This window comes from Anarhichas minor, unplaced genomic scaffold (assembly GCF_050575085.1).
Source record: "Anarhichas minor isolate MPS153535 unplaced genomic scaffold, ASM5057508v1 ptg000032l, whole genome shotgun sequence".
NCBI classification, from domain to species: domain Eukaryota; kingdom Metazoa; phylum Chordata; class Actinopteri; order Perciformes; family Anarhichadidae; genus Anarhichas; species Anarhichas minor.
The window spans coordinates 1,835,016-1,907,104 of NW_027466478.1; the positions used below are offsets into that span (position 1 = coordinate 1,835,016).

General features: G+C 43.7%; 1 protein-coding gene and 2 long non-coding RNA genes across 5 annotated transcripts in view; 1 reads left to right on the forward strand and 2 right to left on the reverse strand.

The window, feature by feature from the left end:
- Nucleotides 1–14,657: 14,657 nt before the first annotated feature.
- On the reverse strand, nucleotides 14,658–15,405 carry LOC142964819 (uncharacterized). Its single transcript, XR_012957581.1, has 2 exons — nucleotides 15,083–15,405; nucleotides 14,658–14,985 (listed from the first exon to the last, which is right to left on the reverse strand). It is a non-coding gene; the product is annotated as an uncharacterized LOC142964819 (long non-coding RNA).
- A 20,978-nt stretch (nucleotides 15,406–36,383) lies between these two features.
- Nucleotides 36,384–50,528, reverse strand: LOC142964818 (uncharacterized). Its single transcript, XR_012957580.1, has 2 exons — nucleotides 50,216–50,528; nucleotides 36,384–49,800 (listed from the first exon to the last, which is right to left on the reverse strand). It is a non-coding gene; the product is annotated as an uncharacterized LOC142964818 (long non-coding RNA).
- Nucleotides 50,529–70,872: 20,344 nt separating this feature from the next.
- The window catches only part of vegfaa (vascular endothelial growth factor Aa), a 14,997-nt gene continuing 13,780 nt past the window's right edge, over nucleotides 70,873–72,089 (forward strand). For all 3 annotated transcript variants that reach the window (XM_076105378.1, XM_076105379.1, XM_076105377.1), the window contains exon 1: nucleotides 70,873–71,493. In XM_076105378.1, the coding sequence (XP_075961493.1) occupies nucleotides 71,428–71,493 (66 nt within the window). In that variant the 5' untranslated portion in view covers nucleotides 70,873–71,427. The remainder of the gene's footprint in view (nucleotides 71,494–72,089) is intronic.

Below are 72,089 nucleotides of genomic sequence, written 5' to 3' on the forward strand. Positions count from 1 at the left end.
GAACATCTTTCCTAATTCATTATCTATGGAGCACTACCACACTATACTTGATGACATCACACATTTGAGTTTTGGGATTTGGGAAAGAGATGTTCATGTATGTAATATTTGTGGACTGATGGATTTTGAAAATGGGCTTTTCCCTTTAAATGAAACCATAACCAGGGGGTGGAGTGTTAGAGAAGCTCACATTTGGTGCTATAAGAACACAGGAGGTTAAAATTCCTCGTCCACTTACTTGCTGTTCAAAGCTTTCAGCCATAGCCTTCCTATCAGACTCAACAATCTCCATGACAACTGAACTCAACCCACTGAGGAAGCTTTGGAAACAACAAGTTGACCTTGTTTTTCTTTTTGTAGTGGCAGAAAGGTCGAGACGCTGTCATTGGTTTAACTGGAGTTCATACTCTGAGGAACTGAGGAAACAGATTCAGGATAAGTCGCACTTTTTTGCGTTTTCATAATTTATCTCTTACCAGTTCAACAATCATCACTTAAGGAAATGTAACCCAGAATATGTGCTGTTCAATATGTAACTGACAAAGACAGAAAATCGTAACAAACATAAAATATGTTTAAATATTTATTTTTTGAAAAACTACGTACAAAAAGCAATGAAATGTGAATTATTTGGATACCAATCATTCTCTTGTATTTATTGCATTTTTATACCATATTTCTTTTAGAGAAAGAAAAGGGGCCCTACTGGGAAAAGTGAGGTGGTGCTCAGGCCTCAACGTGCTCAGGCCTCAAAGCTGTAGCAGCCAGCTGGACTGTGTGAAGTTTTGCCCATGCTAATATGATTCACAGATGCACTTAGCATCACTGTAGTATTAGTGACACACTATTGCAGCTCCAGTGTAACATATACTGTATATTAGATTAGCAGCTCCAGGTCTCTGGTCTTCTGTTCTCTTATTGCTTTACAGACAACACAGTCTCACCCTTATACTCAACAACGTAGGTTTGCATATGGGCAGTAAGACATGGAGGACAGAATTGTCCCCACCAATAGCTGAGCAAACTAATTGGCATCATCATCGCATCACATTATTATTATTATATGAACTGTTGCCTGCATCTGAAGGGGATACCACCATATCAGCAGAGCAATAACATAATGCACAGCAGACTATAGAGCAGATTATATTTTTTGTTAAAATATTGTGCTTTATTATGAGCTATTCAAGTTTTTGGATTTATAAGTTAATTTAAAAAGAATAAATGTTTCATTGATATGAACCGGTGCCACATGCACATTAAAAGAGGTTTCACAAGTGAGGACAGAAGAGTAAACTGACTAAAATGACTGCACGTGTGCTGACTCAGCAATGATAACATTAAATGAGAGAAGTTAATCGACAGGAGAATGAATATTTGATAACAATAGAGAATGCCTTACTGTATCCTTTTATATTTTGAATTGTCATCAGCCACCTGAATTTTGTGTTCTCCTGTAAAAGATAAAGACATTTACACCTTAAATTGGTGCATACCAATGTACCTTACCTTAATCTGTTCAAGCCATAGTACACAGTACTGTGTCAAAAAACACACATATACCATTCATTCGTTATATTTCATCTGTTCAGGTGCATAACCATCTAGCACAGCAACACTGAAATGATCCCTCACTGCCATGCCATCAGCAGTGACAACTGATCCTCCCTAACCCTCTATGGCAGACCTGGGCATTGTACGGCCCGCGGGCCATCCGGGGGCCATCCGGGGGCCACATCCGCGGGAGGTCATTGGGAAATTAGGAATAAAACGTAAATAAGTGTACATCATGCACAGAATAGAGCTGCATTGCTTTTATTTTGAAGGCGACTTTTGTTGGTTTTTTTCTTCTCAATTTACGTATGTTAATGAAAGTATGTGAGCAGCACTGCAATGTGTTGGCGAACTGAGTTTACCCGAGATGTGAGTTAGCTGTTAGCCCTCAAAAATGTCAGCCTGTGCAGCAATGCAGTCAATAAAAGAGACGACGACGGGGAGTGATCTGTTCATGGAGGTAGATGCATGCTGGGACTGAAATAGGACAAACTGGCATGTGTCACAACCGATGGTTGTCCAAAAAATCTGACGGGGAAAAATGTCGGAAGATGTTGGTTCTCTTTGGATCGACCTACATCTGTGAACAAACATTCTCCGTGATGAAGTTGAACAAATCCAGATACAGATCCTCTCTCACTGACATCACCTGTCAGCTGTCCTTCACATCTCAACCTCACACATTCAGCCTGACTTTAGTGCACTTGTTCAAGCCCAACAAAGACTAGATTTCTCGCACTGAACTGAAAAACAGAAAGAGGTAATTTGTATAGTAATAGTTATAGTAATAAAAGTACTAATTTTGCAAAAACATGATCCCCGTCAGTGTTCTACTATTATATATGGATATTACAAATGTATATGTTGTTTGGATTATTCCTGCTGCAGATGTTTTAGGTGGAGCTCATTTTAACTCCTTTATACTCTGTTGTTCAGTTTGGGTAGTTAGGAAAGGTTTGAAAAATGATAATGTGCAAAGTAACTCGTAACTAAAGCTGGCAGACAAATGTAGTGGAGTAAAAAGTACAATATTTCCCTCTGAGATGTAGTGGGGTAGAAGTACAAAGTTAAATAAAATATAAATACTCAAGTAAACTACCTTGAATTTGTACATAAGTACAGTACTTAAGCAAATATACTTAGTTACATTCCACCAGTGATCATGATATTTACTCTTACCACTCACAGCTCATCAAAACCATACAACATACTGCTTTTTATAAAGAGGTGGAATAATATTGAGCAGGATTGAGTTCAGTCTATTGGTCCGGCCCTCCACAACAGTCCCTGCTTCTCATGTGGCTTGGGAAAAATAATTGCCCACCCCTGCTCTATGGCATGACTTTATTTTGGGGGGTAAAAAATATTTCACCCCATTTTTGGGGAGCTTGGGAGTCCCTAATAATATATCAATCATAAAATGTGTGTGAACATGATCAGGCAGTCAGGCTCATTTGAGACACAATTAGGAGGTCAGGGGTCAGTCAGCAGAGTAACGTGTGTGTGTACTTATGTTTATTATGGTGAGGCCCGACACATGGAAGCACAGTCATAGTGTGGGGTCCAAAAATATTGTGGGGTCCAAAAGGCTTGACCCAATAAATTTGTACAGTAAATTGTATGGTTTTGATAAGCTGTGAGTGGTAAGAGTAAATATCATGATCACTGGTGGAATGTAACTAAGTATATTTGCTTAAGTACTGTATGTACAAATTCAAGGTACTTCACTTGAGTATTTCCATTTTATTCAACTTTGTACTTCCACTCTACTACATCTCAGAGGGAAATATTGTACTTTTTACTCCACTACATTTGTCTGGCAGCTTTAGTTACTAGTTACTTTGCACATTATAGTTTTTCAAACCCTTCCTAACTACCCAGTCTGAAGTCAGGTTGAATGTGTGAGGTGAGATGTGAAGGACAGCTGACAGGTGATGGTCAGTGAGAGAGGATCTGGATCTGGATTATTTCAACTTCATCACGGAGAATTTTGTTCACATATGTAAGTCGATCCAAAGAGAAGCAACATCTTCTGAGCATGTTGCTTTAACAGCTTATCTAGCAAAGCCTCCATGCCGCTCTGCATCAGTCAGGTTTTAGTATTTCTCCGAGTGTTTCGTCTCGTAATGGAGTTTCAAATTGTAATCCTTACTTACACTGCGATCTGTTCTCCACAAACTAAGCACACGGCTTTACTTTTGACTTCAGTAAATAAATACTTAGAAGTCCATGTTTTGTTAAAAACTCTACACTCTGTATCAGTCTTTCATTTTTTAACATAGACTGACATTTTTGAGGGCTAACAGCTAACTCACATCTCCAGTAAGCTCAGTTCACCAACACATTGCAGTGACGCTGTTGCTCGCACACATTCACCAACGTACTAATGTACATAAATTAAGAAAAAAAAGGCCGAACGCTAAAAGCTAATATTTAGGTAATAACTCAAAAAACAGAAAAAGGAACAAGACAAGGGGCCTTTCTCAATACCAAGTACGGACTTGTGTACTTTGGAGTCTGTTCTTAAGAGCATAAAAGGCTGATAATGTACCTTAAACCAGTAAAGGTGTGTAAGCATCAGATTCTAATGAAAACATCATGAAACAGTGAAATCAACTGTCCTGAGGCACTTTTTTGAAGAAAATCTTTGAAAACCTGTTCCCTTCACACTCTTTGAAAACCTGTTCCCTAAACACTCAGACGCCCGCGGGCCGTCTGAGTGTTTAGTGTACATCTGTCTCATGTACAGAACGGCTCTTTAAAAGGTAGTACTAATGCGATATCTCTTTAGAAAGCTACGGTTCTTTTAATTCGATTTATACTCACAACAGCAGGTACAGTCAACGCTTCTGTCAGACCACCAACCAAAAAAAAGCAGTTAAAATATCGACGTAACTCACCAATTATGAATCATAGTGTGTCCCCCATCCATGAAAGTCGGGCAAAAACGGTCTTGTTAGATTGCTAAGGGTCCAGACGATCCAATCCAGTAAAAGATTTTGTCCAAAACACATAATTTCATCCATCAATACCCACGGAGGGCTGTTGCATCATTTCAAATTAGCCGGCAGATATTGATCATTTTCTATGTATTTTTAGTCATATCTCCCTACATGTAAACATTGCCGGTGTCTGTGTCTCAAAATGGCGGCTGCATGCTGACGGTTCGATTGACACCTAATGTGACCCAATGGGAGCTTCTATAGCCCGGTCACATTCTGGAACAGCCAACGAGAGTCCGATTTGAAAGACAATGCCCGCCTCTCTTGCTTTGGGTAAAGCTCGAGCCAATTGCAACCGATCGTCTTGAGACTCACGCTTCGTATAGTCAATGAAATTACGAAAACAACGCTATGCAGATTCACAAGGTGCATGTTGGGAAAATCTTTTGGAAGTTAGATCTAGCACCGTGAGTCAACTAACTAAGACTGATCATAAAGAGCAAAGTGTGGTTACTGAGAATTTTCAAGAATCTGTAAAAGTTGACAATGGTTAAATATGTTATAGTTAACCATATATCAACATAAATAAGCTATGGTTTGAATTTTGGACACGTAGTTTATCGTAGCCCAGGCATTTTGCCGTGGTTACTACGAGTCTCCAAATGTGCTTTTATGTGGACGTACTCTTAGTAAACAATGTGTAAAATATTCTTTTTCTGTGGTATTGTTATCAAATTTGAACGTGTGCTAGGTCCTATGACTTCATGCTATAGTCCCATTGTGTTTTCCAGCTAATACGTCCCAGCTATAGTTATCTGCAGGCATCTGTTTGCAAAAAAACTTCCAGGTGGAAATAAAAACCTTCTGTTTCAGTGTGTTGTAGCTTCATTAGCTCTATGCTAGTAGCACTTACAGTGATTCTGACTGTTTGTGAAGAAACTTCAGTGTTGCCTTTCAATAGAGACTAAAACCATACATGTACTCCCAATGGTTCAATAAGAGCTGTCAGTTTACTTTGAGTACGCCTTGGCTAGGCGTTTTAGGCAAATTTTACAGGAGTGGTAACAGAGCATAAAAGGGTGGGAATGTACCTTAAACCAGTACATGTGTGTAACATCAGGATCTAATGAAAACATCATGAAACTGTGAAATCTACTGTCCTGAGCCAGCTTTTTGAAGAAAAGCTTTGAAACTATGTTTACTTTCACAGAATCCACTTTTGGCCTCTTCCCAGAATTGTGAGGAATTTAAGTTTTAAAGCGCTCCTAATTATGCATATAATGTGATACAGTATATTTGCTTGTAGGAGTCTGGTCATTAAGTGTCTGTGAGAGGGGGTTTGAGGAATGTGCTGGAGCAGGGGTTGTGTGAAAGTGGCTGGCTGAGGTGTTAACTCAAGACAATGAGGCATAGGCCCAGGTGGGGCTTGTTGGACTTCAGCCAATCAATGAGCTGATCGATGAGCTGAGGAATGTAACTCTGGGGGGACAAAGGGTTTGAAGCGCTGGGGGATTTCAGATCTTCTGCTGGTCACCGAGGAGGCATACCAGCCTCCTGGGTGGCTCGGATTGGATCTCACATTTCATTTTATATATAGGTTTGTTTTGTTAATAATTGTGTGATTCGGTTTGTAACTGTTTGTATCTGTTTTTATGCTTCTTGGATAATAAATCCATTTGATTTTTACTTTAACCTGCTGTTGTGTTTTGGAGGCGATTGAGAGGACATGGCTGCAAGGGGGGGGGGGGGGGCGATTTCTCCCTGTGTCCAGAAGTTATGGCCATAACAGGCTGAAACGTCTTTTAAGAGCATACAAGGCTAGGAATGTACCTTGAACCAGTAAAGGTGTGTAAGCATCAGAATCTAATGAAAACATCTTGAAACAGTGAATTCAACTGTCCTGAGACACTTTTTTGAAGAAAATCTTTGAAAATATGTTTACTTTCACAAAATCAACTTTTGGCCTCTTTCCCAGGCTGAAACGTCTTTTAAGAGCATAAAAGGGTGGGAATGTACCTTAAACCAGTAAAGGTGTGTAAGCTATTATGTTGAGTATGTTAAGAAGCAGGGTTCCTCTATATGTGTTTTGTGCTTTTATTGTGAAGGAGACGGAAAGAGAGAGAGTGGAAAGAGGTTCTGAAGGTGTGTGTGACAAGGAATAAAGTAGCTGCCATCTTGACACCGAATGCAGAGTGCCGTGTTTGTTATTTTATTATTATCCTAAAGTATAGGCGCAACATAAACCCTCTGCTACATTGGAGGCAGCGGTGGAATTGCTTTCCTACTGAAAAGACCATCGTCAGATAAGTGAAGAAGACAGCTCACCGAACTTTTAGCTGCCTGACTTTGGGGGCTACTTACCGCCTGACCTCCGGAGTAAAAGCGAGTGTCTCGTTGCGCACACAGTGACTTCGGTGAAGGATGGAGTTACGCCCGTGTGTTCACTAACAGGGACCACGCCAATAACAGTATGAGTTTCGAGAGGTTTATTGCATAGAGGAATGATTGTTAGATTCAAGAAGCGGAAGGGGTCGAGGGATGAAGGGGAGTAGGGGAGAGGGATGATGGGATGTGGGGTAGGGATGAAGGGATGAGGGGTAGAGGTAGAGGGATGTAGGGTAGGGATAGAGGAATGAAGGGATGTAGGGTAGAGGGATGAAGGGATGTAGGGTAGGGATGAAGGGATGTAAGGAAGAAGAAATGAGGAGGGTTCGTAGGAAGGAGGTTTAGCGATCGAAGGGGGACCGTTGATGTCCGGCGGCTGGCGGGAACGGAGACTTGTAGGCTGGGGGCTGTCTCTTCGGAAGCTCTGGCAGTGCAGAGTCCCCAAAGATAGCTCCATAAAGACTGATGCCGATGGCATTTCTGGTGTCGTTCGGGTTGGAATGAACTTGTGAGAGGTACGTGGGGGAAGGCCAACAATCACGTATCTTGAGGATGTGGTCGGAAATTCCTTGGCTTGAAGCGGTGGAGTCAGCGCTGAGTAAACTCGGGGGGTATTATGGATCAGCCCAAGATATGGCGAAAGTGGTGGTGCCCGAGACTGCAACAGGGGATCTGGCAGGGAGTTCGGCTGGTTGAACTTGAGCTTAAGTAGTCGCGGATGGGTTCGTACAGACTTGAGTACGAGTCTGGTCGGAAAAGGTAGATGGGTTGAGGTGGACCGTATTGGTTGGTCTTGTGGCGTTGAGGTGATAGACAACTGTGTCGGGAGGATGGATGTGATGTCTGATGCGGTGGCCTCTCGGGACGGATGGAGTTCAAGGCGGTGAACTCGGAGCAGCGAAAGAAGCTGGCAAGAACGTGGACTTTAATGCTTTGTCCATGAAGGGAGACGGATGACCTGAGCTGAGGGTGAGGATGCCGCAGGTGAGGAGGTCCGAAGTGGGGGGTCTGCGCTATATTCTGAGTTGATGGCAATGGTCTTTAATAGACCGTTCATGCCCATGAATGGCTACTATGACTATGGGATGCATTTCGTAGATCGCGGAGGAAGGTGTGGGGGATGAGAATTCACACGGCCAGGGACAGATTGTCACTGTAGAAGCCGTCGAAGCTGATCGAGGGTGCTGCGTCTGTGAAAAGCTGGATGTCTTCCGGCTTGGTGTTGTGTTCGTCGTGGAAGGAGATGCCGTTTCGGGAGGAGAGGAACTGGTGTCAGTTTAGCTCGGATTTTGTTTAATCTATTGTTTCTATTTATTTATTTTATCTGGTGGAGGAAAGCCGAGTGTTTAGACCGTGTGCTGGGTTTGAAGAAGGCCATGGTTGAGCGTCTGGACCTGCAACATAGTAGCTGGCTATGTAATTAAATACTCAATCGAGGGCTCGAGGGCTGCGGGGAATGTGGATGGCTAAACGCAGCCGAAGTTGCTAGCGACGAGCATGGTGAAAAAAAGAGGGAGCTTCAGGATATGGCTGGTCGTCCGGAAGGGTTGCCTTTGTGAAAGGTAAGCGGTTTTAAGATGTTGTTTGTCTGTCGTGCCTCGAGTTGAAGCGTATGAAAGCTGAGTCAGGGAGCGTTGCTCGTCTGTCTTGCGTCGTATGAAAGCTTGAAGCTGAGTCGGAGAGCGTTTGCTCGTAGGGGTCGAGGAAGAGGGGATGTGGGGTAGGGATGGAGCGTTGCTCTCTGTCTTGAGTCGTATGAAAGCTGAGTCAGAGAGCGTTGCTCGTCTGGATGTGGGGTGGGGGTAGAGGGATGTAGGGATGGAGCGTCTGCTGAGTTAGAGAGCGTCTGTCGTACGTCATGTGAAGACAAGAGTCGAAGAGGAAGTGAACGGGTTCGTTGTGCTTAAATACTCTGTGCAGAGGAAATGAGCGGTGTTCTGGGCGTGGCCCTGTTCCTGAACAAAGTTTATGAAACTACATTTAAATCCTACAGATCGAGACATGGTACTGAGAAAAGGCATGCATCTAGGGGAGTTTTTCTCTGTGAATGAGTCTGAGCTTGTGTCACTCCCTCAGATCCCAGTGGAGACAGTGTCTACCAATTCATCCACTGAAGTGCCTTTTGGGTCACTGGAGGAGTCTCCAGCTAGTCAGTGTGGTGGAAATTAAAGTATTTCCTTGAGAGAAATCAAAAATTACCTTTAAGCTTTCTGTCTTTTAAGTATTTATTACAAGATAAAGATATAGAAAAATTATAAAAAGCATAGAAACAAATAAACAAAATCAAACAGATCTAACAAGCCCAAACAGCTCAAATGTGCACAAACAAATTAAACAGAATAAAACAACACAGTAAAACAGAGTCATAGGTTGCTAATCAGCTGATAGCATTGAGAGCGTCTCTTCACCCTGGAGGATCAAGGGAGACTCTGACTTCTCCACAAAGAAGTGAGCCTTAAGAACACGACTGAGTGCCGCTTTTCCCCCATCAGCAGGAAGCTTCCTGCATGTCAATCAAACTCCAGTCAGTCAGTCAGTCTCCTGTTGTCTGAGGGATGTTTATCCAAAATCAAGTAACCATCTGTCTCCTATAAGGCTTCCCCACTCTTACTTTGGTTCTCATGAGAAAGCAGGAAACCCCTGCTCGGCTGCCCATAGGTCAAAGTTCACACTAGACCGAAAACACGTGGACAGATACAAGTCAAAATAAAAGTCACATTAGAACTATTAACAATTTCCCCCCGACAGTCAGCAGCAGAAGGCACAATTGGTTGCGTTGCTGGCAGAACACCAGGAGATATTCAGCACATCCAGAGGAGTGACTTGGAAGTGCACGCTTATTCAACATCAAATCAAAACTGGCAATCACCCTCCCCTGCGACAGCGCGCCTACCGGACTTCACCAGAAAAGAGAGGAGAAATAGACAGGCAGGTGGCTGCCCTGTTGGCTGATGGGGTAATTGAAGAGAGCTGCAGCCCCTGGGCCTCACCTGTTGTCCTCGTAAAAAAGAAAAATGGTGAGTGGAGATTCTGCATTGACTACCATCGCTTGAACAGTCTAACGGTGAAAGACTGTCATCCCCTTCCCAGGGTGGATGATACATTGGATGCGTTAGCAGGCTCCCTGTGGTTTAGCACATTAGATTTCTCTAATGACTTCTCTGAGGTTGCTGAGGAAGACAGAGAGAAAACGGCCTTCACGACGGGCAGGGGCCTCTACCAGTGGCGGTCGATGCCTATGGGCCTCACCAACTCACCTGCAACGTTTCAGCGGATGATGTGGAGCTGGTGCTAAGAGGGCTGCCATGGCAGGTGTGTACACAGCAAAATCGGAAGTGTGAATTTAACTCGCACAGTGTTAATATTAACACTATGCCTGTGTTTATATAATCCTCACCGGTTCCGAGTTAAATTTACACTTTGGATAGTGTTGATATTTTAACTCTTTAATAGTGTTAAATATTCAACACTCACAGTGTTGTTTAATGACATGTGACAGTGTATTTTTAACACTAAATTGTGTATCTATATCTATAAGGTCAAATGTTTTCACCCTAAAGACAACTGAACTACAACAAATCATTGATACACATTTCTTTTTATTCAGAAAATCTCTTCCAAGCACCATGGGCACAACTTAACTACATGCATGTGCACACAATTGTTGGTACCCTTCCGTTAAAGAAAGAAAAACCCACAATGGTCACTGAAATAACTTGAAACTGACAAAAGTAATAATAAATACAAATTTACTGAAAATTAACTAATGAAAATCAGACATTGCTTTTGAATTGTGGTTCAACAGAATCATTTAAAAAAACAAACTAATGAAAATGGCCTGGACAAAAATGATGGTACCCTTAACTTAATATTTTGTTGCACAACCTTTTGAGGCAATCACTGCAATCAAGTGATTTCTGTAACTCTCATTGAGACTTCTGCACCTGTCAACAGGTATATTGGCCCACTCCTCGTGAGCAAACTGCTCCAGCTGTCTCAGGTTTGAAGGGTGCCTTCTCCAGACTGCATGTTTCAGCTCCTTCCACAGATGTTCAATAGGATTTAGATCAGGGCTCATAGAAGTCCACTTCAGAATAGTCCAATGGTTTGCTCTTATTCATTCTTGGGTGTTTTTAGCTGTGTTTTGGGTCATTATCATGTTGGAGGACCCATGACCTGTGACTGAGACCAAGCTTTCTGACACTGGGCAGCACATTTCGCTCCAGAATGCCTTGAGATTTCATTGTACCCTGCACAGATTCAAGACACCCTGTGCCAGATGCAGCAAAGCAGCCCCAGAACACAACCGAGCCTCCTCCATGTTTCACAGTAGGTACAGTGTTCTTTTCTCTGTATGCTTCAAGTCTGTGAACATAGAGCTGATGTGACTTGCCAAAAAGCTCCAGTTTTGTCTCATCTGTCCAAAGGACATTCTCCCAGAAGCTTTGTGGCTTGTCAATATGCATTTTGGCAAATTCCAGTCTCAAAACTGGAGCTTTTTTCCAAACTGTTCCTTGAGAAGCTGCTTGGCTTTGTTGTATCCTCTCTCAGGATCCATGTGGAGGCAGCTTCTAATTAGCTCTCGGGGCTGACCACTCGTAAACTGCTCCATATAGCAGAGCCTATCTGGTTACCGGTTACTTAATCTATTAAGTACAAAACGGCTCCTAGTTCCACAGATGTCAACCTTGAACAGGACCTTTATCAGTGCGGTCCTCTATTCCATGATCGAAGGCCCTTATGAACAGATGGTAATCAAGCAGGTCTCCTTTAATTACCCTTTTGGGCCCTAGCCCTATTTTTAGGCCTCTTCGCGAAAATTGCATAGCCATACGCAAAAGAGTCCTGAGCTCTAACTACAAGGTCTATTTTAATAATTTTGATGCTAGAATACTGGTAACACTTGTGAGATGTGTTTAATTGTGTAAATATTGTGTATATGTTACTGGTTAATAACTGATATACTTATGGCACAGCTCAAATTGACAAATTTCTAGGTTCGCCTGTAAAAAAGCACTTGTATTGAACATTTTTTTATTTAAATAATGCAGCTGTAAATCTAAAACCACACAAAAGTCATAGAACAACACGTGTTACATGTCCCCACAACATATTTTACTTCGATTGAGTGAAGAAAGGCCAGCATAAATGGTCATAAAAATCAAAATTATGATTTTCGGAACCAGCTGTTGCATTGCTGTATACTCATTTTATATACTATATAACTACATATTAACTATATATTCACTTTTCTTATCACTAAGAGTGTTCAATAATCCTAATAAATCAGTTTGACACCATTTTGAATAATTTTGAGCAGTTATGATTTTTCATATCTGTCATTCATAACAATAAATGTCTCATAATGTGTGTAATGTGACCCTGGTAAGGCCTATTTACTCGTGTGAGACATTTTTAGATGCGGGATAGTCCAACGGGAGCCATGCAGGGGTGTTTGATCGTATCCGGGTCTGTTTACTGACTAAAAATCGCAAAATGCTGGGCGAACCCCCCTCTCTACATGGATTGCTCCACCCCACAGAATCGTCTGCCATTTTGTCATTCATTCCGCCAGCGCATTGATCTCACTCACAGGCATGCAGCACAACATGGAGGAGAGAGCTGCTCCGAAAATCCGCTGGAATAAATCCGTTTTTCATCGCCAAAACCGTCAAAACGTAAGTTTTTTTACCCAATTTTTTTTCTCGTGACCTGTGGCTAATGTTGGCATGCATACCCATAACTTTTGAGCGGTTTGAAAGAGAGTAATTTGGACGCCGCTGTGCGTTTCCGGGTCGAATCGTGCCCCTCCTGCACGTGTTCATCCGCCATGTGCGATCATGCTCCGTGATGAGAGAGCCATAGAGTGAGCATAGATCGTCGATTTTTGGCCAAAATTATGGCAAATCTTCCAGATATTGTCCAGATATGATATTAGTTCATGTATAATTGTGTTTGCAGTGTTTTCAATGGCTGGTATGATGATGTTGCTCGGACTTTTCCCGTTAATTCGATATCTATTTTGTCTGGAGCAATAATCATATTTCTTTATGAAAAATGCTTTCTACGACACGCTGAATGCTGCACACTCTAAAAAAAGACCCCCACCATGGGCTCTCGGGCCCAAAGTCCTTTAAAGATGGGAAAGTCCAATGCCAAAATCTTCCAACACTTTAATCTGAAGTTGCTAAAGCTATGTTCAACTCCAACTCCTCTCTTTTAGCCTTTAATTCAGCTTCCTGCCTTTCCAATTCTTGTTTTCGTTTTAATGTGGCAGCCTTAGCTAGCAATGTAGCTCTCTCCACTTCTGCTTTAAGGCGAATAGATGATGCTGTGGATGACACAGAACTCCCACTTTCTGATCCATGTTTCTTAGACAGTATTGTGGATATGCTATCCGATTGATTTCATTGATTTCAACGATTGAGCACATTCATCAAACAACTCTATCCATCTTTCAGTTTTAGCAATGGCCTCATGTGCTTTAGGTTCAAACCAACAAAGCTGGTCGTTCATAAATTCCTCCTCAGTAAGGAACTGTTTCAGAGCATAGTTTTTCTCTTCAAAGTCTCTGAGTAACCCTTCATAGTCAACTCTTAGTTTTCGTTTTATAGTGCTAACATTTTTCATGAATATCTGCAGCTTTCAGCACTTTCCTGCCTAGAGATGCATTTTCATTTTTTATGGTCTTAAAAGACGTTTCAGGCAGAGAGGAGGCCAAAAGTTGATTTTGTGAAAGTAAACAGTTTCAAAGATTTTCTTCAGAAAAGTCGCTCAGGACAGTTACTTTCACACACTGTCATTTTAATCAATATCTGCAGCTTTCAGCACTGTACTGCCTAGGTGATGCATTTTCATTTTATTATGGTCTTAAAAGACGTTTCAGGCAGAGAGGAGGCCAAAAGTTGATTTTGTGAAAGTAAACATAGTTTCAAAGATTTTCTTCAAAGAAGTGCCTCGGGACAGTTGATTTCACAGTCTGATGTCATTTTCATGAATATCTGCAGCTTTCAGCAATTTACTGCCTAGAGATGCATTTTCATTTTTTATGGTCTTAAAATACGTTTCAGGCAGAGAGGAGGCCAAAAGTTGATTTTGTGAACGTAAACATAGTTTCAAAGATTTTCTTCAGAAAAGTCGCTCAGGACAGTTACTTTCACACACTGATGTCATTTTAATCAATATCTGCAGCTTTCAGCACTTTACTGCCTAGAGATGCATTTTCATTTTATTATGGTCTTAAAAGACGTTTCAGGCAGAGAGGAGGCCAAAAGTTGATTTTGTGAACTTAAACATAGTTTCAAAGAATTTCTTCAAAGAAGTGCCTCGGGACAGTTGATTTCACAGTCTGATGTCATTTTAATCAATATCTGCAGCTTTCAGCACTTTACTGCCTAGAGATGCATTTTCATTTTTTTATGGTCTTAAAAGACGTTTCAGGCAGAGAGGAGGCCAAAAGTTGATTTTGTGAAAGTAAACATAGTTTCAAAGATTTTCTTCAAAAAAGTCGCTCAGGACAGTTACTTTCATTTTTTTTATGGTCTTAAAAGACGTTTCAATGTCTGTCAGACATTTAAAGAACTTAGGAACATTTCAGTCCCAGCATTGTTTCTTTTATCAAGAGTTCAGTAATTGCATTTTTACACTTGTGTAACGTTGGTTTGTGAAAATCACTTGAGCATTCGTCAAACGTTTCACTTCAGTATTGTAGCACCCCCGTTACCACAGAAATCCGATTCAAAACACCGTAAAGGCACGTCCACACAGGAAGCAGTGTTATACAAATATAAATCTTTTATTAATACCAATCTAACTGTGTGAAGCAACCAGTGACAGCTGGTTTAGCGGGCAGGAGGAGTTCACAGACCGTGCACTAAGATCGGCCTCAAACAATTTAAAGCAAAACAAACAAAACAACAAACCAAGGCAGCGTCCCACTAACTAGAAAAGAAATGAAAACAAAAACATAAGTAATCACAAACAACTGCCAATAAACAGAAAACAAACCCAAAAAGATTGTAATTCCACCCACCGAATGTTCAGCAACCCAGCCACCCCCACTTGGATTCCCCCTCAGCTACCATTGGAAGCTGCTCAGGAAGCTCTAAAAACCACACAACATTACATCTTTCTTAATTATACCCAATTTCCCAACATACGACATCCATAAAGAAAAACCCTTCCACTCTAAATATATTTACCCGAGTCAACCTCCCCCGAACACACGCTGTCCCCTCCGTAACGGATGCCTCCCAGACACTGCGCCAACGACGCAACTTCTCATGCGGCGTCACGCTACGTCTATGCTTGTTGTGGGAGAGGAAGTAGTTGGACTCGGCACCCCCGCTTGTGGCGGCGGAGACAGAGCCGAGTCACACACAGCCGCTCGTGACGGCGGAGAGAAAGACAACGGCCGCGAATTGCCAGCAGGTGCATCTTTTCACCTAATCAGGCCCGTGCACCTCATTACTGGTCCGCCGGACCCAATAGTGTCACCCCGTCAGTTTCACTTGGTTACATCCACCCCCCCTTAATCAATCAGTGTCCCACTGATGGCATATGTCCCCTCCAGATCCCACATCAACCTTCCCCCTTAGATGGCTTACCGCAGACCTCGGCAGCCGGTGCGGGTTAGAATGAACCCCCGCAGTAGCACGCTTGGACCTCCGAAGTGGAGGTAATGGCGAAGGCACAGGTGATGGCAGTGTCCGTGGTGAATGCAGGGCATGTGTACTCTCACCTGCACTCCGTCCCTCCTCGCCCACAGAGGGGGTAGCCCCCGTAGGACGGGGGGGAGACAGCCCTTCTAAACCAACTTCCCTCTCTCTTTCCCCTTCCCCCTTTCCCTTCACAATGCTCCCCTGCGCCCCCGGCCCATCGGCCCAGACCATCGCAAGCATAGAGTCGTCTGAATCGGACTCCACCTCAGGAAGTGAGGACCCAGCAACTCCCCGGTCCCCCGGTTCCTGCCCATCCATCTGTACGCCTGGACCACAAACGCGCAACTCATTTCTATGTAGATTGCGTTGGGGTTTTGAGAAATCAATCGGGACAACAGAATACACAGGCAGGTCACCACCCAGGTCACCACCCAGCTGAGCTATGACTCGGTGAGGGGTGGGAAGCCACACATCCTGAATCTTATGCCTACCTGAAAACTGACGATTCCTTACATACACAAATTGGCCTGGTTGCAAAGGATGATCACCTACAGGCGTGCCTGCATACCTTTTACGAGCTTCTGCTGCCTGCTCCATGTTCTTTCTAGCCCGAGCGTAGGCACAGCCCAACCTCCTCTGATGCTCCTCAACCCACTCATGCACATTACCGTCAAAATCCTCCCTATCCTGTCCCAGCCAGACATCCAGCGGAACCACTGGAGCCCTCCCGAACATGAGAAAATACGGCGAGTAGCCAGTACTCTGATGTTCAGTGGTGTTATAAGCATACACCAGCTCCGGAAGGTACTCAACCCACCTCCTTTTCTGCTCCGGGCGCAGGGTACGCAACAGATCATGTAGAGTCCTATTGAAACGCTCACACTGTCCGTTCCCCTGAGCATGATAGGGGGTTGTTCGACTTTTTTTCATCCCATACAACCCACAGAGACACTGGACAACCCCAGCCTCAAAGCATTTCCCCTGGTCAGAGTGCAACCTTGAAGGGACCCCATAGGGCTGAATCCAATATTTCACCAGGGTCTTTGCGACCGTTACTGCACGCTGGTCTTTGGTTGGCACCGCAACCGTAAACTTGGAGAACACATCGGTAAAAACCAAGACATTCTCTCGTCCATCTGACGACGGTTCCAGCACGGTGAAGTCCATTGCAACTACTTCCAGCGGCCTAAAAGCCAACAGACTCCCCAACGCTGCAACCACCCTTGGCTGTGGTGCTTTAGAAACAATACACCGTTCACAAGTCTTACAGAAAGCCTCAATGTCTGCAAACATTCCCGGCCAATAGCACCGACTGCGAACCAACTTGAATGTTCTTTCCACCCCTTGGTGCCCATGGTCAGTGTGCATGCGAGCAAGCACCTCTCGATGTAATACCGCTGGCAACAAAAGCTGCTTAATCTCTCCCTCCTTCTGATCACACAGCCTCCGGTATAGCACACCCCCCAGCTCCACAATCCTTCCCCATTGTCTCAAAAGTCCAATTGTTCTGTCACATTCCTGCAACCTCTCGTCCCTACAAGGTTTCACACCCCTCACCCAGTATGTTCGAAAAGATGATATCACGGAATCTACCTGCTGCAGACTAGCCAAGGCCGACATGTCAAATGAGGGAAAGCTAGACATAGAAGCTTGCTGGGGGCTCGCACTGGTTTCCTGACACAGAGCCGTTCGATGGGGTTTGGACAGAACACTACGTGTGTCCTGAAAACTTTGTGCCACTCCTCCCCCCTCTGTCCCCCTCTGCTCTGCATACTGCCTAGAGAGAGCATCCGCCCCTGCATTCTGGCTACCTGGCCGATACACCAACTGAAAGTCAAACTGAGCAAGTTCAGACACCCATCTCTGTTCTACAGCTCCAAGCTTTGCGGTGTTCAAATGGCTTAGCGGATTGTTATCAGTAAACACTGTAAACTTGTTCCCAATCAGATAATCCTTAAATTTATCCGTAACAGCCCACTTCAACCCCAACAGCTCCAGTTTCATGGCACTATAGTTCTCCATATTCCGCTCCGACGACCGGAGGCCACGACTTGCGTATGCAACCGGCCGTCGCTGTCCCTCCCCCTCCTGCGACAAAACAGCCCCCAACCCTTGATGGCTAGCGTCAATCTCCAGGAAGAATGGCTTGCTAAAATCTGCATACCCCAACACGGGAGCGGAAATTAACTTTTGTTTTAATGTTTCAAAAGCATCTTCACAGGTTGCATCCCACAACTGGCCAAACACGAGGAACGAAGAGGCTTTCCTCCCCCCTTTAGCTGACAGCAGTGTGGACAGAGTGTGGAGGGGGACTGCCAACTTAGCAAAGTTTCTCACAAACCTCCTGTAGAAACTAGCGAAACCCAGGAATGATTTCAACTCTGCCACACTCTGCGGTCGACGCCACTCTGCAACCACCCGAATCTTCTCCGGATCAGTAGCCACTCCAGTAGCTGAAATGACATGTCCCAGGTAAACAACTTCGGACTGAAAGAATGAGCACTTACTCAACTTGACCTTGAGATTAAACTGCCCCAGCCGGGACAACACCAAATCTAGGCGCTCAAGGTGCTGCTCAATGGTAGACGAAAACACCACAATGTCATCCAGATACAGGAGGAGCGACTGGAACCTCTGATCCCCCAAAATTCGTTCCATCAACCGCTGAAAGGTACCTGGCGCATTACAGAGCCCAAACGGCATCCGTGTAAATTCATACAAGCCAAAAGGAGTGCAGAATGCAGTCTTACTGCAATCTTTCTCCGCCACTCCCACTTGATGGTAACCACTCGCCAAATCCAGGGTGGTGAACCACCTTGCCCCGCTCAAAGCATCCAAGGACTCTTCGATACGTGGAAGAGGGAACGCATCTCGCCGTGTTCTCGCATTAAGCTGCCTGTAATCCACACAGAGCCTTAGCGACCCATCCTTCTTCCTCACTATCACCAAGGGGGAGGAGTAGGGACTACTGCTTTCCCTGATAATGCCCTGCTGCAATAGCTGTGCTATATGCGTTTTGACTTCCTCATACTGACTTGGGGGTATACGCCGGTAGCGCTGCCTAACCGGGGCTTCATCCAGAACTGGAATCTCATGCTCTATCACGTTTGTAAACCCCAAATCCATGTCTGACTTTGCGAAGACCCCAGAATGTTTACTCAGGAGCTGCCTCACTTTCCGTACCTGTTCAACAGTCAGCCCTGGAAATTCCTGTGCGGCTACCTCCGGGGGCAGCTGCTGCCGCTCCGCAACCCCACCAGTCTGTTCGCACAAAAAGACTCGCTCTTCCTGCGGCCCTACTCGTTCAAAGGCTACAGGGGCAGTACCACCCGACACCACTTCCACTGAATGTATTGAGCAAAGGCAGGTCTGAGATGCAATGTTCGCATCCACATGCCCTACATTCACCACCGGCACCGCAACCTGTCCATTCTCCACTGGAACCACTGCATTGGAAACGAGTAACTCCCCCGGGAGGCTCCCCTCCCCCGCCCCCAATGACTCCACACACACAAATGAGCCTAACAAAGTCTGCCCAGATGGAACTGACACAGGTACAAAACACATGGATCCAGCCGGAACACAGAAAGGTACGGTGGAATAGGCAAAGCCTATAGGTGAAACAGCCTGCTCCTGCTGGCAAACCGAAAACGCCAAACCCCACACTTCATCCGAATCAGACGCCGAATCCTGCTCGGCATCTGATGCCAACTGCTCCATTTCATAAAACCGCTTGATTACGTTCATGCCCAATATGCAAGGAACAGCTATTTTGCGATGTAATGTTGCGGTGTCCGTAGGGTCCCGAACAACCAGAATGCCCCTCCCGTTTGCAACCTTGCCCAAGGCACCGACATCCCTCTCGAAATACCCCAGGTAAGGAATGCCCAACCCATTTGCCGACGACAGGGAAAGCCACTCACAGGTTTTAAGAGTTGGCCTAAAATGCTGCTCAAAAAATGTCTCTGTAATAGTTGACACGTTAGACCCAGTGTCTAGGAGGCATTTAACTTTCACATCACCCAACAAAATTTCCACAGTTGGACATTTGCCGACCAAACATTCATATTCCTCCTTTGGAACTTCAAAGTGTGAGCCCGACTGAACCTCACCTGTAGCTGGACTCATTACCACAGGGGGGGAGAGTTTCCCTGCTGCTCAGCTACATGGGCAAACCTGTCACGGGAGACCTCATGGCGCAAAACCGGAGCTGCCCCTCTGTTTGGAGCCCCTACCCGACACTGTCGCGCCATGTGACCCGCAACCCGACATTTAAAACAGATAGGCTGACCATCAGCGTCAAACCTTGGCTGCTCCCCACGTACCCCCGGCCGGCTAATCCCTAGACCTGACAAATCAGACACTTTCTGTGCCAAATCAAAAATCTGAGCCTGCTGTTTCTTCAGCGTGCTCTCAACCTGGACCTGCTGCTGCTTTAAAGTTTGCAGAATCTCCACCAGCAGTGGGTCAGGTTCGGGGAGAGCAGCCGCAACAACTGTATTGGACTCCACAGCTCCCATCTCACATGAGTTTGTCACCCGCCGACTTTGACCACCCGCTGGTTCCCCATCTTCCCACGTCAATGCCTCCTCGCGTAACGCAAAGAAAGTGATTTTATTATTCTGCCGAATCACCTTCTTTAGCTCTCTACGGAGCGCTAAATCCCGAACGTTCTCTGCAAATTGATCACGTAAAGCAAAGTCACTACACCAGGCCTGCTTGATGTCACAATGATTAATATCATCAATAATAGCCATCAGCCCATGCGAATACTCCCTGACGGATTCCCTTTCTCGCTGCCTCCGGTCGAAAAATAGTTTTTGCAATCTGGTCAGTGAATCAGGCTGTCCATATACTTCCTTCAGAATCTCCAGAATGCGCCTAGGGTCTCTCCTCTCGCTCTGAGACCGATATCGTATCTCCTGTCTGGCTTCCCCTCCCAAATGGTCATAAATGTACATAGCCTTCTCAGCATCCTCAAAATGACGATAACCCAAAACTGCATTTATCTCATCCAACCACTCATAAAACTCAGCACAGGACCCCCCATTAAACACCGGACACTTTTTTTCTTTTGGTACATAAATGACACGCTCTCTACCCCTCGGACCAGCAGCACCATCCCCCACTACCCCTGATGTTTCCTCCGGTTGTAGGGAAGACGGGGCACTGGATGCAACAGGAGACCCATGTTGTTGCAACTGTGCATTCAAGGAGTCATTAATGTCTTTTAAGGCCGACATAGCTGCCTTGTCTGACACCACCCTCTCTTTCAGGGCCTCTAGCTCCTCTCGAAGATATTCCATCTTCACCGTTCGCACCGTCCACGCCAGCTGACGACCCCGGCCGGATTTGATGTTGTCCCGGCTCTTGTAGCTGTGTAGACTTCGTGAGACCCACTGCCTTGGTCTAAAATCTATTGCCGTCGCACCAGTCCTGCCCTTCCAGCACTAGGCCCAACCAAACTGTCACTGCCTAATTTTACCCTACTCACAGCGCCAAACTGTAGCACCCCCGTTACCACAGAAATCCGATTCAAAACACCGTAAAGGCACGTCCACACAGGAAGCAGTGTTATACAAATATAAATCTTTTATTAATACCAATCTAACTGTGTGAAGCAACCAGTGACAGCTGGTTTAGCGGGCAGGAGGAGTTCACAGACCGTGCACTAAGATCGGCCTCAAACAATTTAAAGCAAAACAAACAAAACAACAAACCAAGGCAGCGTCCCACTAACTAGAAAAGAAATGAAAACAAAAACATAAGTAATCACAAACAACTGCCAATAAACAGAAAACAAACCCAAAAAGATTGTAATTCCACCCACCGAATGTTCAGCAACCCAGCCACCCCCACTTGGATTCCCCCTCAGCTACCATTGGAAGCTGCTCAGGAAGCTCTAAAAACCACACAACATTACATCTTTCTTAATTATACCCAATTTCCCAACATACGACATCCATAAAGAAAAACCCTTCCACTCTAAATATATTTACCCGAGTCAACCTCCCCCGAACACACGCTGTCCCCTCCGTAACGGATGCCTCCCAGACACTGCGCCAACGACGCAACTTCTCATGCGGCGTCACGCTACGTCTATGCTTGTTGTGGGAGAGGAAGTAGTTGGACTCGGCACCCCCGCTTGTGGCGGCGGAGACAGAGCCGAGTCACACACAGCCGCTCGTGACGGCGGAGAGAAAGACAACGGCCGCGAATTGCCAGCAGGTGCATCTTTTCACCTAATCAGGCCCGTGCACCTCATTACTGGTCCGCCGGACCCAATAGTGTCACCCCGTCAGTTTCACTTGGTTACAGTATCATAAAGGACTTTCTCTTGTGGAATGTCGCATATGACAAGTATCCCCAATTTGGCCTTTTAGCTGCAACCTCTGTTCACCTTACTTTAGATAAATGCATATCTGCACAATCCCAGGGCTATGCTAAGATATATAGAGGGCTGGAACACTGAGCAAATTAGGGAACCCTTTTCTTCAATTTACAGACCACACTGTATGTATCACCAAAATAGTAGTTGATCGGAACTACAGGGACTACATTTTCTGCCCTGTTCTCTCTTTGTTTGTCGGATGGAAAACAGTGTGTCCCAACACCATTATCTGCTGTAATGTGTCACATGGAACATTGATTGCAGGGTTGAGCCCTGGCAGGCTGCTAGTCTCTGTTCCTTATTTAATCCAGGTCAGTGTGTTGAAATAAACAATTTTCACCCTGAGATGTGCCTGACAATGAAAGAGAGGAAATAGCTCAATTAGGTCATTATAGTTGGTAAATGGACTGTACTTTTATACCATGCCCACCATCAGGACTAACTAACATTCACACTGGCACAGCTATTTTGGGGTTAAGTGTCTTGCCCAAGGACAGATTGACATGCGACCAGCGGAGCCAGCGATCGAACCGCCTTAATGAAGGAACGCCCTGCTCTTCACTAAGCCACAGTTGCCCACAGAACACATACCCACATGAACACACAAAGGCTGGAAGTAAGGCAAGGCAAGTTTATTTGTATAGCACATTTCAACAACAAGGTAATTCAAAGTGCTTCACATAAAACCATTAAAAGCATCAAAACATAAGGCAAAAGAAAAGGAGATTTAAGAACAATTAAGAACATTCATTGAAACAATAAAAACTGTAAGAAATAAAATACAGTAGTAAAATGCAGAAATGCAGGAAATTGATTAATATATTAATTGAATATGGTTCAATTAAAGGCAGCAGCAAACAGAAAAGTCTTCAATCTTGATTTAAAGGAGCTGAGGGCCTCAGCAGACCTGCAGCTTCTGGGACTTTGTTCCAGATATGTGGAGCAGAAAAACTGAACGCTGCTTCTCCATGTTTAGTTCTGACTCAGGGAATAGAAAGTAGACCGGTCCCAGACGACCTAAGGGGTCGGGATGGTTCATAAGGTAGCAGCAGATCAGAGATGTATTTTGGCCCTAAACCATTTAGTGCTTTATAAACCAACAGCAGATTTTAAAGTAAATTCTTTGTTTGACAGGAAGCCAGTGCAAAGACCTCAGAACTGGAGTAATGTGATCCACCCTCCTGGTCTTAGTGAGGACTCGAGCTGCAGCGTTCTGAATCAGCTGCAGCTTTCTGACAGACTTTTTACAGAGACCTGTAAACACACCATTACAGTAGTCCAGTCTGCTGAAGATAAATGCATGGACAAGTTTTTCCAAATCCTGTTGAGACATAAGTCCTCTAATCCTTGATGTATTCTTCAGGTGATAGTAGGCTGATTTTGTAATTGTCTTGATATGGCTGTTCAGGTTGAGGTCTGAATCCATAACTACACCCAGATTTCTGGCTTGGTTTGTGGGTTTTAACATCAGTGATTGAAGCTGAGGGGTGATTTTCAATCGTTCGTCCTTGGTACCAAAAACAATTACTTCTGTTTTATCTTTGTTTAATTGAAGAAAATTCTGGCACATCCAGTTGTTGATTTGTTCAATGCAGTTACCCAGCCCTTTTATGGGATTATAGTCCCCTGGTGACATAGTTATGTAGATTTGTGTGTCGTCTGCATAATTATTATAACACACTTTGTTGTTTTCCATAATCTGAGCTAGTGGAAGCATGTAGATGTTGAAAAGAAGAGTCCCCAGTATTGAACCTTGGGGAACACCACGTCATTTTAGTCAGCTCTGATGTGTAATTAGCTACAGACACAAAGTATTCTCGGTCCTTCAAGTAGGATTCAAACCAGTTAAGTGCTGTGCCAGAAAGTCCCACCCAGATTTTTAGTCTTTCTAGGAGTATGGCATGGTCGACCGTGTCGAATGCAGCACTGAGATCCAGTAATACTAAGACTGAACTTCTGCCATTGTCTGTGTTTAAGTGGATGTCGTTGAAAACCTTAACAAGAGCAGTTTCTGTACTGTGGTGCTGTCGAAAGCCTGACTGGAAGACATCAAAGCAGTTATTTACGGCCAAGAATTTGTTCAGCTGTTGGAAAACCGCTTTTTCAATTATTTTACTTAAAAATGGGAGGTTTGATATTGGCCTATAATTTTTCATTGTTGCGGAGTCTAAACTAGCCTTCTTTAGGAGCAGTTTAATAACTGCAGTTTTTAGGGCTTGTGGGAAGATACCTGAGAGAAGGGATGTGTTTACAATTTGTGATCAGTGGTCATGCAGTTTGAAATATTTTTGAAAAAGTGTGTTGGTAGAATATCCAAGCAGCAGGAGGATGACTTCAGATGTTGTATAATGTCTTCTAGGCTTCTACGGTCGATTGAATGAAATTGTGTCATATTTGAATGGATGTTATTTAGAGAAGTGGACAACACACGTCCTGTGGTTGGTGTCGAGGCACTGACTGCTTGTCTAATTTTCTGAATTTTGTCAGTAAAAAGGGAGGCAAATTGATTGCATGCCCGGGTGGATTGGAGCTCAGCAGCTACCGACACTGGAGGGTTTGTTAGCCTGTCGACGGTAGCAAATAAGGCACGTGTATTGTTATTGTTTTTGGTTATGATGTCAGAGAAGAAGGACTGCCTTGCATTTCTAAGTTCCAAATTATAATTGCGAAGTCTCTCTTTATAGATGTCACAGTGAACCTGGAGATTAGTTTTTCGCCACCTGCGCTCAGCTTTCCGACACTCTCGTTTCTCTATTTTGACCAGCGTAGCATTTCTCCAAGGAGATCTTTTCTTACCGGAGACAACCTTCACTTTAGTGGGTGCAATGGCATCAATAATATTTTTAACTTTAGAATTGAAGCCATGTACAAGCTCATTGACTGAGATGCAAGAGAGGGCTGGTGTGGAGGAGAACTTCTGAATAAATAGTTCACTGGTGTTTTCAGAGATGCTGTCTTCGTCACAACCTTGGTTTGGACATTTATGTGCAAGGAGATTGCACTCTCAAAGAAAACACAGAAATGATCAGAGAGTGCAACATCAGTCACAGCGACCTTGGAAATGTTTACGCCTTTGGTGATGATTAGGTCCAGAGTGTGCCCCCTGTTGTGTGTGGATCCTGTCACATGCTGAGTCAGATCATAGTTATCAAGGACACCACATAGTTCTCTAGACCCTCTGTCCTGGGGATTCTCAACATGGATATTTAAATCGCCAACAATAACAACACAGTCAAAATCAATACAGATTATAGACAGCAGTTCAGTAAACTCATCAAAGAAGGTTGCACAGTATTTAGGCGGTCTGTAAATGTTTAGGAATAAAGCTTGAGTGGAATTCAGAGCCACATATTCAAAAGAACTAAAATGACCAAAGGACATCTGCTTGCATTGAAGAGAATCATTAAATAAAATAGCAACTCCACCTCCTTTCTTATGCGCTCTTGTTTCACTCATGAAACTGAAGTTGTGAGGTGTTGATTCAATAAGAACAGCTGCACTGTTATCTGGATTTAACCATGTTTCAGTTAAAAACAAAATATCTAGTTTGTGCCTAACAATAAAATCAGATTAAAAATGTTTTTCCTGACAGAGACCTGACATTTAATAAAGCTAAGTTTAATGTGGTTAAAGCTTTCTTTGCCCAATTTATTTGGACAGGCTGACGAGGAATGTATGTTAAGTTTGATAAGTTTGCAGGTTTACGATTATTTCTTCGCAGCCTCACTTTTCTTTTTCTATAAACTATCAGGTCAGGAATTGAGAAGGCTAGCTGCATACAGGGCCCCGACTTTTCCTGGAGAGAGTCATTGGTGTCATTACCCTTGTAGCCTGGACCCAGAAGATATCAATTATTGCCTTTATCAGGTAGGGGAGTCAGAGGATGGTTGTGGAGCCGTCGAGGAGTGGGGCGAGGAGTGTGTTTGGTTCCAGCAATGACCAGCTCTTTCATGTGGTCAGTGAACTCCAGGTGGGGGGAGGATGGGGAGAGTATGAAAGAGGAAAGGGACCTGGATGGAGTTTGGGGGGGGTCGAAGTAGGTGCTGGGGAGGGAGGTAAAGACTCCTCATCTCGGAAGGGTGGGGAAAGTGGGAGATCGGAGGCGGTCCCTGATGATGAGGTTGGAGACTCCTCCTTTTGGCTGTCGCTAGGCGGGGGCATCCTTCCCGTAAGGTCTCCATGGCGATGCTGTGTGATTATCTCTTGTTTAGACTCCTCTTGTGTCTTGTCCTTGGCAGTAGGAACAGACGGATGACGCAGGGAGACAAATAGGTTAGAGGTAAACAGTTTTACCCCCGACTTGTTCAAGCAAACTCCATGTGCCTTAAAAAGATGTCTGCGCTCCCAGAAAAGGTAGAAATTGTTGATAAAATGTACTGAATGGCCAGTACATGCAGTTGACAGCCATTTGTTCAGTGCAAACAGCCTGCTGAATCCTTCATCTCCTCCTCTGACTGGTGGAAGAGGGCCACTGATAAACACCTCAGCCTTGACAGAGCTGACTGTGTTTAACAGATCAATGAAGTCTCGCTTCAGAACTTCAGACTGTTGTTTCACAATATCACAGCTTCCTGTATGCACGATGATGTTTTTCACCGTGGGATAGTCAGCCACGATGTCCAGGATTTTGTCTCATGTTAGAGACCATATCTTTCGGAAAGCAGAGTATTTTGGTATTCTTGCTGCACAGTGTTCTGACATCTTTTACAGCATAGTCACCAACAATCAGAGTCTCAGGCCCAGTCACTAGCTTTGCCTGCGGCCTTTTACTCTCACATTTACTCTGTTCTTACTCTGCTTTGAGGAGATAGCTGCTTATCCAGGTCATCAGATGGAGATTTAGGATCCTGCGACAATGGAGCAAATCTGTTTTGAAGTTGTAGGCTTGGTTGTTGTGGAGGTTTTTTGCAGGTTTTACTTTTCTCAGCTGTCCTTGGCTTTGTCCGTCTGAGTGCAGGGGTTGAGGAGGAGTTCTGCCTGTGTGGTAGTGCAGGCCAGCCAGTCGCATCACAAATCTCAGGGCGCTGGGCTCTGCCTGTTAGTCGTCCTCCCACATATTTTCTCTTCGGCTTTGCACCGAGAGTTCCAGGGAGGACTACCATTTGAAGATTCATTATCTGCTCTCTCCTCCTGTTTCTTGGTAGGCCTGGTTGTGCTAGTTAGCTGTGTCTTAGCTTGCGTTTGTCCAGTGTTTTGAGTCCATGGTAAAGTGGTATCATTCCCACACAGTCCATTTACCTCCACGTTTACTTCTAGTCGGTGGATTTTTGTTTCCAAGACTGCAATCTTCTGCAGGAGTTTGTAGTAGTCGTCCGTGGAGAAGGGAGGCATCTTGCTGCTACTTAGCTTTAGCTTAGCTGCTAGTTAGCATTAGCTAACAACCCAAATAGCTCGACGACTTTCTGGATTTGTCTTCACTCAAGCGTTGGAGTGATATATGTGATATATCTGGCAAATTGAAGCAAGAAAATGCAAGCAGAGGCAAGAGCAAGCAGTAAAGCGACTCTCATCAAGGTCTCCTTGAAAAAAAAAAGTAAAAAAGTAGTTTTTATTCTTGCTCTTAAAGCAATGTGATATTTGCTGTATTTGTGACTTCATTCATTTAATTATTTTTCTGATATTGATATATTGGATTGGGAATATTTGCCTCTCAACATCTCTTAACATGGCGACAGCTGAGCCAGCGGCTTGCAGCTAATGGGACTAACAGCGCTACCTGAGGGGGGACCAGAGTATGGGCTCTACACTTCCATGACAACGCCATCGGTCTGAAAGTTGTTATCAGCTGTAACGACTGTATGAGCAGAGTGCAGAGCAGCGGCAGTGAGGTAGCCAATAGGGCACGCTCACATGCACAAACAGGCATGCGGCCAGCCCTGCTATTTAATCAAAGCACAGAGAAAATCATATAGAAAGTGTTTTTTGCTATACTAATGCTCTCAATCCCATATATTGCACCTTTAAAGCATGTATGAAAAAAGTTGGGTTTACTGCTGCTGACACTGTTCACTGCAGTTTAGAGACATATTTGTATTTTGGGTTTCTACTAGAACATGTTTACATTCTTTAATGTTCAAAAAACACTTTCTCATAATTTCTGTGCTGGAACACCTGTGCTCACCATCCATCTAAAACTATCCATTCTTCTCCCTCTTCTGAATCTGCCCTGTCGACGTCATTGCAACCAGTGAATATCACCACAGTAACCAATTCTAGACAAAGAACTTACAACTGCACGTGTTCCTTAAATAAGAGACTTGGATACAGTCTGTATTGTTGTTAGGTTCAAGAACCTCTCGAAACTGTGGGAGAAACCGCACGTGGTCCAGCCGTGCCAAAAAGCCGTCGGCTCAAATTATAATCAAAAGTATTTAATACAGAAGCTAAAACAATTGCAAAATGAAGTACACTATTTACAGAATCTGTAGAAATATTTACAGTATCGATATAGAAATATGATCAGCTTGTTACCTGCCGAGATGAAATGAGATGAACAGGCCGAATTCTCTCTCTGAATTTCCTTATATAGTTCGTAAAAAGTCACAAAATGTCCGTCTTTGTTTCTATTGGTTAAATCCAGCTAGCTCCTCCTTCTCGCATCAGCCAGCTGGAGGACCCTTGGCACAGGTGTGATGTTTCTTCTGCGTGTCCCTGGAATGCCTGTCTAAAATCACTGTCTGTCCCTTGACCATTCTTCACAGTTTTATACATTCAATGATTGTCTTTCATGGCTTAACACTTCTATGGTAAACATACTATAGGTACATCCGATAAGAATTTGCAACTCTGGCAAAGTCTTTGACAAGCTTTACAAGCATATTTGGTAAACCCAAGTACTTGCTAACATTTTACTATCCACCTCTAAGGGTGCTATAAATCCTACTAGAAACACTTCTAATTACAATCCTAAAACACACTTCTAAACCTAAATTTCCTACATCGTGTACATGCATTCAGTGTTCAACACATTCAAATGCTTATCTAATTAACACAAAGTAAAACATTAAAAAAATCTTATCATATTCCAGTAAAAAGTCAGTAATTGGTTCATTTTTTTCCCTTATTTTCAAAACACATCCTTAAAAACAATATTACATGAATGCCTTGCAACGTGTCAACAGGTAATACTGTGTGAAATACACAGACTCCTTGATTAACACTTCAGACCCCCTGAATGAGAATATACATGTAAAAAACAACTGTACCACTCACTGGCTTAAAACTGCTCAACCTCATGTAAACAGGTGTAATTTGAACAGATGTAGATGTAAACAGGGGTCTTTGCCTCCATTTTTTCCGAAAGCAATAATCAGCTCCTTGGTTTTACTGACACTGAGCAGCAAGTTCTGATGGGTTGTTGATTTCCTCTTTATATCGTTGTTCATATTCCATTTGATGTAGTGTCATTTGCAAGCTTCAAAACAGAATTGTCTTCATGTCAGGGGTTGCAGTGGTAGTTTTACAGCTTGAACAGGAAGTGGCTGAGCACACAGCCCTGGGGGGCTCCGGTGTTCAAATTCAGGTCATGTCCACATTACTCACTTTTTACTCCGTTTTTGCCACGTTTACACTGAGCGGCCACACTACGCTGGAGTTTTGGAGCACCCTAAACGGAGGAGTCTGAAAACACCCCCGAGATTGGAGGTGTTTGAAAACTCCGGGGTTGCGTTTGACTGTGGACGGTTGGAAACGGATGTGTTTAGAAAAAATTACGCCCACACCCGTGTTCACTACTGGATTGGTTCTTAACAACCATGACGTCTCCGTCCCTGATTTGTCACACTCACTATCACGTGACCCGTACCTGGAAGAAAACAAACAGGCGGCAGGGCGACCAGCGATTCATTTCAACATGGATAACGAATGACAAGCCTTGCTTGCGTTGTTGTCTGTACTAGCAGCAATTGTGGAGTTAAATTCATCATTTTACAATGCTGCTACTGCCTACAGGCGGAGGAGGCGAGCTATTCTTCGAGCGATGAGCGACAATTCCCGAGTCCAGATTAAGTGCTAATCGCGGTTAGCATTTCTCCATTGGCGGTAATGTTAAAATTAGCTTAGAAGCTAGCTAGTCGAACATGTTACATGAATATCATGGATTGTTGTTTTGTATTCATGTAATGTGTATAGGGACAGTTTGTAAAGCCATATTTCATATTGTGTTTCCACAGTTTTGCAAATAAGAAAGATTCACACTAAAGTCTTGAAACTCTTCTACGGATTCCATGGTCTTTATTTCACGGATCTACTGTTAGCGATCTGCTAAGCTTTTCTGCACGAAGCAGGAGCAGAATAGAGTGAGAGACGAGTGAGAGACGTGTGTTGACCACATTTATGGACCCATAATCTAGTAAACGTTTACGTGTAAGTGTTGATTTTAAAGTAAATTTGATGTGAGAGAGAGAGAGATAGACCCGCAGCGTTGTAACTAAGTCTGAAAAATAAAACTTCTAAAACTTTCCACGAACTGTCTGTTTGAGTTTATAGAGGACTATTTTAGAGGAAGATCTTAAGTATCAAATACAACCTTTCATTATTAAAGACTACTTTATTACTCTGTCGTATTTTTTTAAACTAAGCAACCAATCCACTTCCTGTTTACACCGTCACGTGCATGCCCAGTGTACGTTAATGGTCACGTGCTGTCCGTCTTCGACGGTTGCCGTGTGGATGCAGATCAATTCGAAAATGATGCTGAAACGCCCGTGTGGACGGAGATCGTTTCTATTTGACAAATCTGCTTCCAAATAGAAACGGAGTAGTGTGGATGTAGTCTTAGAGTGGAGGAGGTTTGGCTGCCAATCCAAACTGCCTGGGTTCTGTTTGTGTGAAAGTCTAATAATCAGATGCAGGGAGGTATTTAAGAGTGCTAAGTTTATCAGTTTCATGGGGAAGATCATTGAGAATATGAAATCAACAAACACCATTATGATGTTGGTGTTATTAAAGATGTGTGAGGGCTGAGTGGAGAGCAGTGAAGACGGCATCCTCTGTGGATCTGTTGGCTTTGGGTGATAATCATTTAGACTGGACACTGCAGACATTTTAGGTGTAGGGACGATGGTGGCTTTCTTGAAGCAGGTGGGAACTCTCTCCTGCAACAGTGATCTGTTGAAAATGTCATTGATGACATGTGTCAACTAGTTTATGTAACTAGTTGACATGTGTTCTTAGTACACGACCAGGATTATTATCAGGCCCAGCAGCCTCACTCATATTGACTCTCATTAGGGTTTTCCTCTGATTTGATTATTGCAAAAAATCCATATCTTCTGTGGCTGGACATGCAAGGTACTTCTCAAGCTCTCTGACCTCTGAGTTTCCTGTCTTCATGGATGCAAAGATGTCATCCCCATCATTGTCAAGGGAACATTGTCGTCCCTACTGATGGTGAAGTGACCTTCCATGTAGTCAGGCCCTTTTGAAAAATAAATGAATAAAGCAGTTTTACTGTTGACATCCTTCTGGAACAATACACTGACAATACAGCCATGAAAGTTACCTATACATGGATTAGTAATCTAAAAGAGAGCAAAACAATCCCTTCTTAAATAAATAAATGTAACAGGTGTTTAAGATCCTGTCCTCTGTGATCCAGCATGTCCTGAACTTTGGCAAGAGAAGAGTAGCAGTAATACACACTGGGTCCTTCATGACATCCCCAAAACACATCTGGATGCCACATTGTTGGGCCCAAGGAGGGATCCACAGACTTTGACGGTTGACTGAAGCTTCCTCAACTTGCAGCGAGTAAAGAACTGGCTTTATTACTGCAGCATATTCTGCCAAATAAGCCCACTTTTTACAGTTAATATGAATGCCAGGGATATCAGTAAAATACATCTAATAAAATGGTCTCTAATGTCACAAAACATGTCAAATAATTTTGTAGCAGACAGGTACGTATTTGAGTTTTCGGCTTGATTAATCTTTAAAGCAAAATATGTCAATTCATGCATTTTTTATTTACTTAACCACCATCTATGGTTCCCTTCTGAAAACAAATTTGGTTGTAAATTAAATAGCACTCAATTTACCATTAGAAGTGCTGTAGACACATAATGTGTTCAAATTACATATCGGCACCAAATAAACAATTTAACATTAGGTGTATGTAACAAAACCTCATGGATGGAATTCAAATATAAGCAAGTGCTGTCATTCAAAATAGCAAAGACATCTTGATACTCTGCCTCCTCTAATGGTGTCTTCTTCCTCGCTCTCGTCATAAAGTCTAAGCGCCTTAAGAAAGTTTGAGCCACTGTCAGCTGTCTTTATGTCAATAATACAACATTATTTTAGATTTTGCATTAAAAGAATAAATATCCAATCTATCAAACGCCATCCTTGTTCAAAACACTAACAATAGCAGAAACTTTGCTCTGTGAAGCAGAATTTGCTTCAGGAGGGAGCTCCTCTCTTGGCACCTACACCTTATTCTTGTTCCCCTCTGCAATTCAGCTGTCGAACCTACGAAGTCTCCTCATCCTGATATCCTCAGCTGTCGCCTCCTCAGAGAGGTGGAACCCGTAGGGAGGTGGAGCTCGTCTCTGGCTGGTTTGTCCTCCGTCATGCAGACTGTTCCTGATGGCCGCCTCTATCTGCTCCTCCTCCGTTAGTCCACCTGTATAGGATGGTGTATGACTCGTTGTGTGATCTGGTGGAGACTGATGGTATCCAGAGTATCCTCCACCAGTGCCACTGTAGCCTGAAGAACCTGAAGAGCCTGAAGACCTGTAGTACGCATTGGACCGGGAGTTATATCCATTCGAAGTCACAAACCCTGCACATTTCTTCATGATGGCCTTCAGTGGTCCAGCAGTGTAGAGCAGACCCACCAGGATACCGGCCAGGTGACCAACGAAAGAGGTCCCAGGGGATGTGATGTGGATCAGCACTAGCTCCACCCAGCTAACATAGCGATTAGACAGACTGGGGATATTGTGTTTATATATATTTTTTTACTTTACCTCTAGATGATCATCTATAGAGAAACAATGTCCGTCATGTCCACACAACAATAAAAGAAGTGGGAACAACAACAACAACAAAAAAAGAGGCTGATTTCACAGCTTTTTCCCTCCATTACCACATAAGAACACGTGTAGATCAGAAACCACATTCGACTGAATCGACATAAGCTGATCCAGCTTTGACGAGTATAAGTATCATGTTTGAGCTACACTTGGTTGTACGTGGTCTAGCGGTGATCTTGCCCGTTTTTTTACCCGATTTCAGAAACCGAAAGAAAAGGTTTTACAAAGTTACTTTACATCTCTGAAGGTGTTATGACTTTGAGTCATAATATATGATCATACATGCTGTGTGCCTCCATGCCTGAGGGTGGTGCTGTGTGTTGTGACAGTTTTCTTTGTATCCTGTAAATGACAGGTGATTGGACTGGGGACTCATGAGGCGGGACATAAGAAGACACCTGTGGTGGCCGGCTGGCTCTCTCTCTTCTCCCCGGCTCCCAACCGGACCGTGCTGCACAGCAACACGGATCGCTGATCACATACTTTAACTAACAGTCCATGTAGTGGTAGGGGTGAGCCGCTCTTTTGTTTTCTCCTGTTTTGGGTAGGGAGTTAGGTAAGCTGCCTGTCTTTTGTTTTGTTCAGTTTGGGAGTAGGTCAGGTAGTTGATTAATAAAGATTGTTTTGTTTATTGTTTTGGGCCAGGCAAACCCTGACGTATATGACTACAAATGGTATGAATAATAAATATGATGGACTTTATTAGAGCATAAATGGTCGTTCTTGTGAGTGGGAGAGCGGGGAGCCTTTATAGTATGCTGCATCCAGGTTCCCCTAGACCGGGCGTAACAGAAAGAAATAACTGAGTCACTGTCTGTCTTCCTGGGCTGCCTCGTCCCATTATCCCCTTCACTGTGCTTACTGGAGACATCTCAACAATAAATCTGAGCAAAACAAACTGCCGATTACTCCTCCTAGCCCTAACTATCGCCAAGAAAACTATCCTTATGAACTGGAAATCAAGGAATAACACACACATCACACACTGGAAAAACTTAATGATAGAATATATTTCAATGGAAAATCTAACCTCCTCCATCATATATAATACAACAGAACACCACTCCATCTGGTCATCCTTCACTACGTTTTTACAAACGTGACACCACTCATCCTATTAATATATTTGTAGAGGCATATAAGTATATATATATTTTTATGTATTTATTATTATTATTATTGATTTTTGTTTTTCTTGCCTGACAAACAATTGAAACCCACGTACATGCATACATTAACACCCACATGCACACATACATGCATGCACGCATACGCACATACGTATACAATTATATTTTAAATATATTATTTATAATGGGCCTGTTTTTTTGAAATATATATTATTAATCTATATCATAGCCTATTATAAGTAATAGTAGTTACTATACAGGTGGAGCTGTTACCTTCATATTTATTCTGGTCTTCTAGAAGATCCTTTTTTATTTTGTTTTATTTTTGTTTATCTCTGACAATGTTATATTGCTATTGTTACAGGAAACAAACTTAACCAAGACTGTGACAGTTGCTCTCCTTAATGTTTCTTCCTTTTTTGGGTGAGTTTTTCTTGTACCGCGACCCGACCCTGAATAAGCAGAGGAAAATGGATGGATGGATGGAGCTTGTGATGTTGCACACAAACTGTATGAAACCCTTCAACTGTTACATGCTGTACTCAAATTCATTGCCTCTGTTCAGTATAACCCCAGAACTGTACCCACATTTTAACCATACTGTCACGGGAGTTCACGGTTAGGACCCAATAGCAAGACCACAGGAGACAGAAGTTGATATAATAGGTTTTATTAAGCCAGAATAAAGGAGGACAGGAAGGTGTGGAGCCCGTGGTCCGACACCGGAGGGTAGGCAGATCGACGGTGTGAGTCGTGGCTCGACACCGGAAGGCAGGCAGCTTGACGGTGTGATGTCCCGTGGCTCGACACCGGAGGGCAGGCAAGCGGCAGTATGAAGTCCGTTAACACAACGGAGGGCACGGGGAATTCCCGGACCGGCAGACAACGGAGGCAGGCGCTCGAGGCAGAAGATGATACGGGGTTGAAGCGGGTGAAAGACGATACGACCTGACAACCCCAGACTGCAGGACCAGAGTTGATATAGTGCCAGGGGAATGGTTAGTGGGATCTGAGTCTGGTGTGTCAGCCTGCGGGAGGTAATCAGCTGGAGTGTCCGCAGCTGTGCACTAATCAGGGGTGTGGCCATGGGAAGTGTCTGGAGGCAGAGGACAAACACAGAGCACATGGCACACAATAACAAACAGGGGAATGACAGGACACATGAGGAGAGGAGATCGGGGGAAACAGAGGTAACACACAACGGGTCAAACAGGGATCCTGGATCCTGACACATACTGTGTCAATGTCATGGTCAACTGATCATGTTCACTGTTCCTCTGTAACATTATAATCCCTGATAATTGCAGTTAAGTTTCACTCCTGTTTGTGTCTTTTTCTTACTCTTTTTTGGATTGAGATTTGGTAGATCAGTTTTGAATATGATATGAATGAACTTGCTTTTGGAAGAGGTCCAGCTAACCTGCACATATTATGGTTTGGTGAACCTGTAGCGCGCGGTGCCCCCGCACGCTTTCTCAGTTTAATTCATTTTTAAAAATAAAAATTAATTTTATTTATTAAAAATTAATTTTTTATCAAAATTTTTAATTTCTCAAAAAAAAAAGTAATAAATAAATAGAAGGCCTTTTGTTTGAAACGAACAAAAGTGGAACGAGGATCCCTCAGTAGTGTATGCGCGAACTGAGAGGACCTCGCCGGCGACGGGCAGACCCGAGCTGCCGCCGGGGTGACCACGGATCCACGGGACTCGTGCCCCGCTGTCCGGTCGTCCCCTGTGAGCGCCCCTGTTGCAGCAAGAGACTGCGAGAAGGGGAAGAGAGGCAGAGTTCAGTTCTCTCTCTATGTGACTCGCTCACCTGGCCTGAGGGAGAGTGGCTCCCGCTCCCTTCTCCCTGATTTGCCTCGATTGTCTCCGCTTAAGAGAAACTTATCCCGGTAGCCGTTTGCACTAAATAGTAATAAATCGTCAACAAAAGCACGATCGATAGCTCGTTTGCTTTCTTTTCCGAATCGGCAAACATTGATATACACATCGAATAGCCGTCGGTTTTATTAAGTATTTTAAAATTTGTTCGTCCCTGCTCAGAGCCCAACAGATATAAAGCTCTTTCAAACTAAAGCGGGACTTCCCCGGGTCTCTCTTAACGATAGAAAACGAATGCTAGTATGTGTAGATGTGTATGCGCATAAAGTATGCATCAGTCGTGTGCCGTGCTGGAGCTCCGTCAACTTAACACAGGGGCTGGGAGGTCTCTCCCTTAAGAGGAGCCCTCTCCTCTCTGATTTTCCAAAACAGATGAAGAAAAAGAGTCGGCGGAAAAAAGTTCAAATGTTACTTATTTATTTTTGTCCAATTCAAACTATATTCTCTTGGTCCAAATACAGAGAAAAAGTGATTAACATGAAAATATAAAAATCAACAAAGTATCTAAAAACCCTGAACCCTCAGTGAGCAGGCTGTTTTCAAATGTCCGGAGAAAAAAGTTAAAGATTAACCCAGCGCAGGTTCAGACCTGGTGGAATCCTCCCCCGACTAAGCCCTGTTTCTTGAAAACCGAGAATATTTATACTCTACCAACACCTGGGGAAAGTAACTCCCCCTTTCTTGGTGCCTTGGGTCATGACAGTGTCATGGTAACCCCCCTTAAATTTGTCATACATGGATGATCATACTGTTCATCCAGGTCAAAGGTATATGTCAACACAATGACATCTGCTGGTACTCAGGACACATGACACACCCTGCTCACTGGTTGATGCCAACAGGGTACAGGGATACATGATAATCCAAACAATACATGATATAAAACATAATACACCTTTTTGCCCAGCGTAAGATTAATACCAGGGTATTCTTATATATATGTACCCATTTGCGTAACTTGCGCCTATGTGCAGGAATGCAGACGCGGTCCAATGACCCTAACCGAAGCTTAAAGTAACCATAAAGGATAATAAGTAACTAACGTGAGTGCAGAGACATGATGGCGCCGGGGCCTAAGGCAGAACGCCAATATCGTGATTGCAGCTGTGCAAACATCACATCACCTCCACCTGTCCCCCTGAAGGTGGGTCACAACTCTGTATTACTAGGTCATAAACCCAATCACCTACGAAATCGCCACCTGGACAGCCTCAGGAACGTGAGTGTGTGCGTGTGTGTGTGCACCCCCACCCGCACGTCCGTGCAGCAGAGTGTGTGTGACAACAGAAACATGTCTGTGCAACAGGTGCAATCTTACAAGAGACCCACCGCTCTATGTTTCTCTCGATTTCATTTTTGTTTTTCTAAAAAATTGTATTTGTTGTTTTGTACGGTGCTTGTTAACACCTAATAACCATGGCCTTCCGTGTAGGGGCATCACAATTTCGCAAAACACTCCAACATGTCTAACACCCTCTCTTGCGAATTGTGAATGGCTTCTACCGGCACTCCGTAGGTCACACAAAATCGCTGTTACCATGATTAATCGGTACCAAAACCTTCGACACTGTCTATCACCGTGAGATAGTTAATCTAAGATCAACTATCGTCATCACTATCTGGGCTCATTCGCTAACTCACCTAACAAACCATAAACCTGCTATGGATCCAATACATGATCGAGGTAAGAAACACTTTTTCGGATGACATTCTTGCCATAGAAAAGAAACAATTTCTATCAGTCGCTAATGCATGCTGAAGCTCCAATCCACAACAACCCAGCAACAAATGTGACAAGACCCAAATCACAATATAACTTATCCACAAGGGGTTTTCCTGTCTCTAAAAATACGATCTGGGAAAACATAAACATACCTCTTTTGTCAAGATAACTTTAAAGAATTCCTTAGAGCCCAGAAATACACTCAAGGATGAAATATTACTAAGAAAGTTTCCAAAGCACAAGACAAAGAAGAAATCTGACACTGGTGAAATTCAAACTGAAAATGCTATATCATTTACAATGCTTTATACAACCAGGAAAATATTTGCATGAAGGGAAATATAAACTTCATATCAGTCCGGAAACACATTTGCTCCACCCAGCTTGAGCACACAAACACCCCGAACAAGTCAGGACTTCAGATCTGTTTACAACCCAATTACTAACTAAAGCTGCAAGCAGCGATGGATGGGCTCTCGCCCCTTGTGCACGTTGGGGGTACTGACTGGATGCTGGTTGACGCGGATGTGATGTGAGTATCCAAAAGTGCCAGTACAAATTTGATTGTATGGTGATGAAAATAACATATTTCAAATTTTGTACCATTTCCTGTGTCCACTATGTGGTGCTAGAGGACACATACACAAATTGTATATCATGTTGCTGTATATCATGTGTAGATCCCAACATTTATATTTTATGTAAATCGGATGGAATTTCTCCCATGAGGCTGATTTCCTGTTGCCAGTTGGTGACGCTATGACTATATCTCAATATGGACGTGTAGATCCCTTTAGGCCGGGACACTTATAATACGTGGAATTTGGGGCAGATCAGAGCATGTGAAGTCAAGTTACAACATCTTCCTGCGTCATGGCGAAACATGTAAATTCCCTGCCTTGCCACAGCAACGCTGTTTCTGGAAAACTCGTGCTCGCACAATTTAGCATATTGAACGTCTTGAAATTATTCAGACCAAATTTGAGATGAATCTGTTTCACACCTGTAAAGTGAACTAAAATTGTATTGTCACATGACCTATGAGATCATTGTATATTGTACAGTACAACTACTACTTAGCAGTTTAGCGTTACATTAGTCGGCGCCTCGGCGGGTTATACCGACCATATTTGAAGCAAATCTGATAACCAGGGAGGAGTTTGAAAAAGTTTACATGAAATACATGAAATCTTCAAAATGGCATACTTTCGGTTGGGCGGAGCTGATGACAGCCAATGTGAAATATGTCTGAAATCATGACCCCCCGCAATGTGTGCACCAAATTTGGTGAATATCAAAGCATCCATGTCCCAACTAAGGTCCTTCATACATTAGTAGGTGCTATGGAGCCCGCTCATGAAGCCAATCACTCAATATTAATAGGCTTTGAAGTGTGTGCTAAGTTTTGTAAGTTTTCAGGTATACCGAGGGTGTCACAAATGCATTTGACAGTTTAAAGTGATTGGGTGGGCGCTCAAGAGCCGATAATTCACACTCGCACTCAAATTAAAATGAATACTAGTTTGAACATCAGTGTACAGTTTCATGAATTTTGTTCATCCTAAAGTCCCCAAACAAGTTTTTGTAAAATTAAAATTAACTCACAAAATCCAAAGTGGCGGGCTTCCTGTTGGATAAATAACATACCACTCTGCTCACCCCTCCCTCTCCAAGCATGTCAGAAAACTACAGTGGCCTTGGGATAGGTATCTTGAGGATTTTATTACTACTAGAAGCTACCCTTATTGATCAGTTGACTCGGTTCTTCATTACTAAATAATGTTTTTTCCATAAGAAAGGAATATGTATGTAGAGATAGATTGGATAGCCTGTGTGACACAGATAACTTGGCCACTTTATTTAGTTAGACTGCACATTTTTGTGTCTCTTGTTTCCTTTAATTTCTTCCCAAATGTAATTTCAAATATTGCTAAATAGCTGAAAAAACCTACGTAGCTGCACAACATCACACAGATGAAACCAGAGCTTCTTGAAAGCACCCAGTCTGTCTGTCAGAATTTGACAGTGTGATGATGCAGGCACTAAGACACTTCCCAGGACAAAACTGGACAGGAATCAGAATCAGCTTTATCGGCCGAAGCAGTCATAGCAGAGATCAAAAAACACACTGAACCTAATGTCAACAGCAAACAAACTCTACTCTCTTGTCTCTGCTCTGTTGTTCAGTCCAGTGCAGAGGTTGGACAGCTGCTGGAATTAGACTCCAAGAGACTGGATGTGAGACCGAGGGGTGTTAGGACATGTGGTCAATCATGTTTATGTGCACGCTCTCTTACATATTTATTCTTTCATTTTTTCTTATTTTCCTTCTTCCCTTCATGGTCGGCTATATAGGTCACAGTCACAACAGGTTTCCTTTGAAGAGCGGCTAAAAGCCAGTTGTCTCTTGTTTAAAAAACCATTATGCTAATGTATAACATATGTCAGACCTTTCTGCTCATTCAAAGCTGCATGTTTTAAAGGCAGAAACATCTTGTATGCAAATGTAATCATGCCGCTTCTCTGCATACAAACAAATGCTTCAGTTTACTACTCTGTACGGCTGCCATGAAGTTAATCACTGAGTGTTACGTAAGAATATCAGTGTTTTGTGCCACTGGGGACTAGGCGTGGTGAGAGTGTGACCACTTCCTCTAGGTGACTCAGACTTCCATTAGCAGTGCATTATCTCTGGTGTGTTTATCACTGAGAGCCACACTAAGCCACACATACCGTACACAACCCCAACATCACATGTTTCATCTGGGCAGTATAACGTCATCAACACAAGCAGGGGAGTTAAAAAGATTTGCCGTGTTTAAGCTTTATTCAATACCTTTAAGATACGCTCCCTGTTTTAGTTCTAGATATATATATATATATAGATGAATTAGTTTGTAACACCTTGTAGGTTATGCATGGGGCGCAAACAGCAGTTTCCTGGTTAAAAAACTTTCGTTTGTTTGACCCACTTCACCCTGTTTGGGATTTTTTAAATACTTTGTCATCACACTCCTGGAACATTTTCTCTGAGTGTCTAATAATGACGCACATGGGTTTATGTTGTAGTTACTTGGAAGCCCGGTGCATCTCATACAGACACTAAAGGGTGTCTTGTGCATCATTATCAGATGCAGAGGGGCGTGACAAATCGTCGGTATTTGATGCCCTGGAAATGAAACACTTCATCTGTAAGTGTAAGTAAAAAGTAGACAGAGGAAGGTGAACAGTGCATACATAAAACCAGTGACCCTCAAACTCAAAATGTCATAGTAAAAGCGGGAAGACATTGCAGGACACTGTTGAGCATTATAACATAAAACTAAGGCATGTATATTAAGTGAGACTATGTCAGTTTGAAAAAAGATAATGACACATTCTCCCTCTCCCTTCCCGCTCTTCCACTGAGCCACAGTCACCACAGTCACATACCTTTTGTTTTGTTTTGTTTGTTCTTTCCCACAGGGCAAACCCAGCAGAGCTTAAATGCAATCAGCATGATGCAAGAGTTACAGTAGAACTAACATTGGAATGTCAGAGAGGAAGTTCACTTTCATGCCAGACAATGTGTTTATTTTCCATTGTATCGTGAGTAAAACTTAAAATTACTGGTTGTGAATTTACAAATGGCGTGTGTTGACATGAGCAGAATAATGATCCCACCCTTTTGTAAGAAATGTCTGTCTCATGTGGCCTGAGGTGAAAACAGAATCACAAAAAAAACCAACCTTTTAAAGGTGTAGGTGTGGGAACTATAATTAACTGGATTACTCAGCTGTCATTCATGGGTTTGTCTCTGTAATTAGAGTTTTCTTTTTTCACCTTCCTGTTTTTGGCAGGCGGCACCACTGTAAAAAAGAGAAGCATGTTGAGGTTTCCCCTTGCTTTGGCTGTATTATTCTAATGATTTATTAAGGGAGAACATGCTCTAATGGATCTGAATACAACCCAAGGAAAAATGTATTTAAAAAAAGCATATTAGAGGTGTTTATTTAATTTGAGGGAATACATCGATATATCTCTTAGCCAGAATCAGATGCGAGGATTCACATTTTGTTGAATCTCTGTGAGTCCAAAAGGCCTTTAAATAGGAAGATAAATCAAGGATCCGTTAACCCAGCTTAGCACAAAGAATGCAAGTAAATGAATGATGGAACACAAATATACTTCACAAAAATTCCGAATCAAGTAATGAGTGAATTTTCTTGTCAAAATACAAGGTGTGAGTCATCTACATTTAGGACATATAGAAAATGCGTGTCACTTTAGCATTAAGCGAGCAATCCATCCAAAATATTCAGAATTTGAATGCTAGCTCTTCACTGTGGTGTACTAGCAAGTACACTAAATGGACAAAATGCTGTGGACATCCTACAAAACATTACACTGATATGAAAACTGAAAAGAAACCATGGACATTAATATGCTGCTATAACAGTCTCCACTCTTCTTGTTTCAGGCTTTCCACCAGATGTTCAACCTGGCAACATATTCTCACCAGTAACTACATCGAACTCGCTCAACTATCGATTCATCCACACTCAATCCCCACATCTCCTGGGAATTGCTAACCAAGCTTGGCCGCTGCACTCAAACAACCACTCCCCACCTGCTCAAATGTCACCAGGCTTCACCTAATTGCCAGCCTGGACTCAATGAAGTAAATAAGAATCGATCACGCCACGTCCCCCATCCGCCTCGCAAGCCAAGAAGCTGTTCGCCTAAGGCAGACATCACCAGCACCTTCAAAGTCCTTACCACCGAACCCGACTACCAGTACCTTTTCGCCTTCCTTCGGAAGGATGCGTATTACCCTGCCATGCGTCCGTCCAAGAGCAGCCAGAAAATTTCTTATCCGAAGCACCTTGCCAGATCTTGACAAATGTATCTTCACCACAACCTCTCCCGCGCATCACTTATTTCTATCGTCTTAAATTACCAAGGTCATTATTGTGCTACCTACTGTCACCCACTGCCACGGAAGAGTATTTAATTACTTAGCCAACCACTATATTGCAGGCTCAGATGCTCAAACAATGGCAAATTATTCGAAGCAACTAATTAATATATATATTGAGTTTGGACTGATTAAGCGAAATCGGAAATTTTCCCATGGCATATCTGACTACCTCTCACGGCACGGTGGTTGAAAATCACTGTCCTAGACGACTTCCTCACCGTCACGCTACCTTCCTCAAATCCAGCACACGGATTAAACAGTCAGCTTTCCTCCACCAGATAAAATAATTAAATAAATCGAATTAATAGAATAAACAAAAATCCTTCTTGCCACACATCCTGTTAGTCGCCGCCTCTGTTACAAACCTCCATGACCATGTCACACCTGACGAAGCACGCAAAATCAAGCTAAACTATGATACCAGTTCTCCTCTCGGAACGACATCTCCTTCTATGACGAACACATCACCAAGCCGGAAGACATCCAGCTTTTCACAGACGCAGCACCCTCCATCAGCTTCGATGGTCTCCATGGTGACAAGCAGTTCTCAGCCGCATGACCTCAATTCTCATCCCTCAGTCCTTCTGATCTACGAAACGTATCCCTTAATCATAGCAGCCATTCTTCAGGGCATGAACGGTCAAAAGACCATTGCCATCTACTCAGACAAGCGCCGCCGGAGACAACATTAATAAAGGACGGTCACATCGTCTAAATACAATGCCGTTCATGCGGAGACTAAGACCCCGCAACCGGAACACCTAATCTCCTCTCCTCAAGATGGCATCCCCAACAGCTCAAACACTTCATTGTACCTCACCGGACAGAACCGCTTCAAAGCTTTTCACGTCTCCTTCAGCCTTCCATTCCCGTCACTCGACATTCTTACCCTCACGAACTTCAGTCATTCAACCATTCCCTCCTTAAGATCAAGTCCTCCACCATACGGGTTTACATAAGCGGAATTAACTTCTTCGCAACTCCGTGCCCAGCCTCTACCCACTCACACGTCGCTATGCTACTTGAAGGTCTCCGTAAAGCCGAACCACGCCCTATGCCCAAACGTCTACCCCTCACTTCGGACCTCCTCACCCGTGGCATCCATACACTCCGCTCAGGCTATCCGTCTCCCTTCATGGACAAAGTATCAAAGTCCACGTTCTTGTGGGTTTCCTTCGCCGCTCCAAGTTCACCGCCTCGAACTCCAACCACCATCTGTCGCGACACGCCACCGCATCAGACATCACATCCATCCTCCCGACAGTCGTCTATCGCCCCAAATGCCGCAAGACCAACACATATGGTCCACTCCAGCCCATCTACCTCTCCGAAACGACTCATACCCAAGTCCGTACGAACCATCCGCGACTACTCAAGCCCAAGCTCAAGTCCGGCCAGCCGAACTTCCCTGCAGGATCTCCTGTTCGTCACAGGCAAAGGGGCCACACATCAGTGTTGCCTCCACCGCTTCGAGCCAAGGAATTCCCGCCCATATCATTACGATTCTTTTTTTTTTGTAAATATGTTTAATTCTTTTTCACAGTTTTTATCCCACCAGGGAAGAGGATTCACACATATCTGAGAGCAATTACAGATTGAAATTTAAAACCTCATTCCCGACCCTGCCCACCCAACCCACCCAATGCAGGGTTACAGGCTATGGAACTTATACATTCAGGTAAATTCAGGTACATTCAGGTGACGGAGATGCAGACATAATATCAAATAATTGCATTAATCGATCAGGCAAAGTAAAGCAATTTGGAAAATAAAAATAATAGCGAGAAGTTACATGTAAAAAATAAAATGATTAATAGCTAAAGAAAACAAAAAAAATGTAAAAAAATACAAAGGAAAAAAAAAGAGGAGGGGGGAGGGGCTGCTCACTGTTGCTATGGGGCGGATAGGGGATCCACATTAGTCTTTGTCGAGAGGTTCTTGTAAGGAGTCGTGGTATTCTAGAAAAGGTCTCCATACTTTACGAAAGGTTTGGGAGGACACTCTGAGAGTATATTTAATTTTTTCAAGTGTCAAGAAATACATGACATCTTTGACCCATCTCAGAAGGATCAAACGTCGAGCAAGGAGTGTTGTGAAGGCTACGACCACATTGGCTTTATTTGGTAAACGGGCACGGAAGTCTTCTGGTATTAAGCCAAAGAGTGCGCAAATTGGGTCCGGGTCAAATTGAGCTGCAAACATCTCACTATAAGCTTTAAAAATACTTATCCAAAAGGTGGAGAGTTTCGGGCATAGCCAGAACATGTGTAACAAGTCTGCTGGCTGGCCTTTACATCGAGGACATAATGAATCAGAGTTAGGGTAAATTTTTGCCAATCTAGCATTAGTGTAATGAGCACTGTGTACCAATTTTAGCTGTATTAAGTTGTATTTAGCGGATGGAGATGATGTATATATCAAGTCTAAAATAGAGTCCCATTGGTCATTTGTTATAACCACTCCCAGATCTGAGTCCCAGGCCATTCTTAAATTTTTCAAGGAGTGTGGGTTGATATTGTTAATGAGCTCGTAAGTTTGGGATATCAATCCTCTACTGTTCGGGTTCAGTTCTAGGAGGTTGTCAACATGAGATTTCATGGGCTTGTTCGGAAATGAGTCAAACGTGTTTCGTACGAAGCTCCTGATCTGCAAGTAGCGGAAAAAATTGTTCCTTGGTAGATCATAGATTTGTGATAATTGGGAGAATGGAGCAAACGTGTCTTCTATGTATAAATTATGGATTGATCTGATCCCTTTATCAAACCATAGAGTAAATGCGTTATCTGTACAGGAGGGAATAAACATATGATTAAATTTGATGGGGGAGCGGGTGGAGGCTCCTTGCAGCCCAAAATGTCTCCTACACTGAGCCCATATTCTTATTGTGTGATTTACTATTATGTTTGTACTCAAGTTATTGCTAAGAAGGGGCAGGGCTGCACAGACCACTGAGCCGAGGTGGTGCCAGCAGGAGGAAAATTCTATTTGTACCCAGTCCGCCTTTCCCACAATTGGCCTGTCTTCAAACCAGTGAAGTAGCTTCTGGATATTGCATGCAATAGTAAACGAGAAAATTGGGTAAAGCTAAGCCTCCTGCACGCTTTGGTCTTTGGAGTTGAGTCTTGCTAATCCGACTAGGTTTGGTCCCCCATATGAAAGAAATTATATTTTTATCAAGATTATTTTTAAAAGATTTTTTAATCAGGATAGGAATATTTTGAAAGAGATATAAAAATTTGAGTAATACTATCATTTTAATTAGGTTAACACGACCCACTACTGATGATGGTAACGAGGCCCAGCGAGTCATATCCTGTTTGCATTTATTCAAAAGGGTAATATAGTTATTTTTAAAAGTAGAATGAAAGGAGCGCGTGACCTCAATCCCCAAGTACCTAATGCCATCCCGGGCCACCTTAAAGGGGAAAAGGCTGGAAGGGAGTGCCTCTGCTTCAGAGTTTAGAGGGAAAAGTTCACTCCTTTGCAAATTTAGCTTATATCCTGATATTTTCCCAAACCGATTCAGGATATCTAGAATATAGGGAAGAGATAGAGATGGGTCAGAGACATACAGCAGCAAATCATCTGCGTAAAGAGAAACCTTCAGTTCTAAATCACCCCGAGGTATACACTTAAAGTCCTTACAGAGTCGCAGTGCCACTGCCAGGGGCTCAATGGCTAGTGCGAACAAGAGAGGAGAAAGAGGACACCCTTGTCTTGTTCCCCGCCCAAGGGGGAAGTAGTCAGATTGAGTATTGTTAGAGATTACAGCTGCTAGGGGAGAGGAATAATAATCTGATCCAGGCAATGAATTCCTCAGAGAAGCCAAATTTTTGGAGGGCAGCAAATAAGTATTTCCACTAGACCCGGTCAAATGCCTTCTCTGCATCAAGAGAAACCACTACCTTTGGGCACGTTAAGGGGGCCGAATGGACAACATTGAATAGTTTTCGTAAATTTGAGTGGGAGTGTCGGCCTTGGATAAATCCTGTTTGATCAGGTGAGACAATATCTGAGATCACACTCTCCAGGCGTTTAGCTAAGACCTTAGACAGCACTTTAAAATCCACATTAAGTAGGGAGATAGGGCGATAAGATGAGCAGAATACTGGGTCTTTATCCTTCTTAGCCAGTAGGGATATAGAGGCCTGTCTCAGAGTTATAGGAAGAATGCCTAAGGAGAGTGCTTCTTTAAACATTGCTTTAAGAGTTGGTGCCAGCTGATAGGAGAACTTTTTATAAAATTCCGTCGTAAACCCGTCCGGGCCTGGTGACTTGTTGTTCTGCATAGATTGTATGGCCATGATGATTTCAGCAACTGAGATATCTCCACCTAAATTGGTGTTTTGTTCCTCTGATACGGTAGGGATAGTCAAATTATCAAAGAAGGCACATGAGGGGCCGAGGTCATTGCTAAATTCTGAGGTGTAAAGGTTAGAATAGAATTGTAAAAAGGTTTTATTTATGTCATTATGATCTATCAACGTTTCTCCTGTGTTTGATTGAATCTTGTGATATTACGGATGGTAGCCACTTGGCGGGCTTGCATAGCCAGTAGTCTACTAGATTTATATCCAAATTCATACACATTATGTCTGGATTTTAAGATTAGACGTGTTGCCTCATCAGTAGATGGAAGATTAAATTCAGTTTGGAGTCTTAACCGTTCCTTATAAAGATCTGTAGTCGGGGAATGAGCATATTTAGAGTCCACATCCAGGATCTGTTGGGAAATTTCGGTCAGTTTGGAGTTTTTCTGTTTCTTGATGGTAGAGGAATAGGCTATGATTTGCCCGCGGAGGTATGCTTTAAGAGTTTCCCATAATGTAGCTTGCAAGATCTCTGGGGAGGAGTTAGTCTCTAGAAAGAATTGTATTTGGGCTGAAATGAACTTCACAAAATTGTCATCTGTAAGTAAGAGAGGGGTGAGTCTCCAAATTCTGTTTGGGGGTGGGCGGTTTGGGAGGTCTAAATCAAATAGAATGGCACTGTGATCCGATATGACAATACTATTATACGAGCAGGACTTAACCTTAGGCAGCAGTCTATTATCAAGTAAGAAATAGTCTATGCGGGTATAGTTATGATGCACATTTGAGAAAAAAGAGTAAGCTCTGGTGTTGGGAAACTTAAACCTCCAAATATCTGAAAGGCCACACTTATGCATGAAATTGTTCACAACTCCAGCCGACTTGGAAAGGTTCTGAGGTTTCTGGGATGACCTATCCAAGGTGACATCCAGCACAAGATTAAAATCACCTCCTATTATAAGCAATCCATTGTCAAGCTTAGGTATTGCAAGAAATAGCTTCTCAAAAAAATTACTGTCGTCGCAGTTAGGGGCATACACGTTTACCAAAATCACAGGATTAGCCCAGAGTTGTCCAGTAACAATAACATATCTCCGGTTTGGGTCGGTAATAATCTCATCGGGATGAAAAGAGGTGTTTTTATTAATCAATATGGCTGTCTCTCTGGCCTTTGCATTAAATCTGGAATGGAACACCTGGCCAACCCAATTTCGCTTGAGACCAGCAACGTTGGTGTTACAAAGGTGGGTTTCTTGTAGGAATGCTACGTCTACTGTCAATTGTTGTAAATGAGACATGACCCTTTGTCTCTTAACTGGGTTATTGACTCCTTTTACATTCCAGGATATGAACTTGGTTGGGACGTTAGTCACCTTACTGGACCAACCGCTCATAGTAGTTTAAGAAGAGGGATATAGCAACAGAGCGCTGAAGGGAGGGCAGGGGGGGGGGGGACAAAGAACAAAACAAAAAAAAGGAAAGAAAAAATAAATAAAATACATTAAAGGCTCCATTCCTGTGCACCTAGACCTGTTAACCCTATCCGTTGTACTATTACAAACTTTGTGCATATCACTATCATGCACTTTAAACTCTGTCTTTAAGAATGATTATAAAGGCAAAAACAAAGAGGATTTTAACCTGAGACCCGCTTCTTTTAAAGAGTCTACGGAGCAGTACATTGAAAGTCATTTTCTAAACATTGACCAACACAACAAACAGCTGTTCTGTATATCCAGGAGTTAGAATTTAACAAGAGGAGATGAGATACCCATTTAAGTACTTAGTAACAAAAAAAAATAAGAACAAGTAGCATTAACTATGACTATGTTAAACCAGAGTGGGGATATAATATATAGTTTGACATTCGGTTAGTAAAGTTGGGGGAAGTGTATATGGATGTCCAGCATTATGTGAGCACGATCAAGTTAGTAATATACTGTTCATAAGGTTTACTATTTATACAACGTGTCATCTTAGCCAGCAAAAAAATTCACTCACCGGTTAGCCCAACTAACATAAGCTACTAAAAGGTAATGTCTCCACAGACATTGTTATGGTTGCCACGGGGTCTCGTACTGCCGGTTGACTGTTCTCCAGGAAGGCGGCCGCTTCACTCGGAGTGTTAAACTCGTGCCTGGTTCCATCGACGATCACTCGGAGCTTAGCCGGGAAGATCAGGCTGAATTGGTACCCTGCTTTCCTCAGTGCGGATTTGACAGGGGAAAAAGTAGCTCTCTTTTTAGCCACTTCAGCGCTGTAGTCGGCATAAATATGAATTCCCGCGCCCCTGTAGGACAGGGGACCTTTCTCTCGTGCCAGCTGCATTATACCCTGCTTCGTCTGGAAATGATGAATGCAGGCTATGAAGGGACGAGGCGCGCCGTCCGGTCTCCTCTGGATGGCCACCCTGTGCGCTCTGTCCACGGCTAAACCACGGGGGAAAGCGTCAGCGCCGAATAATTCTCCTATGAAGGACTCAATGAAGGAAGTTGGGCGGGTGCCCTCCGCTCTCTCAGGTATGCCCGTTGTTACGGTTTAACTAGGGACCCTGTTAACTGGCGACCTTCAGCCGAATGCGTCTGTTGTTGTCGTAGTTACGGCAGCTGTTGAGAATGGGTAGAGAACACGTAGCTGTCCTCGTGAATGCCGCATTGTTTAGTTTTGCAATAAAGTGTCAAACCTTCTCATTTACAGTCTGTGGTCAAAACATACCGGATTCGACGTTGGTGAGTCTTTTGAGGAAAGTAGTCCACTCGAGTTTGAAACGTCGCTTGCTTGCTTGTTGTTTGTGTTGAAACAGGAAGGGAGCAAATTCCCCTTCCTTTGAAATAATAAAGTTGGTAAAAAAAACACATGAACGTCTTTGGAGCCTGTTTTGTGGAAATATGATTGTGTTACGTAGAAGAAGTCTGTAGCACAGTTTAAAAAAATGTACAATTAAAAAAAAAAAGTTATATACGGGATTCGAACTCATATCATTGAGTGGAAAAACAACTGGCGGGCAGAGGCAGTGCCGTTACGCCACGATAGATACGATGAAATTGCTGGAAGCATATAGAAAAATGTAAAACACAGTCAGCAGTCGTTCCTAAGAGCAAGGGTAACCAGGTCAACTGGTGACTGCAGAAGGAACCCAGATCAACTTGTGACCGCACTGCGCGTTTACCATGCAGCATTTTGAAGTGTAACACAGAGCACTTTTGAATTCAGATTTGTGATTATTCGCTCCTCCATACCGGCCAGTAGTTTCTGCATGTCAGCGAAGGATAGCGCTGGGTTATTGCCGCCGCCATGTGTGGTGTCGCCGCTAGCTAGGTCTGATGCTAGGCCGCCATCATATCTTTCCTCGCTCTCGCTTTCGGGTTTTTTACCTCCTCTGGCTGTGTTGGGTTTGCCCATGCTGAACTGAATACAGCGTACACCGTAGCAGGAATAGATTTTAGAAGCTACTCCCCCCTACCTAAACAGAGACAGCTCGCCTTCAAAGTAAAAGTTGCATGTTTTCAAACACGTCGGCTCCAAAGATTAATTTTAAGAAAGCTAAATTGAATAAATAAACAACTAGCCTAAATTATGAACATGATATATAACTGTTATTAAGTCATATTTCTGCCACCTTCCCACAGCTGATCGTGAATACATTTGCCATTGGGCTCGAACACTGGACTTATCTGTATGTAATGATTCATTATATTATCAATTCATTAAATAAATCCTTCTTAAACTATTTGGGTGAATGTTTCAGACCCCAAAATTGCTCCCGTAGCTGTGCCTACGGTGTATGAATGTGATATAATCTGAATTGTAAGTCGCTTTGGATAAAAGCGTCTGCTAAATGATTGTGAATTGAAATGAATGTAATTTCACCAGTGATTCCAGGATTTCTGCCAAGCATGGAAGTTTTGATATTGGCCAATCGTTTTTAAGTTCGCTGTTGTACAAAGGAATCACATAAGCAAACTTGAAATGGAAAGGGTTAAGTTTAATATATAAAATATTTGTGTTATTTGGAGTAGAAAGCTTTAAAAATAACAAATCAAGTTTGTCTGCTGTGGTTGATTTCCTGTGATTAATGGTTTATATCTTAGAGAAATAAGTTGTAAAGTGAACTAAGAAGGGTGGTTTACAGGGTATGTACACACATTATTAACAGGTGGGGGTCCAGTATACACATCCTTAAATAAATGACCAGCAAATGCTTATCAGCAAGGGAGATCTCTTTCTGGTCATATAATTTGACATGAGCAGGTAAATAATTAGTGGTCTTGTTTTGCCATAGAATTTACTGCCTTCTAGAATTTAGCTTGATTTGAGTGTGCGCAATAAATTAATTCTAATAACTGTACTATAACTTATGTCACTTTTGACTGCTACTTTTATTGATGTCCCTTTTCCGGATTACTTGGTATTGGAATCCATCGTTACCTGTTGCTGTGGTATGGTACTGAATTTATTTTTTATTTGTTAAAGGTTCTCTATATGACATTAAGAACATTCATCAAAACAAATATTTGCTATGTAAACATAATGGAGTAATGTCTACCTGTGCAGAGAATGAAGTCACTCTCCCTCTGTGTGTGTAGTTGTCCAAGCTTCTCTGTGCTTTGTTGATAGCCGGACCTGCTGCAAGTGCTTTTAGTACATGTGAGCGTGCCCCACTGGTTGGCTCATGGCAGCCACTCTGCACTGCTCTCATACAGCGGTTACCCCAGCGGTTACCCCTTATAATGCTGTCCTGATCGACGCAGTCGTCGCCGACATGTCTTGTTGTCTTGTAGTTAAGGTTGTGGGTGATGAATTCTATTGGTCTGCTTAATTAAAATTATAATCCTCATTATATTGTATACAATTTGTGATACAACTTGTTGCTGGCATTTGTTTAGCAGCAGCAATTGAAAGTATTTGAATTCTGTACATACCTCGCTAGTTATCATTTTTACTGGGGCAGTCTGCCTTTCCAGTGATCAAATGCGTACCAATGCAGATGGGATTCAAAGATAGCTTACAAAGATAAGATTATTCATTCATATACCGGATGCAAAAGTCCAATGTTCGGTCACATGCTGGGAGGGGTAAACAGGGAAAACTCGAGTTATGGCGCGACCATAACAGCAGCAACTGTCAGCAACTTACTAAGCTAGCTGACTGTAACGACACATTACCTCACTGATGAATGGAGATGAAGAGCCATGTTCTTCAGACACGTCCCCTTGAGAGTCACACTAGCGAAGATTTGGCCCAAGAGATGACAGAAGCAGTGGAAGTTGAAGCGAGCTAATGTAACTATTCCTGTGACTTCTGACAATGCCAAGAATTTAGTTAATGCTGTTAGAGTTGCTGGACTAGCGCCACAGATGGAATACTTTACCGATGTCATTAATCCAGCATCTCAGAAAGCAACGGCAGTGCAGCAGATCTCTCGCCTTTGTGACCTTCTTTCACTGAAGCACAACAGCTGCCCATGTGTTGAAGACAAAACAGGAGTTGCTCCAGCTTCCTTTACACAAATGAATTCATCATTGTTCAAAGTATAAAAATAACATACTTTATGATATTAGTTTTAATGAATAAAATTATTTTCAAATCATGGAAATTTCTCTGGCCTTTCTGCTTTGTTGTCTGTCTCCTCTCCTTCAAAGTATGCACTACTAAGTCTTTTCTCTACCATCGTCACTCTCTCAGTCGATAATGTATGTAGAGTCTTGTTGAGTCCCCACCCTTCCCTTGCTCAACACCCAATCATTTGCAGTTATTTTCACTTTTGAATTTTGAGAGACCTTCCACAAAAAAAAATACACCCTCTCACCAGATTGTTCTAATGTATTAACGCCTGCAAACTTCACTCATACCCAGAAGTTAACTGCTGTCTACAGCCTGTGCAGTCAGGGCTTGCTGTTGTTGGGAACGTAAAGGAGCGTGTTTGGGTTATCAGCATCTAAGAAACTAAATTATTGACATCAATAGAATTATTAATGTCAGTAACAATTATTAACGATTATTAATAATAACGGGGCCCCACCCTGCGGACAGGGACCAATAACCAAACGATAAACTAAGTCTCATAATTAGTGTTCACTCACAATGTCAACAGTCTGAATACTATTACACATTCGGAGTGAGAGTGAAGGTTTAAGTTCGAGCACAGGCCACTACATCCAGCTATTATTACACACATATGCACAAGTAATCACAGAAGACTGCTCTTTAAAATATAACAGAGTTTATTAAATCCAAATAATAAATGAGCAAATCAGATAATATCAAAACCAACAAACACTATCATACAATTATATGTCTAATACCTAAAGTCACATGAACAAACGTGGGGTGAGGATATGTATATATATATGTACATGTATATATGTGTGTGTGTGTGTGTGTGGAAGAGGAGGGAACCACTCAGACAGTGGTGGGGGTAATCTCAAACGGGGTGTGTGGGCCTACAAGCCAAGATGGCGGAGTCTAGAAAACTACGACAAAATGGCTGAGAGTGTGTAACCACGTGGGACGACGCACAATGTGGGTTGGGACAATAGATTACTAACCACGGGTCTGAGATGGTCAACAAAAATTAGTGAATCTAACCATGTGTGTGTGCGGGTTAGTAGGGAGAGAGAGAGAGAGAGAAAGAAAACCGAGCTCTGAGCGCGGTGCTCGGTGCCGCAGTAAGATGTGAGAACAGCTGATCTATCACGCAAAACTCTGCGGTTGGGTTCTGAACCGACCAGTCACGCTTATACGGTGATAGTTACGGTTCTAAATCTCACTCACAGAGCCGATTTAAAGAAGAGAGAATAAAACCGAAACAAAATAAAAATAATCCCCAAAACAAAACAGATCTTTATCACTGCGGTGAAATGCGAGTATTGCTTACTCATCACCCCGGAACTCGGTCGGCGAGACGAGGGTCGGCCACCGTGGTTTTAGTTTTTAAAGTAATAAAATCACAAACTCCACATCCACTAGCAGTGACGGATCTAATGTAAACACAGTTACAGCAGGAAATACACAATATAACGGGACGCCGCGGTCCGCGATGCTTGCAATAACACGTTCTAAACGCTACAGTAACTTAACAAAACAAGATAAAGGAATAACAATTAAATAAGCTAAACTAAGCCCAGATACTAAGATACTCTTACTGTGAGAAGCTTCTTTCGGTAGGGTCTGTTTCCAGTGGTAGGAAACACTCGGTCGCGCTGCTTCAAGCGTGGCGCAACATCAACCTCACTCGCTGCAGAGAGGAGGGCAAACTTCGGCTGAGAGGAAACGGGAATGGCTCGTCCGTTCACCGGCAATGAGGGAATCTTCTTCGGCGGAGAGAAAAGGGGATTAGTCGTCCTTTTGCCGGCAATGTGTACACTAAAGGTGGGAGAACGGGTCGTAGAAGTTATCCGTTCTCGCACTACAGGATCCAAAAACTAAAATATAAAACACAGTCTGTTGTTCGACCAGCGAATGTAACGTGTGACCTGATAGGATTTGATGAGGCAAGCGCTTCCTTGTGAATCTTCTTTCACCAGCGCGAGTCCGGAGGGAAGAGGAAGATTTGAGCTTCGCGCTGGCTTATACACCAGGTAGTACAACCAGTGGTCCCTTCTTGGCCAATGAGGGGCCCCCCCAAGTTCTGGCTGGAGCTGGGAGGTGTGGTCATCCTTCTTGGAGCTTGGCCCCATCAGACCCCAGATCAGGCTTTTGTTGAAAGGAAGGAACATGGATGCTTCTTTGTTTGAAAAACACATGTGAGGGTCTTAGCCAGCCATGAGACCAGAGTCGGATTCCAACACTGTGCCATAAATTGTTGGGACCCTGGTGGAAGGATTGCCTGATATCAGACAGATTCATCAACTCGTTACATCTTCAGTCAGATAATGCATGTATACTGTATATACACAAAATATATATATATATATATATATATATATATACATTAACATGAATTATATATATACATATATACATATATACATATATATATATATATATATATATATATATATATAATTCATGTTAATGTTATCCTTTGGGCAACACTACTACTATACATAAAAAGTCTATAAAATGACTGAAAATAGGGAAAAAGTTAAGAGTAATATAAAGCAGCAAATGCAAGCTGGTAATTGTGTGGCATATTTTGCCTGGTAAATTATGCAATTTACAGTGTTGCTACTGGCAAAAATCTCACCTTTCTTGCAGAGTCTAGCGTTCTGGACTGCTATCACTATTCTATCCTGTGATTGTGTGTCATGAAGCAGCAGGAAAATGTACACATTTTTATAGGTACATTTTGTAATAAAGAGCAGTAGACTTTTTACACACTAGCGTAGTGGTGGTGAAGAAAATAACACCCATGTTGCCACACTACTTTACAGAAAGAAATCTGTAAAAAAAAATATAGTACTTTCTGTAAAAAAACATTTGTTTTCATTTTCTTTCTACAGTAATTTACTTAGAAAATGTCTGTACAAATAAAATTGATTACTCTTAAAAAGAAAAACTCAGCCACAAGGAACACAGTCACATTGCAGAGGAACAAGCATTCATTGAATTTGAGTTATTGGTACAGTTTGCGAGGGTAAAGAGCTGGTCCACTGTTCCACGGCCGGGACGGAATCCGCACTGTTCCTCTTGAATCCGAGGTTCGACAAGCGGTCGGAGCCTCCTTTCCAGCACCCTTTCCAGCACCCTGGCATAAGCAAGACTACTGGACGGGTTCTGGGAGTTTTCCCAACCAGTCTACATGTGCTTTATGGACTTGGAGAAGGCTTTCGACCGGGTCCCTCGGGAGTTCTTGTGGGGGGTGCTGCGGGAGTATGGGGTGCCGGACCCATTACAACGGGCGATCCGGTCTCTGTACGACTGCAGTAGGAGCTGTGTCCGCATTCTCGGCAATAAGTCAGACACGTTCCTGGTGGGTGTTGGCCTCCGCCAGGGCTGCCCTTTGTCACCGGTCCTGTTCGTGACTTTCATGGACAGGATATCTAGGCGCAGCATGGGGGCGGAGAACGTCAGGTTCGGGGGTCTCAGGATCGCCTCTCTGCTATTTGCAGATGATGTGGTCCTGTTAGCCTCCTCGGATCATGACCTCCAGCATTCACTGGGGCGGTTTGCAGCAGAGTGTGAAGCGGCGGGGATGAGAGTTAGCACCTCCAAATCTGAGGCCATGGTTCTCTGCCGGAAACCGGCGGATTGCTCCCTCCAGGTGGGGACGGAGTGCCTACCTCAAGCAAAGGAGTTCAAGTATCTCGGGGTCTTGTTCACGAGTGAGGGTAAGATGGAGCGGGAGATCGACAGGCGGATCGATGCGGCTGCAGCAGTAAAGCAGGCGCTGCACCGGACCGTCTTGGTGAAGAGGGAGCTGAGCCGGAAGGCAAAGCTCTCAATTTACCACTCGGTCTACGTTCCTACCCTCACCTATGGTCACGAACTCTGGGTCGTGACCGAAAGGACAAGGTCACGGCTACAAGCGGCCGAAATGAGTTTCCTCCGTAGGGTGGCCAGGCTCAGCCTTAGAGATAGGGTAAGGAGCTCGGTCATCAGGAGGGAGCTTGGAGTCGAGCCGCTACTCCTTCGCGTCAAAAGGAGTCAGCTGAGGTGGTTCGGGCATCTAATTAGGATGCCTCCTGGACGCCTCCCACTGGAGGTTTTCCAGGCACGTCCAACTGGGAAGAGACCCCGGGGAAGACCCAGAACACGCTGGAGAGATTACATCTCCCAGCTGGCCTGGGAACGCCTCGGGATCCCCCAGAATGAGCTGGAACATGTTGCCGGTGAGAGGGAGGTCTGGGTCAGCCTGCTTGGCCTGCTGCCACCGCGACCCGACCCCGGAAAATGGATGGATGGATGGACTCCAAGAAATACACTACCATCAACACCCACAGAGGGTTGTTTGTGTATAACAGACTTCCTTACGGAATTAGCTCTGCACCGTCCATCTTCCAGCGGATTATGGAAAATCTAATGAAAGGCTTACCAGTGGTAGTTTTTCTTGATGACCTGCTCATTATGGGACGCACAGAGAAGGAACTTCTCCACAACCTTCTAAAGGTCCTACAACGGCTTCAAGAAAATGGACTGCGAGTGAAATGCTCCAAGTGCAAGTTTGGCAAAACTCGAATAGAGTACCTGGGCCATGTGCTGGATGAACAGGGCACACACCCTTCAAAGGACAAAGTGAGAGCTATTCAGGAAGCTCCGGCTCCTACTAACGTCAAAGAGCTCCAGGCGTTTTTAGGACTTGTTAATTACTATGGAAGATTTGTGCCACAGCAAAGCACAGTCTTGGCACCATTGTACAGACTGCTCAGAGGACAAGTGATTTGGAAATGGACTGAGGTTGAACAGGTTGCTTTTGTCAAGTGTAAAGAACTGCTGACTAGTGACCGGGTGTTAGCCCACTACGACCCCAGTCTCCCACTGACTTTAGCATGCGATGCCTCTGCCTATGGCATCGGAGCAGTTATCCAACACACCATGCCAGACGGGGAAGAACGACCCATTGCTTTTGCCTCCCGTACACTGTCTCCAGCGGAAAATAAATATTCTCAAATAGAGAAAGAAGCTCTTGGACTGATATATGGCGTAAATAAATTCCACCAGTACTTGTGGGGTAGACATTTTAACTTAGTTACTGACCATAAACCACTTCTGATACTGTTTGGTGAGCACAAGAGCCTGCCTACACTGGCCGCAGCACGCATTCAGCGGTGGGCGATTATATTGTCAGCGTATGACTACCACATTGTCTATCGCAAATCAGAAGAGCACAGTAATGCTGATGGACTCTCCCGCTGTCCCTTGCCGGAGACCAGCGACACAGGAACAGCCGTGACTTCAGCTCTAGTCCACTCACTGCTGGCGGAGCATATACAAGAAGTACCACTCAACGCAACATAGATTGCAAGGACTGCACGCACTGACAGTGAGTTGTCACGAGTGTATAAGTATGTCATGGAAGGCTGGCCCATTCAGGTAGAGGAAAACCTAAAGGTGTTTCTTCACAAAAAAAATGAGTTGTCCACAGAGCAAGGTTGTGTCCTATGGGGGACCAGAGTCATTGTACCCTCCAAGATGAGAAGAGCTGTGTTAAAAGAGATTCATTCTGGGCACCAAGGCATAGTGAAAACAAAGGCCTTAGCTCGCAAATATGTATGGTGGCCGAACCTTGACTTGGAAGTGGAACAGATTTGCAAGGAATGTGAGACATGCCAGTTGGATCAAAAGATGCCACGCCAGGTTCCACTACACCCCTGGGAGTTCCCAGGTGAGTCCTGGAAGAGACTACACATAGACTTTGCTGGACCGTTCCTGAACCATATGTTCATGGTTGTGGTGGATTCACATGGTTGGAAGTGTTTCGTATGTCACAGATCACCTCTCAAGCAACAATCACCAGGCTCAGGAGACTGTTTGCCTCTTACGGTCTGCCTGAACAAATTGTGACAGACAATGTGACCACATTCACATCAGACGAGTTCCAGACCTTTGCCAAGCAGAATGGAATTCTGCACACTACAAGTGCACCAGGACATTCAGCAACAAATGGTCTGGCAGAGAGATATGTTCAGACGTTCAAGGCAGGTATGAAAAAGCTTGCTCACACTTCACTGAACATTGAGGACAAGATCTCACTGTTCCTGCTACCATATCGGACTACGCCTAACCTCACTACTGGACAGTCCCCGGCTGATCTGTTTCTTCACAGACATATCCGGACAAGGTTGGATTTCCTAAAGCCTTGTACCAAGGAGACGGTACGTAAGAAACAGTATCAGCAAAAAGAACACCATGACCGCACTGCTGCAGTCCGTTTCTTTAATGCGGACGACGCCGTTTATCTGGGTAGCACTGTGACGGGGAGTCACAAGTGGATTCCAGGATTGATTGTGAGACAGACAGGCCCTGTTTCGTATGAAGTCAGAGAGCGGGACTCCGACACAGTACACAGACGTCATGGAGACCAGCTGCGAGCTCGAGCCATTGCTGAACCTGATATAGATGTCACTGAATCACAGGCTGAACTGGGTGATGGTGAAGACTGCAGCAGTTCTCAGGAAGTTAACATGCAGACACCCGAGCTTCTGGAACCCGAACCAGTGGCTCTGAGGCGCTCAAACTGAGTGACTAAACCACCAAAGCGATATATGCCATAAGACTGTATACCCCTACAGCGGACTGTATCCTTTAGCTTATACTCAGACAGACAACCTGAACACACATACCTTGTACATAAGGGAATGTCGGATGATGTCAAATATTGTGTTTAACTTAGGCCATATGTTTTTGTTAAAAGTATCAGGAAACTGTTCAGTTAAGAATGCTTAAGTTGTTGTTCTCAGTTAAAAGGGGGAATAATGTGGTATATTGATCACATTACGTTACATGGTTGGAATGAGTATAAATGCTTTTTGGACCTCAGTGAACACTATCCTTTCATAGTAACTGTAGCGCGCATGCGCAGTACTGACTTAAGAGTTATCCATGGCCGAATAAAGCAACTAACGCTTCATATGCGTCCGCCTCGTAAATACACCACAATTGGCATTAAAGGAACTGCACTAAGCTAGTTTACGTCCTATTTTTTAGTTTGTATATGTAAACGATTAATCCTCCATGCACACCAAAGTTAGTCATGGAGTTCCACAAGGTTCTCTTGAACCAATTGTATTCACCTTACTGTATATATGCTTCCATTCGGCAACATTAACAACAGTTTGCATTGTTATGCAAATTATACCCAATTATATTTAATTAGACGAAACTAACCAGTTTGTTAAACTTCAAGCATCTTCCTGATGTTAAACTCAGACAAAACTGAATTTATTCTACGAGGCTCAGAAAACCTCTGAAATCAATCATCTAATGATATAGTTTCTCTAGATGGCATTAGAGTTATCTCTGATCAGGATATGTCCTTTAACTTCCACATAAAGCAAATTTTAAGGACTGCCTATGTTGCACATTGCACAAATCAGGCACATCCTGTCTCAAAATTACTTCATCCATTTGTCACTTCTAGACTAGATTACATCACTTCCTTACTATCAGGCTGCTCTAATAAGTCTCTTAAGACTCTCCAGTCGATTCAGAATGCTGCAGCACGTGTACTGACAAAGACTAAGAAAAGTGATCATATTACTCCTGTATTAGCTTCTCTGCACTGGCTCCCTGTAAAATCAAGAATTTAATTTAAAAACCTTCTCCTCACCTACAAAGCCCTAATTGGTCAGGCACCATCATATCTGATAACCTTCAGTTATCAAGCTCCTCTTCTGTCGAACCAGCTTCCAGTTTCAGTCCGGGTGGCAGGCACGCTCACCAAATTTAAGAGTAGGCTTAAGACTGTCCTTTTTGATAACGCTTATGGTTAGGGCTGGCTCAGGTTTGCCTTGGACCAGCCCCTAGATATGCTGCTATAGGCCCAGAATGCCGGGGAACTTCCTATGATACACTGAGCTCCTCTCTCCTCTTCTCTCTATCCTCCTGTATGAATTCATGTCCCATAAATGGACATTACTAACTTTGCTTCTTCCCCAGAAGAAGTGATAGTGTAGGAAGCGGACCCAAACGCACACTCACACAGCAGGTTGAATCCAGCCAGGGATTTTATTTCTCATATGCAGAATTATTAGAGATTAACTCGCTAAACAGAGGCACAATGTCCATTGGGCCAAAGTCTCTCCTTCTCTCCTCCGGAGTCGGGAGGGAAACTCTACCCAACTCTCACCGGGAAAAGGTCCGGATGGGATCAGTCGAGGCCGTGGACACGGCAGGCAACCGGCGCCAGAAGACCTCCAACGGGCAGGACTGTGTGGAAACCCGAGGACCTACACAGGATTGCCAGGACGTCGGCAGGTGTACTCCAAGGTACTACGCTGGACGGCCTCTTCGCACAGGTGATTCCTGTGTGGCAGGAGTGCTGAAGACAGCCAGAGAGTCAGGACAGGATCTTCACTGAAACAATATTCAGATTTACGTGACTTAGGAACCGGACTGGTAAACGGACGGACTGACGGTATTTAATTAAGCCAGCTGGAGATGATCACCGGAATGCACCACAACTGAGCCTACGGAGACGGGCGTGGTAGTGGGCGGAACTCGGGGGTGGAAACTGCAGGCTGACACAAAAAACAAAACATAAGCACATGGCACTCAATAACAAACTAGACAGGGGAAAAACAGAGGAGCACACACTAGGAGCAGACAGGAATCCTAACACAGAGTCTTTGTGCTTTCTCTCCTCACAGGTTTCCATGGATCGTGGTTATACCTGGACCGTGGTCGCGCCTCTGCCTTGGCCCTGCTGACACCCACTGCTAGTATCATTATTATTATTTATAATCACATTACTATTAGTATTACCGACCCCAATAATGCTTTTATTATTATTGGAATTCTTATTTCCACTCCTGTTATTATGAGTAGATCATTATTCTGCTTACTACTCTCATTATATGAATCATTTATGTCATATGCATTGAATGTGTTGTAACTCTATTATGTTCTTCATTCTGTACACATGACATCTATCACACTTCTGTCCATCCTGATAGAGGGATCCTCCTCTGTTACTCTCCCTAAGGTTTCTTCCTTTTTTGTTATCCCTGTTAAGGCTTTTTGGGGAGTTTTTCCTGTTTCCGATGCGAGGGCCCTCTGAGGCAAATTTGTGATTTGTGATTTTGGGCTGTATATATTAAATTGAATTGAATTGACATTAAAAGGCAAACAGTCTGCTGAATACACATGAATAACATAAAAATGGCAAAACTTACAGCTCCAAGTTTGAAGTTGAGTCACAGACATCCGGTAAAGATCCATCCAGAGCTTCAGTTTTGAAGATGTTACTGACCCTCGTTGTGACATTTCAGTAAAAACAGCTAAAAATAAAGTTAATCCACTGGGTGTTCATGTCCTCAGACGATGGAAGTAAGTGGTGAACATGAACCAACTTTTCTGTTGGTTCATGTTCACCAGGAAACCCAAATATGGGTTGCGACTTCTAATGATGTCAAAACATCAAAACTTATTTTATCAGCTTTTTTTACACCGATTTTCAGATACATGGAGCAGGAGATAAAGAGAGAGGTTTTTCTTTTCTTACACTTTGGGGGTCTGTAGAGATCCTGGGCAGTTTGTGGTGCTTCTCGGGCGGCGTTGGATGCACCGATACAGGACATCCCAGAGGTTGAGTGGCATCAATGCTTTCGTCATCCAGGAACTGCCTACACACTCTGGCCACATAAGGCCGGGCATTGTCCGGCACCAGGAGGAACCAAGAACCCACTAAACCAGCGGAAGGTCTGACGATGGGTCTTAGGATTTCATCTCGGTACCTAACAGCAGTCAGGACACTGTTGGCTAGCACATGGAGGTTTGTGTGACCCTCCAAGGATATGCCTCCCCACACATCACTGACTCACCGCCAAACCGGTCATGTTGGATGATGTTGCAGGCAGCATAACGTTCGTCACGGCGTCTCCAGACTCTCATGTCCTGCTAATTCTGATGTTCTCTGGCACATGCCAATGGTGCGGCATGATGCTGGGATGTGAGCATAGGTTCCACTCAGGCGACAACCTCCGGTTCTGCCGAGTGTCATGGAAAGAAGTTCAGACCAGGCCAGTTGATGATAAACTCCTGCTCACCAACTTTATTTTTATTCTATACTTAATACCTATTGGTGTCCTGATGATCTTTGAAGAACGCAATGGAATCAGACAGAGTTCGATGCAATAGAGCAGGGGTCACTAATAGGTGGACCGCGGTCCGGATCCGGATCCAGACGCCGTTGTATCCAGACCCAGGACCTAAAACCGATTTTATTTTGACGGAGCGCTTCTATTTTAACCGGCCCAGCTTTTTCAGCCTTTACGGCACTTGTTCAGCGGTGCAGGAAACACACCGACCAATGCGTTGTAAATCACATCACGTGATGCAACTCAGCCAATCAAATCAAACTCCTCCGAGGCCGCAGAGTCAGAATCCCCATCCGGGTGGGTGGAGGGGTTCAGGTGGGAGGGTTCCTTGGGCCCGGAGGGAGGTCTCTCATGGTCCGCACCGGGGACCTGCTGGGTGTTCCTGGCAGTCGTCTGGGTCCTAGATGGTTGTTCTGGGTGCTGCCGATGAAATCTGGCGATGAGTCGAGGGTCGCAGATGTTCCGAGCCGGAACCCATTGCCTCTCCTCCGGACCGTATCCCTCCCAGTCGACCAGGTATTGAAGCCCTCGCCCCCAGCGGCGGGAGCGCAGCAGGCGATGGACAGAGTAAACCGGACCTCCTTCAAAGAGGCGAGGAGGCGGAGCAGCCGGCACCAAAGGGCTCTCCCGGACCGGTTTGACCTTGGATACATGGAACGTGGGGTGAATGCGCATGGACCTGGGAAGCTTGAGCCTTACTGCTGCCGGGTTGATGATCCTCTCAATCTCGAACGGCCCGATGAACCGTGGGCCCAGCTTTTTAGACTCCACCTGCAAAGGTAGGTCCCTGGTTGCCAACCACACCCTCTGACCCACCTGGTAGATAGGGGCTGGGGTGCGGTGTCGATTCGCCGCTGTAGCAGCGCGGTCCGCAGACTGGAGCAGGGTTGCTCGGGCCCTAGCCCAGGTCTGGCGGCAGCGGCGGATGAATGTCTGGACAGATGGGCAGGAAACTTCCCTTTCCAATGCTGGGAACAGGGGTGGCTGGAACCCATAAGCACACTGAAAGGGTGACAAGCCTGTGGCGGAACTGGTCAGGGTGTTATGGGCGTACTCTACCCACATCAACTGGCGGGACCAGGAGGCAGGATTCCGGGAGACCATGCAGCGAAGGGCTGTTTCCATCTCCTGATTCTTCCTCTCCATCTGACCATTGGACTGAGGATGAAACCCCGAAGACAGACTGACAGTGGCCCCCAGCAGAGTGCAGAATTCCCTCCAAAAGATGGAGGTGAACTGAGGACCTCGGTCGGAGACAATGTCGACTGGAATTCCATGCAGGCGGAAGATATGCAGACAGATGAGTTCAGCCGTCTCCTTAGCAGATGGGAGTTTGGGGAGAGGAATAAAGTGGGCCAGCTTGCTGAATCTGTCGACCACTGTCAGAATGACGGTGTGGCCCTCAGATAATGGTTGTCCGGTGACAAAGTCCAGGGAGATGTGAGACCACGGACGATGAGGCACAGGGAGAGGCCGCAGGAGGCCGGCCGGAGCCTGATGGGAAGGTTTCTGTTGGTTGCACACAGGGCAGGCGTTGACGAATTCCCTGGTGTCCTCGTTGAGCGAGACCCACCAGAAGCGCTGCCGCAGGACGTCCTGGGTCCTCTGGATGCCCGGGTGGCAGGTAAGTGGAGAGGAGTGTGCCCACTGGAGGACGTCGGACCGAAGGCCCTGAGGGACAAACAGGCGGTTAGGAGGGCACGCGCTGGGACCGGCTTGACCGCAGAGTTATAGGCCAATATTCAGTCAAAAATGCTTTCTAGCGGCCCTCACCGATTTCTCAATCTCCCAGGTGAGAACGCCTACTTGACAGGAGGCAGGGAGGATGGATGAGGGGCCAGCGGTGGATTCCTCCTCCCCCTGGAACTGACGGGAAAGGGCATCAGGCTTGACATTGCGGGAACCGGGGCGATAGGGGAGCGTGAAGTGGAACCGGGTGAAGAATAACGACCACCTGGCCTGTCGGGAATTGAGTCTCTTGGCTGTGCGGATGTACTCCAGGTTCTTGTGGTCGGTCCAAACAAGGAAGCACAGGCAGGAGTACGACGATCCCACTCCGCCGTTCCCCACAGCCGAGCTCTCCCCGTCAGGTGGTTGATGGTAAACGCTACCCTGGCGTCTTCAGATGCGAAAGTGCGGAGCTGCAACGCAAACAGGATGGAGCAGTTTGTCAGGAATGCGTTGCAACCCTCACGATCCCCGGCGTAGCGTTCGGGCTCCCCCACCCGGGGCTCCGAGACCGCCGTAGATGCTGCTGGACCCATTCCCGACTGAACCGGAGCGAGTTGCGGCGAAGCAGCCACGTTGGCCGGAGCTGTGGCTGCCGTGAGTTGTCGTACCTGGTCTATCAACGTGGTGAGAACCTGGTTCTGATTCGCCAGGTCTTGGCGAACCTCGGCGGTGTTGGTGGCGACCATGGTCTGGGTTCGTCGCATCGCCTCCTCGATCGCCTCGAGCCGGGCCCATGCGGTGGCGTCGTCTGCTGGATCCATGTTGTGGCCAGATCGTACTGTTACGGGTGTAGTTAGGACCCAGGAGCAGTACGACAAGACCCGGACTGGTTTGATTTAAGTTCTTTATTAGCAACGCACGACAGGCAGAATATGCTCTGGCAGAATGCACGACAGGTTTCTCGGGGTCAAGGACAGAAGGGCTGAGTAAGTTTCCAGGGCAGGAGCAAGGCGAGGTAGGCCGGGACAGGCAGGGTCGGCAACAGGGAATCAGTCCAAGGGTGAGTGCGGGAAAGTTGAGCATGTAAGCAAAGAACGATCTGGCAGTGAGTGTGTCTGAGGCAGGGGTTTAAATAGTGAAGAGGCAGAGTGAGCAGGTGAGAGTGATGAGCTGATGAGGTGAGTGTGACTGGCAGGTGCCCTGAATGAACTAATTAGGTGAGTGAAAGGTGGATAGAAGTGACAGAGCTGTGACATTAGTAAAACGTAGTTTTCAGCTATACAGCCAGCTTGACAATATATTTCCCAGCACCGTATCCTCCAAGGAACAGACAGGTTGTTGTATTTGCAAGGTTTAATGGTGGAAAATATGTAATAATTTTGTAAAACTGAAAAAGAGCACAAACAATACAAACCGTAAGTGCCTTTGTAAGTACTTAATAATAGCTAGTACATCAGTATAAATGCTACTAACACAAACCAAAGAAATATGAATATAAACATGTTAATATAACTGTAAATAGTAACACACTTACGGATGAAGCCGATTTTGTGGACTTCTAGGCACAGGATTATATGGATTGAACACTGAGATGCTCAGTCAATGAGTCCATGGGCACACGGCACTTCTTGAACATCACTTCCTGTTACTCTGACTATTTACACTTCGCTCACTTCCTGTTCAGTGCAGCTATTCACAATCGCCACTAGGTGTTGCTAAAGGACATATAAAATAACCAATACATTGAATACAATACAGAAGTTATTTCATGTGACTTTCTCCAAAAAGAGAAATGTGTTCAGAGAGACCAGAGTCTTTAACCAATAATGGATCGCAGAGCCAAAAAGAAGCGCAGTGCAGAAGAAGAGAACCGAGAAGTTATCAACAAAAACCCTCACAAAGATCACAAACTCTTATAGGTTAATTCTTCCTACGGACAGTTTAAAACCAGTGTGTCTCATATGTTCAGAGACCGTGACGATTATTAAAAGCAGTAATGTGAAGCGCCACTACGAGACAAAGCATAACTCTTTTGAGCAAACGTACCCACTCACATCTGAAATGAAGGTGCAGAAAATAAACCAAAGAGCCCAATATGATCAGAATCCTAACACATGAATTCATGCCCAACAATGATGTTCACAGAGAGGAATAGAGCTGAAACAAGTGGTTTATTAACCACAGAAAATGTCAATGCACACTAATTTCTCTTGTTCGAAGATGAGAAAATTATAATATTGTGGCTTTTTTGATTGACATCACTTCACACCTGAATGAACTGAATTTAAAGCTGCAGGGCAATTCAGTGAAATACATTTTTCTAAAATTAAGTACTTTATTTAAAGATGCACATTTTTCAAAAGCTTTCTGTTATGTAAGTTATTCTTTAATCCAGCCCTTATTTTACTTGAAATGAGAAGAACATTTATTTATGTATTTCTATTAGTGCTGGGCAAGTTAACGCGATAATAACGCGTTAACGCATTCATTCATTAACGCCGAGAATTATGTTATCGCGGGTTAACGCAGTTTTTAAAATTATTAATAAGCGGACATTTTTAACACAAGAACCGGGCAGCAAGCTGTGAACAGCTGTGTTTGTGTGGCGTCACTTCCTGCTGCTGCTGCCGCCCCCCCCCACGGGTGACACGCCCGGTCCGGAACCCCCCTTCACTCCGTCACTGTCGGTCCCTCCTGTCTCTCACACATACACACGCGATCGTCTCGTTACAGGATCAAACGTGACAATATTAAAATACATATTGTCGTGTTTTTAAATGAACATATAAGCACGTGTCAACCAACTACTCTTAACTGCAACTCTTTATTAGCATAACTTCCTCATGCAGGTTACTGCCACGGTACAGACTCCCTCCAGGTTCCATGCTTCACCTACATTCCCCTGGGTCCTAAGTCCCTCCATGTACAGCTTCTTATCACCCTCTATGTACCAAGGTACATTTATAACAAATACCACACATATTACGGTAATCAGCGTTGCATATGTGTCTTACCAAAAAAAGCAAAAAAGAAATGATTAATTTAAATAATTTTTTTAGAGTTTTTAAAATTGTTTTGTTTGTAATATGTATAATAAGCATATCATTTAGTTATCACTACTGATAATTTATCAAACAAAAAAAGGAAAAAAACATGACTTAGATAGGTTTGCAGTTTTCAAGGTGTATATTTCATACATACATACATATTCTAAACAAAAGTACTTTAAAAACTCAAAAAAAATTATTTAAATTAATAATTTCTTTTTTGCTGTTTTTGGTATTTTGGTCAGACACATATGCAACGCTGAGTACCATGTAATATGTGTGGTATTTGTTATAAATGTACCTTGGTACATAGAGGGTGATAAGAAGCTGTATATGCAGCTGTAAATGTAGGTGAAGGAAACAGGAAGAGACGCCACACAAACAGCTGTTAAACACAAGCCGGTTCTTGTGTTAAAAATGTCCGCTTAATAATAAAATTAAAAAACTGCGTCAACGCGCGATAAAATTATTGTCGGCGTTAATTAATGAATGCGTTAACGCGATAATAACGTGTTAACTTACCCAGCACTAATATATATATATATATATATATGGCACTAAATAACGCAAGTTAGATATTATTGTAATGTTCCGGACCTTTGCCCGAGGAGATTTTCTCCATCTGGACCTTTTGGAATTTTAATTGAACTACAATAGAGTTTCTCTCCAAGCAAAGAACACAACCTGAGTCATTCTTTGGAAAATATTCTGTTTATTCTGTTCTTACATAGTCTTATATAGTGTGGCTGACATCGCTTTTGTCCTTTTAAGCTCTTCCTCCTTTTTCCTTTGAAATCACAGGTGTGTCTCTTTTACTGTCATGTGGGTGTGAGTTATGTTTGTATGGTTTCTAATGTATGTATTACATGTACCAATGTGTCATGGTCAGCTTTATCTTTTTAGTGGGAGTTTAAAACGCCTTTTCCTAGCATAACGCAACTCTTTTTTATCACAGCTCAGCAATCCTTCTCACAGCCCTAGCGGCCTTCACTTGCCTTTTCCATGACAGCCTTACCATACACCTGCTATGCCTCTTTAGTAGTAAAGCTAGTCTCACCACGCACCTGCTACGCCTCCTCAGTAGTTTTTTCTACAAGAGACTTTGATCCTTACTAATGCAAACAGGCTGCATGTTGACAGATTCAGACCACACTATATTCACACTAGTTCTCAATATGCAGATGTCATATATGTGGGTTTCAAACATTTAGATATATTTAAACAAATAGATATAATTGATGGGGCTATTATGATAAATTAAACTCCAACATTAGCCAATACGGGAAGTGTCTTAGAAATTGCATTATCTCTTCTGGCCAGCAGGGGGCGACTCCTCTGGTGGCAAAAAGAAGTCAGATTGTATAGAAGTCTATGAGAAAATGACTCTACTTCTCACTTGATTTATTACCTCAGTAAACATTGTGAACTCATGTTTATGATCTCAATAGCTAGTTTTCTTCAATACAGCAAAATGTTCATTTCGTAAATTATGGTCCAGTTTAGAGTAAAATAGACCATAAAGCGGAGTATACTTTAGGGCGGGTTTACTGTGATTGACAGGTCGCTGCTACTACAAGAGCCATATACGGCTATCTCAACGTCACTCCTCCACATTCCAAATATAGTAACTTCTGTTCATTGGCTGCAAAAAAAAAAACATGGCGACGGCCTAATCCAAGATGGCTTTGGCGAAATCACCAAACTCGAGGCTGCAAAACGGCAGTCCACAAACCAATGGGTGACATTGGCTTGCAGCTCTCCTTGTGTATTGCCCTGTCTCCTGGTTTCTCCTCCACGCTCTTGAGACACTCCACAGCAAACCTTGTGACGCTCGTATAAATGTGCCTACCTTGAGGAGCTGGACTACCTGTGCAACCTGAATGGACAGCAGGTACCACCTCATGCTACCAGTAGTGACAAGAGCACGAGCAAAATGCTAAACTAGAGAAAAATCAGCCAGGAAGGATAAAGAGAGAGAAATGATCTGTGGCCAGCAGCTGCAGAACCATTCCCTTTTTGGGGTTTGTTTTGCTGTTTCCTCTCCTGTCCACCTGCCGTCACTTTCATTTGCACCAAAGCAGGTAAAACAGATTCACAATCGCTTACGCTTCCTAACTGGATAGATCAATACCCAAGAATTTTAATTGACTTGGTTATACTGTGATAATTAGGTGTTCCCTTAATTTTTGTTGAGCCGTGTTATAAATGTAGGGCTTTATTCACTTTCGGTGTGTACAACTGACACTATGAATGCCTTCGAGGATACACTGTGATGGCAGGATTTTGCGGTACATCCATTCAGAACCGCATGCCCTATTACTGGGCAATCAGAAAGAAAAACACCACTGCATAAAACACACATGCAAAAAAAGAAGAAAGAATACATAATACACTCCCGAATCAAGAATACATATTTTTGTATATATCAGATACGCATATCACTATCACTGATGACTCTAACGACTTACATAATTGACGACACATTCACGTGTCTAAAAACACCTGCAACTATCATATCTAACAACACTAACGACTCACATGACTAACAACACTTACGACTCACGTGACTAAAAGCACTTGCAACTCATGTGACTAATGACACTAACGACTCACGTGACTAATGCAATAATGACTCCAGTAACTAACAACACTAACAACTCACATAACTAACAACACTTGTAACTTGTAACTCAAGATACTAGTGACACTAACGACTCATGTGACTGATGACTCACGTGACTAACAACACTTGCAACTCAAGATACTAAGAAAGTACTATATTTATTTGAGTGGTTCTGAGCAGTTAGTGTACCAAAAAACCAAAGCGAGCTGAAAGAGCTCTGCAGTGCTGATGAGAACTAGGGTTGGTAATAATTATCCGTGGGTTTGTAAAAAATTATGAATTATACAGTATGTGATACATTTTTTCATGAATGTATATGTTTCAATCTTAAGTAATATATAATGAGTAACTTGTACAAATAGACATGATAAAAAGAAAAAATATATATATTATACTCCAAATATTAATAGAAGATGCATGTGTTAACTATTCATTATTGTAATACCGTATGATAGGCCATTCACCTGAAGTAAGGAAATGAGAGAATAGAATACTGTACATGCGCCACACAAAACCATATCTTTGTAGCCTACAGTCACTGCTCTAGTAAATGATTGTAGTGGGGAAAATACATTATCAGAGTTATTTTGTCTTTGTACCTTGTAATGATGATCTTCAATGCTTCAAAATAGTATTTTTGTATAATTAAGTGTTTTTGTATAGTTGACAGTAGTAAACAACGCAGTTTAGTTTACCTCTCCTGTGTCTGTGTTTTTTTGTGTGTGTGTGTGCGAGAGAGAGTGAACAGCAGATCCAGATCAACGCCCGCCCCCCTCTTCCATTGGTTCCCCACAGCCGCCCCGCCTCCAAATACAAGACTGGTGGCCTCTGATACCCGACCAGTTTAATAACGCATGAACTGTAGCAGCAGCCGCCAAGAGGAGACAGAACGTAAGAGACTGGTGCCGCTACCGAGTCCGGGGACAAGCCGCTGTCGATGCTCCCCAAAGATCTTTAGAGAGAAGAAAAGCCGAGGCAGAGACAGGGGTGGACCGTCAATAAGAACCACTAGAAGGGAGATGACTTTATACCGGCAGACAGTGGCACACAGACACACCTTAATGTTGTGGGATTAATAAGTGAGAAGAAGGACAGCCCCCCTCTTTCCGCTTCCACACTAAACATTGTTACAGTGATTGTTGGAGGATCGCTGTGTTCCTGAGCTCCTGGCTCCAGAACCTCTCAGAGTGTCTTTGTCTGTGGACGAGCGCGGCGTGTTGGATGGTAAGGTTTCCAGCGGACGTGCCATTTGCCCGTGGAAAATATGGATTTGACTTTGCTATAGCCACGTTTTTTTTTAAATAGATATTTTTCATTTTTTACTTTGTGCGTGTTGTTGTGTTGATACTGTTAGATGTTGGACCCTTAAACGACCGCATACATTTTAACACTCATCACGCGGAGTAACAACCATGAACTTTGCTGTCAGTTTGGTACACATCCTTTTGGTCGCGGTTCTTCACCTATCCACTGTAAAGGTGAGTATTGGACTTTATTTTCTTATCGTCTAATCATATTTATTATTAATTATCAGATAGGGACACCTGTTCTCGTCACAAGTGCCTTTAAAGCTCAACAGCTCTCTCTATCCTCAATTATTTTAGATTTAGTTACTGCTGTGTTCCAATTATAATTACTGTAATGTAGTACTACTAAATATATTTTGTGTCAGCCAAAAAGCTAGTCTTAGGCCTATGTCCAGCTTGCCTGCTTTGGTAAACTAGCATTATCTTTCTGTTTGTATCTCACTTTGTCGTTTTTGGTGTGTACCTTAATACATGCCCTTCTTTGCCTTTGTTTTTGCACTTAAAATCCATTCAAAACTGATTGGCTTAATAGCCAAAGTGTAAAGAGACACGCTTGACAAGTACCTGTAATGATTGTCTCTAGATTTTTGAAGACAATCATTTCATTTCGGCATGTCTTTTGTTCACCACAAAGTAGGCTACTTAGTAGAATGGAACTAAAGCCTCTGTCACTACAGCGGTGTGATGACGGTGGGAATACGTCATAAGAGTTGTTAAATGAATGCTGCTAGCTGGATAACATACATGCCGAAATGGAATAGTAACTG